The 50,946-nt window shown below is 51.0% G+C and overlaps 2 protein-coding genes across 4 annotated transcripts; one reads left to right on the plus strand and one right to left on the minus strand.

The window, feature by feature from the left end:
• Positions 1-1,639: 1,639 nt before the first annotated feature.
• RP9 (RP9 pre-mRNA splicing factor) lies at positions 1,640-10,582 on the minus strand. Of its 3 annotated transcripts, none has more exons than XM_078882116.1 (7): positions 10,419-10,440; positions 9,951-10,088; positions 9,268-9,298; positions 7,742-7,871; positions 6,649-6,740; positions 5,312-5,373; positions 1,640-3,694 (listed from the first exon to the last, which is right to left on the minus strand). In XM_078882116.1, exons 2-7 carry the CDS (start codon positions 10,079-10,081, stop codon positions 3,496-3,498), a joined length of 645 nt encoding a protein of 214 aa, XP_078738242.1. In that variant the 5' UTR covers positions 10,082-10,088; positions 10,419-10,440; the 3' UTR covers positions 1,640-3,495. The 3 variants fall into 3 exon arrangements, with proteins under 3 accessions (XP_078738242.1, XP_078738240.1, XP_078738243.1); XM_078882114.1 differs by lacking the exon at positions 10,419-10,440 and adding an exon at positions 10,467-10,582 and having other exon boundaries at positions 1,641-3,694; XM_078882117.1 differs by lacking the exon at positions 10,419-10,440 and adding an exon at positions 10,467-10,582 and having other exon boundaries at positions 3,590-3,694; positions 6,649-6,814.
• Positions 10,113-27,656, plus strand: LOC144951646 (uromodulin-like). The gene is made up of 12 exons (XM_078881937.1): positions 10,113-10,217; positions 11,764-11,850; positions 14,871-14,946; positions 16,560-16,733; positions 21,520-21,624; positions 21,761-21,960; positions 22,820-22,965; positions 24,828-24,940; positions 25,450-25,581; positions 26,064-26,076; positions 26,559-26,772; positions 27,648-27,656. Exons 1-12 carry the CDS (start codon positions 10,173-10,175, stop codon positions 27,654-27,656), a joined length of 1,314 nt encoding a protein of 437 aa, XP_078738063.1. The 5' UTR covers positions 10,113-10,172.
• The last annotated feature ends 23,290 nt before the right edge of the window (positions 27,657-50,946 follow it).

The following is a 50,946-nucleotide window of genomic DNA, read 5'->3' on the forward strand; positions in this document are numbered from 1 at the left end:
AGTCCAAAGAAACCGCTGCTTACACTTTTGTATCGCCAACACTACTGGTGCTGCTCCCTCGATTGACACCGTTGTTTGAATATTTTCACATGTGCCTTGAGCCAGTTCACACCGTTTTCAAGTATTCTGCCTATTCGAACTTAAAACTTGATTTGGCGCTTTCGTGACTGCAGGAATGACTCTTTGGTTCTTTCGGTAAAGTCACGTAGAAAGAGAAAATAATAAATTAAATACTAGCATACGACGTTTCGATTGCAACATAAGCAATCATCATCAGGTATAAATTAAATAGAAAACAAACCTAGTAAACTTAGAAATATAATGCAATACAACACAGACAGTCGGCTAACATAACAGTCAACACCCTACCTGGTTGATTAACGTTCTTCCAAAGTTTGCTACATTTAAGAAAGAGATAAAACACAGAACAGGAGACGCATAGACAGACACGTAAGCAGAGAGAGATAGCACACACAGTGTTTGCCTATGTGTGTGTCTCTCTGTGTCTCTCTCTGTGTATCTCTGTTATCTCTCTTTCCGCTTACGTGTCTGTCTGTCTCCTGTCCTGTTTTATATCTTAAATTTAGCAATCTTTGGAAGAACGTTAAACAACCAGGTAGAGTGTTGACTGTTAGGTTAACCGACTGTCTGTGTTGTATTACATTACATTTCTAAGCTTACTAGGTTTTGTTTTCTCTTTCATTTATACCTGATGATGATTGCTTGTGTTGCAATCGAAACGTCGTATGCTAGTATTTAATTTCGTATTTTCTCTTTCTACGTGACTTTACCGAAAGAACCAAAGAGTAATTCGAACTTACTTCGTGTCAACCCTGGGACACCCTTGCGAATGGAATGTTTGCAGCTCATGCGATTTTCCCCATGTGATATGACAATAATGATGTGTTTACACTATGGGAACCTCATTTGCCAGTAAAAATATAATTGGTTTTTTACCCTTCTATCTGGCAACAAAACTGACACCTTTTTACAAGGAGTCATGTTTGCATAGACCGCAATACCTGCAGTCATAATACAAACAAAAGACATAACTCTGATAATATGCACTGTCCTTGAAGTTGATTGGTCCACACCCGAGACAGCTTTCCTTAGAGCCTAGTCTCACATGGGTTGGACCAGATGACGCCAAAAGGCGCACAACTCAGTTTTGTTGCCAGATAGAAGGGTAAAAAATATGGCCGACTGTGAGGGCGGGCACAAGCCGGCGTGAGTAGGTTAAACGTTGAGTTTTATAAGGGCACCACGGGGTGACCAGCCCCTCCCCACCCCTCCCACCCAGCCCCTCCCCACCCTCCCCTCTCCACCCAGCCCGACCCCTCCCAATTTTGGATGCACGACGGACGGACACAATAATCCCCTGTGGGCTGGTGGAACCAGGAGGTTCCTACCAGTAACATTAAATTCACAGAAACTCTCGAGTATATTGAGCGAGGCCCTGGCCAGCTAAACAAAGATATTACTTACGGGACATGTGGAAATATACCTGGCCATGCAGTAAATATATATACTCTTAGGTTTTTTTTGGGTAAAATCACGTAGGTAAAAATAAATAATAATAAAATAAAAATTATAGAAATAATAGGAATAAAATAAATATATTAAAATAACAAATTATAGAAATAATATAAATAGAATAATTATATTATTTTATTTCTATTATTTTTTATTTTTACCTACGTGACTTTACCGAAAAAACCTAAGAGTATGAATCCTTGCAGTCACGAAAGCTTCAAATCTAGAATAAATATATATTTTTTTTATTCAAACTTAAAAGTCCCCGTACAGACCACAATGTCGTCATAACACGTGGTCCACAGCATGGCGGCACAGTGATAACACTTGTGCCTCACTGCAAGAAGGCGCTGGGTCGGATTCCTGACTCTGTATGCCACCTTTGTGTGCGTGGGTTTGTGTGATCTCCCACCCCCCACCCTATTCTGCAGTGTGAGTGAATGAGTGAGTGGGGTTCGTAAGTTCTAAGTCTCTTCTGCCATGGGGGTTTTCTCTGGTTTTCTGCGGGGAGAAACCACGCTGTTGTAACTGCTATCGACCGGAACATTCCCAAATGCTGAAAAGTGACACTGCAAATTAATCAATTGGGATTAGAAAGCCACACAGCAGCATTGCAGCCCCCACTACAAAATACTTGGCAGAACCCTCCCGAGAGAGAGTTGAGATTCGGTAAGGCTTTCCTGGGTAAACCAGTGGAGTGATATTACTCGTAATAACCTGGCACGCCATGGGGCTCCAAGTAACACAACATGTAGGCCTAACTTAACTTTTTCCAGTAAAAGCCAAGTTGTGCATTTTAAAACGTCAGTTCAATCGCCTCATTGTTTACATTTTTATCGTGCGCGTAAACACGGGCAGTGAAATGCACAGCGAGTTAAGGAAATCAGGAAAAAAATGTACACTTGATGTTTGTAATGTAATCACTATAACAAAAGAACTAGAGTTTAACATGTTTTCCAATCGACAAAATATCACATGCCACTTTTTCAGAAAAAAATAAACTAAGCCTTTTTCGTCTTTTGCGGATAATCCACCTACACCACCTCCGCCCTCTCGTGCTGTGTCTTCCTAACGACTGAATCGAGACCCAAGGCCGTGCCAAAGCATACCAGCAACGGCCCACCGATTTCAAACCCTAGCTAAGCCTTGCGAATTCCGTGGCATTGACCCCTACACAGGCGTAATTGACTAAATACGTTAACACGGTTTCGTTGTATCCTAGGGTTAACGGACGCTGGCGGAAGATACATTTTAAAAAAAATTTGCTTGGTAATTTTTTAGCTTAGTAATTTTTTAGCTTAGTCATTTTTTTACCACGGTTATTCTTTTGTAACAAAAATACGGCCCTGAGGTTGACCTGTACATGAGAGGACGCAAGTGACAGCTGATCCCATTTTCCACGTTGACCCCTCACCCCCCCATCCCCCAGTAAGGCTTGTATGCGAATCCAGGCCCAGCCTCAGTGGCTCTGTTATTTAAAAAGTGGTGCCGGCTCGTTATAGTGAGCGTGGAAATGCGGCGTCAGTTCCTCCTGCCCATGGCGTGCCACGGTTGCGAGATGTTAACTACCTCGCCTGGTGTACAGGAGGTTGTGGGTTCGATCCCAACTCCGACGCCGGCATATTTGGAGTTTGCGTGTCCGTCTCCCCGTAGCCTCCGGTTTTTCCCTTCACATTTAGAATCAACATCGCACATTTAGAGTATTTGGCTGCTGTAAATTTCCATGCGATAAGCCGCTTCGTTGAGCTATCATCTGCGAGAGCCAGGTCGCTTCTGAAACAAAGTATATACAGCTCAGTGGGCCTTACCTGGTCAAATAAAAAATGTAGTTTTAGTTTATAGGCACCTGTGGTGACGCAGTGAGTCTGGGGCCTGCCAATGCCAAACTACCACCTGAGGCTGTGTGAGTGGCTGCATTCGAACTCCTCCAGCCCCCCCCGCCCCCCCACGCGCGATCCACGTTCAGTCGGAGGAATCCGAACTGCTCTGCTTCGACTTCCGGCGCTTGTGCTTTCTTTTATCTTTTTTTTCCTTCATCTTTTTCTTTTGCTTTTTCTTCTTTTCCTTCTTCCTCCTCTTTTTCCTGTCTTCCCCAGACGAGTCGGAGCTGCTGCTGCTCCCCGTCGTGGACTCCTCCAAGAGCCTCTTGAGCTGCTCCAGCCTGCGAGCCGCGGAACGTGGCGCGCGTGAGCGAGGAAGTGAACGAAATTTCGATTTAAAGCTTTCGTGACTGCAGGGATTCATCTTCTTGGTTCTTTCGGTAAAGTCACGTAGAATGGAAGTAATAAAATAATAAAAATAAAACATAATAATATAATATTTTATAATGTTTTATTTTTTTTATTTTATTATTTCCATTCTACGGTAAAGTCACGTAGAATGGAAATAATAAAATAAGAAAAATAAAACATAATAATATAAAATTTTATTATGTTTTATTTTTATTATTTTATTATTTCCATTCTACGTGACTTTAAAACATAATAAAATAGTATATTAGTATGTTAAAATTTTATTATTTAATTATTTCCATTCTACGTGACTTTACCGAAAGAACCAAGAAAAATAAAAAAAGTGAACGAAAGTTGACCGGCGAGCCGCGCACGGAGCAGGGGTCACAGGGCGACCATGACCGGGGTCACGGTGGCCTAGAGGTCACTCCCAGCGCACACCACACGCCTCCCTCCTTGGCACTCGATATTAACCAACTGGAGCTATGCACTTTTAAATCCTAGATTTGAAGCTTTCGTGACTGCAAGGATTCATATTCTTAGGTTTTTTCGGTAAAGTCACGTAGGTAAAAAATACAAATTTAATCGTCTAGATTGAAAACTCATTTTTTTAGAACTGCTTTTTGTCTTTTAGTTTGACGTCCTTCCCCCACACCTCCGATTAGCACGGTTGGCTACGTACGGTGTGAAAGAAGTTCAACATGCGTACGTACGTGAGAGTGAGAAAGCGCTGACTGAATGCCGATGGCGACAGATTTGTAAAGTTTCGATTTAAAGCTTTCGTGACTGCAGGAATTCATCTTCTTGTTTTTTTCGGTAAAGTCACGTAGAAGGGAAATAATAAAATAATAAAAATAAAACATAATAAAACAATTCTCACGACGTTTCGGCCACAACGCAAGCAGCCGTCTTCAGGTAAAGGTGACAGGTTCTCATTCTTTACCTGAGGACGGCTGCTTGCGTTGTGGCCGAAACGTCGTGAGAATTGTTTTATTATGTTTTATTTTTATTATTTTATTACTTCCCTTCTACGTGACTTTACCGAAAAAACCAAGAAGAAGATTTGTAAAGCTCCGAACCCCACCGAATTGTGAGGTGGCCGGAAGATGGCCACACCATCAAGTGATTTCGCGACCGCGTCCGTGTGGCGATTTGAGTGTCATCTCCTTGCGTGCGTGGCTACGTGTAATTCCAGTTGAGTGATTTGCAGTGTAATTTTTAAAATTTGCCGAATCTAGAAATTGGCCTACGTCCACAGCGAGCGAGGCAGGTGGCACGGAGTATTTATGTTGACGGTTAATGCACACCACTGCAGTATAAACCAGGGCGGCCACTGGATTACCGTAGTAGCCTCTGCAACAAGCGGCGAATGCCCTACCACTGGGCCACGTCGCCGCCCATCATCATCATCGCAATGGACATGCATGAATGCAGACATCTACTGGGACATCTGTGAAAAAGAGTCGGATTCCTCCAGTGCGAATAAATATTGATTCAGTGAGCAGGGTCTGCCGGTGGTGGCGGCGGGAGTGTGCATCGGCTGGTACCTCAGCTGCTTCTCCTGCTGCTTGTTCTCCCGCGTGATGTCGTACATGGGGTCCTCGTGCGCCTAACGCAACGGAAACGGCGACATTTCAAAGGCAAAGCAACACATTAGCTGAAGTTCGTTGTGTTTTTTACATAATTTTTTATTATTATTCTGTATTGTCTCGCGATAACGGCAGTTGTTTTTGACCAGATTGTTGTTAATTTTGCCTTTGGTCATTGCCGTGAGCTAGGTCACATCTCCTGCAACCGAGATTCTTGAGTCCCTCAACTGGTTAAACAAAACAAACTTGGAATTGTAACTTTGCAGCAGGCGAAAGCAATGTCGTCAGGCGAAGGGTCAACCCTCCCTCGAGTAACGTTTTCTTTCTCACACTAACCTTTACAATTAATGGATGGTAGGGAAAACAGAAGCTACGTTGATCAAGAGGCGCGTGTTCGCGACACGCCCTTGGAAGCTAACATGTAACATACTCTTAGTTCTTTCGGTAAAGTCACGTAGGTAAAAAAATGACCATCTCACAACTCCTCCTCTCCCGTGGCTCATCTTGGCTCCTCCCCCCTTAACCAGTATATAAGGTCGTGCCTCTTGGGACTTCTCTTCACTTGATATAGATGTTTGGCTGTGACGGTTTCACCTGAAGACGGAAGCTTGTGTTGCCTCCAAAACGTCGTGATTTTATTGTTTTATTTTTATTAATTTTAATTTAATTTTTTTACCTACGTGAGTTTACCGAAAAAACTTAAGAATATGAATCCTTGCAGTCACGAAAGCTTCAAATCTAGAACAAGTCATCGACGAACATTCATGTGGGGGCGCTGCATTCATTAATTATTTGACGAATGATCGAGTTTTACGAGGCCTATTGTTTAACGAGCTGAGAACTCGTGCGACCAGGATGAGTCTGATTTGCAAGCATGGCCTGGGCTCTGTACATGGTCACAGTGAGCATTCGACGATGATGTAGATGATGGAAATGAGGGTGGTGGTGATGGAGATGGTGATGAGGATTATGGTGGTGATGTTGATGATCATGATGACGCTGATGGAGATGAGAATGGTGGTGATGCGGACATTAATGGTGGTGATGATGATGATAGTGATGGAGATGAAGATGGTGATGAGGATGGAGATCCGTGGTGGTGATGAAGACATTAATGGTGGTAATGATGATGGTGGTAATGATGATGCAGATGATGATGCAGATGATGATGGTAGTGCTGGAGATGAGGATGATTTACAAGAGAAATGAGGATAATGGTACTGGTGAGGATGATAGAGATGAGGATGATGGTGATGATGGTGATGATGGGGACGATGGTCTGGAGGATCACCTACCACACGGAACTGCTCCAGCCGCTGGTTTCCGGAGCTGAAGTAAGGGCACTCGCGATCTCCCGTGCGGTGCCCGTACTGCTTACACCGCCAGCCTGCGGTGCCACACGCGCACGCCGCAAGGGCTTCTGGGACCCACGCAGGGAGCTGCCTTTCGATTGGTGGATATCTGCCCGGCACCGATACAGTACGATTCCGATTTTGTAGCGGGAATGCGGCCGCATCTCGAAACGTCATCCGGAAACATTCAGACACATACGCGATGTGTAACAAGTATAACCCGTAAAAACAAAGTTTTTCACTATAAATCCTTTATATGCGTGGCGGCTAGAGTCCTCTGGCTTGAGATGGCTGCCACCTATGGGTCAGATGATTGCATTGCACCATTAAGCAATTGGTAATTAAATATAATATTTTTGTCCTAAAAAGTGTAACATTTTGGAAACATTTTTTCACGAACATTAATTGTCACGCACAACGAGTCTGTGTGCAAAATGTCGGCTCAATTGGATCACGGGAAGTGGGTTAAAAAACGACCGAAAGATTTGCACGGTCCTAAGCAAGCAAGTGAACTTATTTTAAAGGATTTAAAAATAGTCATATATATCGTAGAATATATACTCGATATATATAAGCTGTACACCGTGTATTGGTATATATCACTTCGCAAGAAGAGTTCGATATTCGCAGAGGTACTATGAAGGACCGTTGGCCAGAGAGCGCGTATTTGTACGGTCAATACACATCGCAGTATTAATCTGGGCGGCCTGCCGCATTCGAACCGCGAGCCTCTGCAACAAGCGGCAGACGCGCTACCGCCAGGCCGTGTGTCACCACCCTGAAAGTTCCACGCCTCGAGCCTAAAGGCAAAGATACACCCCCCTACAACCCCGTATAGCCTGAACAGACTGTCAGGGCAATCGTTGTTAGGCGAGCACCTCCCGTGAAGGCCTTTGCGTCAGGTTCATTTTACTTTCCCCTGTACCTCCGATTGGCACGGCCGGCTACGTACACTTGCGAATGAAGTTCCAACGTATGCACGCGCGCACATACAAGGCTGGCACGCGAGGGGGTGGGGGCGGCCGGGGCAACTCACACTGCATCACCTTCACCTCCTTCCCAAGCGGCATCCACAGGCCCTTGGAGGGGGCGCTGGCGAGGAAGTCGCGTGCGTTCTCATTGCCCGGCAGGTCCGGGATGCAGTCCTCAGGCTTGTCATCGTTTTCCTGCGCCAACGGTCGGGGGTGGGAGGTGGGGAGGGGGAGGTGGCAGAGGCCACGGTAACAAACAAGAAATCTGTGATAATTGGTTTTTGACCCTTTTATCTGGCAACAAAACTGACACCTTTTGGGTAAAAAAATTATTATCATATTTCTTACTGGCAAATGAGGTACCAATGGTGTAAATGCTTACCCCGAGCTCTCATACTCTGATGGTGCATTGTCTTTGAGTTGTGCGCCTTTTGGCGTCATCGGGTTCAACACCATGTGAGACTAGGCTCTAAGGAAAGCTGTCTCGGGTGTGGACCAATCAACTTCAAGGACAGTGCATACATGATCAGAGTTATGTTTTTTTGTTTGCATTATGACTGCAGGTATTGTGGTCTATGCAAACATGACTCCTCGTAAAAAAAGGTGTCAGTTTTGTTGCCAGATAAAAGGATAAAAAAACAATTATCATATTTTTTACTGGCAAACGAGGCTCCAATGGTGAGAAATCTGTGCCCGAGGATTCGGTTTTCCGCGGTGGCATTGCCACTGCCGCAGGGGTCAGCTATCGCCTCTGCCGCCTTGCGGCAATGTGCAAGGAGATAATGCGGCCGTGTCTCGCCAGCGTTGGAACAGAGTACGCCAAAGGGGCGAACGGCACAAAGGCACTTCTTTAAAATTGCTTTTTGTGTTAAGTTTGTTGACCCCCCCCCCCCTCCCCACCTCCGCTTGGTATGGTTGGCTACGTATGGTGCGAAAGAAGTTCAACACTTATCCATACAAAAGACAAAGATTCCTCAGACTTTTAACAGAATGTTAGGGCAGGTGCTGTTAGTGACTATCTATGAAAGCAGACATGGCATACAAGGCGGTGGTGTAGCGGGTGGGAGGGGAGGTGCTGGGTGGGGAGGGGCTGGTCAACCCGTGGTGCCCTTACAAAACTCAACGTTTAACCTACTCACGCCGGCTTGTGCCCGCCCTCACAGTCGGCCATATTTGCGGAATACATCAGGCCGCCGTTGACCCTGGCCATTGACCGAGCAACCCAACGTTCCTACCAGCTCCCTCCGCAGGAATGTGTTACTGGTTCTTCATGTTCTGCAGATACCGATGCCACCACCGCCATCTATTGCACGGCGGTTGAACTTACAACTCTCGGTCCGAACAGGCAACTGGACATACGGACGAGATTTGTTCGTATCTCGGAAAGTTCATAAGTCGAACATTCGGAAGTAGAGCAGTCCCTGTATTATCCGCTCGACATCTCTCTGGGTCTCTGTATTGCGTGAATAAAGGGCAATTGGTCACGGAGATCGCCTGTTCAACACTCTTCCTGCGAAGGCCGCACGGATGTTACCGACGATGAACGGGTGAGTATCGAGACATCTCCGAGTGGTGCAGCAGGGCCACTCACTTTGATGAGACTGGGAGGAGGCTTTTCGTAGCTTGACAGGAAGACAAAACGACAGCGACACAATTAAAAGTTGCAGAGACAAGCAGCAGGTAACATCCCGAGCGTGTTTCAATGCTGGTAACTGATCCACAATTATTATGATATTATTACACTCGTTCACCAGAGGTCGCAACCGGGTACCCGATACCCGTACCCTACCCGATACCCGGCTACCCGTACCCGGCCGGGTACGGGTACGCGTTTGCGACCCTGGTGCGGCCGGGTACGGGTACGGGTAGGCCGTGAGTCACTGGTGAGTCACCGTTTGTCACTCATTTCCCAACGTCTTGTCTCTTCTCACAATTCAAGTTCCTAGAATCAACCCACCCACGCCTGCAACATGGCTTCATCCCAGAGGTCGCAATCGGGTACCCGTACCCTACCCGATACCCGGCTGGGTACGGGTAGCCGGGTATCGGGTAGGGTACGGGTACCCGTTTGCGACCCTGGTGCGGCCGGGTACGGGTAAGGAATCAAAACCCGTTTGCGACCTCTGGTGATTGGTGAGGCACGTGGTGCATGTGGAGTAATGGAGCACGTGGAGTGGAGTAGCTGGGAGTGACTGGTGGAGCACGTGGCGCACGTGGAACTGGAGCACGTGGAGCAGCTTGGAGTGATTGACAGGTGGAGGCCGTGACGCTCACAAGGTCTCCACGTGCTTGAGCTGCTGTGCGTCGTCGTGCCCGCGCCGCTGCAGCCGCTCCATGAGGGCGGCGTCCGCGCTGGAGTCGCTCCCACGACGCCGCTTCTGCCGATCCTTGCTGGCCCGCGGCATGGCGGGTCTGCGTCATCAACAACAACAACAGCAAGAACCACAACAACAACAATATTAAACGCGGCCGCCACTCATCGGCGTCTCTCACGGCATGGGACGAGCTGTCAACTACAACAGCATACGAGCCGTGTTTTCTGTGAGTGCACAACACGGGGCGTTCTGTGCATACACCACATGTGTACACCACGTGTACTCTACGCACACACTCCCCGTGTATACATCACGTGTGTACTCTAGGCCACACTCCCCGTGTACTCTACGCACACACTCCGTGTTATTGCCTGTGTACTCTATGCTCAAACCCCGTGTACTCCGTGCACACGTCCCCTGTACACACCACGTGATCACTCCCCGTGTACCACGTGCACACTCCCCCTGTACACACCACGTGATCACTCCCCGTGTACCCCACGCGCCGTCTTCTCCCGCGGCGACTCCGCAACGCGAGCGACGCTGCAGCGTTGTAGTCGTCCGTCGCTGGGTTTGCCACGCGCTTCCGCCCGTGGCCCCGCCCCCGTGGCCCCGCCCCCGTGGCCCCGCCCCCGTGGCCCCGCCCCCGTGGCCCCGCCCCCGTGGCCCCGCCCCCGTGGCCCCGCCCCCGTGGCCCCGCCCCCGTGGCCCCGCCCCCGTGGCCCCGCCCCCGTGGCCCCGCCCACAATGTGCAGACAAAGGTCCCCCGAAAAAGGGACCCACGCTGCCCGGCGCAAGTGCTGAGAGCGAGAACTTTATAAGCCTTTGGGGCCGTCCATAAATGACGTCACGCACCTAGGGGGGGAGGTCAGACATTTGTGACGATGTGTGACAAGGGGGGGGGGGGGTGAGAAATGTGACGTCACATGAAAATGCTCAACTTTAAATAAATATAGACAACACGTTCTACTTAATAAAATATATTTTTTAAATAAATGTTTTCTCCTACAACATCAGAGTGCAGCGCACCATTAAATACGCACTACAATGACAATAGTTTAAAGCGATTTGAAGCATGTTTTATTTTTAGGGGGGGGGGGCAGAGCTTTGTGACGTCATATTTGAGGGGGGGGGTCTGACTTTTTGTGACGTCGTGTGACGAGGAGGGGGGGGGGTCAAAAATCGTCAAAAATCGCGTGACGTCATTTATGGCCGGCCCCTTGTGTGTCTCCCTTGTGATGGGACTTTGTGGGATGAACGTTGAGATTTCTAAGGAGCACGAGGTGACCAGTAAGGTCTGAATTGGTCTGTAACAAGGTAGGGCACTGACAAGGGGTTGACAGGTATGAAAGCGACGTTTCGGGCAATGTCCCTTATTCATCGCACACACAGAAAGGCCAGAGAGAGAGAGAGTGGATAATACGAGTAGGAGATTGCACATTGGCTGAAACGTCGGCAATATAAAAAAAAAATCTGAAGTTGTATTTATTCAGGCCTGTGCACCACTGGCAACGCAGCCACGTGGGCAAATAATTTGTTGAATTTCTCCAGATGGTGGGGCTGGAGAGTTACTGCGCAGATAACCACCGAGGTCACAATGACAAAGATCCCCCACGTAGCCTTTAACAGACTGTCGGGGCAAGTGCTGTCAGCGAGCTCCAATAAAGGCCGCAACTGCACAGGAGGGGTTGGGGTGTAGGTCAACACCACGTCCGACCGCCTTTGTTTCCCTTGTGCTAACGTTTATACACCGCACCATGTACTCATTTCAGGCTGAGTCGACCTGGGGCCGGTTCACATATTCGGAGTCGCAGTGCGATGCGCTAACCGCTGCGCCACCGCTCCCCACACGACACAAGGTACAATACAACGATCCGCTGTTTTGTACGTACTGTATGTTGAACTTCTTTCGCACCGTACGTATGGGAGGTGCAGGGGCAAGACGACACATTAAACACAAACAGCAGTTTTAAAGAAATGAGTTCGTCAATCTAGACGATCATTTAAACGTGCATAGCTCCAGTGGCTTCCTAACGTCGGAAGGAAGAGCGTTCCAGACGGCCACAGTATAAATTAAACGAAGGTGACCCTACACAATAACAAAATATAACTTAATGAGAGAGGACATACTCAAGGAATAGCAGAGTTTCCTCAACTGATCTTCATGGGTACCAAATAATACAAACTGGCCGAGGCAATTAAATGTTTTTATTTCTGGGACACTATTTTTGTCCAGGCGTGTTACTTAACTCCGCGACTGGGGTAGCAATCAATCCGAAATCGGTGGTGCCACTCCGCGATGTAGAAACGCCAAACATCAGCGCAACAAAATCCGCTATCGAAAAATTCAACGTTGAAGAGTGCATCGTGCACAGCTCGTCGAGATGAGTCGATTGGCCACGTTCTGTTTACGTGACAACCCTTACTAGTTGGCTGTGTCGGGTGGTGGCGGGTTTAACGACACAACATTGATATATTTCCTCGATCTAACTCCGCAAAAAAAACTCTATTATGGATCATATTGATCGCGAAAGCCTACGTGTTAAACAACTTACTTTGTTTAATCTAAACCTACGTATTTATTAGCATTTAATTTTTTTAATTTTTATAATTGAGAACCAAAGGGGTGAAAGGCTGCAGTAAAGGTTTAAGAACCACCACACCACGAGGCAACGCGTTCCATAGTCTTGGAGATGCACTGGCAAAATATCTGATCAACCCCAGCAAGGGGCCGTCCATAAATGACGTCACGCGATTTTGGACGATTTTTTACCCCCCCCCCCTCGTCACACGGCGTCACAAAAGGCAGGCCCCCCTCAAATATGACGTCACAAAGCTCTGTCCCTTCCCACCCAAAAAAAATAAAACATGCTTCAAATCTTTTTAAACTATTGTCATTGTAGTGCGTATTCAATGTGGCGCTGCACTCTGATGTTGTAGGAGAAAACATTTATAAAAATTATTTTTTATTAAAAAGAACGTGTTGCCTTTATTTATTTAAAGTTGTGACAGCCTTGTAGGTCAATAGTCTTGGAGATGCACTGGCAAAATATCTGATCAACCCCAGCAAGGGGCCGTCCATAAATGACGTCACGCGATTTTGGACGATTTTTGACCCCCCCCCCCTCGTCACACGGCGTCACAAAAGGCAGGCCCCCCTCAAATATGACGTCACAAAGCTCTGCCCCCCCCCCCCAAAATAAAACATGCTTCAAGTCACTTTAAACTATTGTCATTGTAGTGCGTATTTAATGTGGCGCTGCACTCTGATGTTGTAGGAGAAAACATTTATTAAAATGTATTTTTTATTAAGTAGAACGTGTTGCCTTTATTTATTTAAAGTTGTGACAGCCTTGTAGGTCAATAGTCTTGGAGATGCACTGGCAAAATATCTGATCAACCCCAGCAAGGGAGCCTTGACCCTCGGAATCCTAAGAATAAGAAGATCTGAAAGTCCTCATTGCTGGTGGAAATCAATGGATCAAATTTCGATTTAAAGCTTTCGTGACTGCAGGGATTCATCTTCTTGGTTCTTTCTGTAAAGACGGCTGCTTGCGTTGTGGCCGAAACGTCGTGAGAATTATTTTATTATGTTTTATTTTTATTATTTTATTACTTCCCTTCTACGTGACTTTACCGAAAGAACCAAGAAGATCAATTGATCAGTTCCTGTAAGTAACGTGGGGCTAGTCCATTGTGACAATCCTCGTAAGCCAATAGCGGGGACCTTCTAATCAATTCGATAATCGATTGGCAGCCAAAACAAGTACAGGAGAACGGGTGTGACGTCTTCACCGCCGTAGCAATCAATGAACGCGAATCACGCGAATTTAACTGGGCACGTGGCCGCGCATTAGGTGAACCATGTGTTGTGGGGGCGGGGGGGGGTGGAGACGTTTGGCGTTCCTGGAGAATTACCAGATGAGTCCTGATGAAGATAGACAGATTCGGCGTGGGGGGGAGGGGGCCTAAGAGGTTATAAGTGGGAGCTCGGAGCCAGAGCAGCCGTCTCTCTGCACACAGAGATATCCCGAGAGAGACAGCCGCACAGGGAGAGGGACAAAAAAAAAAAATCTGCACAGCGACATACATCCACACAGAGAGAGACGCGCATACACAGAGAGAGATCCACCGAGAGAGACACACACAGAGACACACACATACACACGGAGAGAGACACACGTACACACTGAGAAAGACACACACACAGAGACACACATACACACAGAGAAAGACACACATACACACGGAGAGAGATCCACAGAGACACACATACACACATACACAGAGAGACTCATACATCCACAGAGAGAGACACATACATCCACAGAGAGACGTACACACATACATCCACAGAGAGAGACATACACACATACATCCACAGAGAGAGACATACACACATACATCCACAGAGAGAGACATACACACATACATCCACAGAGAGAGACATACACACATACATCCACAGAGAGAGACATACACACATACATCCACAGAGAGAGACATACACACATACATCCACAGAGAGAGACATACACACATACATCCACAGAGAGAGACATACACACATACATCCACAGAGAGACACATACACACATACATCCACAGAGAGACACATACACACATACATCCACTGAGAGACACATACACACATACATCCACAGAGAGACACATACACACATACATCCACAGAGACACATCCACACAGACACACACACACACATACACACACAGAGAGAGACATCCACAGAGACAACTGCACGGACCGACAGCCATACCGTAGACACGACCGCAACGTGGCGACCAGCTCTCGTTCACCTGTGTAGATAAACTCTTGTCCGCCTCCGTCTGTTGACCTGGTGCACGTGGTCTCCGTGAGGCGGGCATGGCTTTCCACGTGGCCGTGATGATGATGATGTTGATGCTGCCCGGCTTCGTGTCGACCCGCGTGCCAGGTGAGCGAAACTCGCTGATCGGTTGACACAGCCACGCGAGTGATGTGTGGGTGTGTGGGGTGTGTGCATGGTGGGTACTTGTGTGCATGGTGTGTACGATACTGGGCGGCTTCATAGCTCCATCGGATTCCTCCAGGCTTAAATGATTCTGATGGTGTGAGTGTGGAGTGCCGATGTTGCATCGTGTGTACAACACGTGTGCCATGTTCGTATTGTGTGTGTCATGTGTGGAACACGTGTGTGCGCCATGCGTGTTGTGCTCGCACACAGGCACACATAACCGGGTGGGGAGTGGTGGGGCAGCGGTTGGCGCACTGCGGTGCCCGGCGTTCCAAAATCCGCGGCCCTGGCTAGACGGAATATTACAGCAGCAAGTTTTGTCTTGAAAGCTGTTCCTGTGGGCAACGCTGTCCCCCCCCCCCTGGCCCTTCGTGGGTTGCGTGCTGGCTGTGACGACACTTGCCCCCCACAAACAGTCTCTGATCGTGGCATCTTTTTTTTGGCCATCTCAAATTATGAAAAATAATGGGTTTGACCCATTCTGTAAATAAAACAGGTGTTGTGATGTTTAAACGTCAAATCGAAACATTTTTGCAAGGAATCGTCAAGCCTGCTTTAACCACACGTACTCGTGGCAAAACACGCGGCTCTGATAATGTACAAATTGTCTTTGAAACTGATTGATCTACACCAGAGGACAGCCTTGTTCTTCATGGCCTAGTCTCACCACCAGTGTCAGATCGGAGAACAACGCCAAAAGACGAACGGTACAAAGACAATGCACTTGTCAGAGCATTTACAGCTATAAACGCTCTGACACGTAAAAACCGCTTCTTATGTTTCATACTTTGATACAACCAAAAAAGGTCCCATGACAGAGCTGCTCGCCCCGAGCTGCAAATGTTCTGGCACGTGTGGCATTGTCTTTGTGCTGTCCGTCTTTTGGCGTTGTCCTCTGGTCTGACACTGGGGAGACTAGGCCATGAAGAAGGCTAGATTTGAAGCTTTCGTGACTGCAAGGATTCTTACTCTTAGGTTTTTTCGGTAAAGTCAAGTAGGTAATTTTTTAAAATTAAAATAATAAGATAATAGAAATAAAATAATAAATCACGACTTAGACTTGTGTTGCTCCGAAAGTTGCGATGTATTATTTTATTTCTATTATTTTATTATAATTAGTATATTTTTATTATTATTTTTATTATTTATTTTTCTTTTTGCCTACGTGACATTACCGAAAAAACTAAGAGTATGAAGAAGGCTACTGACCTCTGTTGTAGGCCAATCGGTTTCAAAGATAATGCCTATATTCTTGGTTCTTTAGGTAAAGTCACGTAGAAGGGAAATAATAAAATGATAAAAATAAAAGTCTTTTTTTGTATTATGTAATATTTTTTATTATTTTCCCTTTATAATGCCTATATATTACCTAAGCGTATTTGTTTGCATGTCCACACACTAGCACCTTGTGTGGTTAATGCCGCACTTGATTCCTTAAAAAAAAGTTTCTGTTTGATTGCCAGAAAAAGGGTAATCGCCCTACTCTTGATTTTCCATAGCCTGTAATCGGCTACACGAGGCAGCTCTTTGTCTGTGTGTCTCTGTGTGCGCAGGCAGCCACATCGGCAGCAGCGTCGCTCTGCCGGCCCCGAGCTACGAGTTTCTGGAGGAGCACTCCGGCTCCTTGACGGTGGATCACCCCCCACCACCACCGCCGCTCCTCCTCCTCCACGCCACCCACAACCCAACCGGGTCGCACCGAGGCCACGCACGCCACCAACCCGGCGGTGAGGAACTTGGCGAAGATCACGAAACGCCTTCCTCCCGTCTCCCATGCAAGTCGTCGCGTCGCTTGGCTCCTCCCACTCTCAACCAGTATATATACAAAGGGCCGTTTTATTCTTTGGTTCTTTCGGTAAAGTCGCGTAAAAAGATAAAATAATAAAATAAATACTAGCATACGACGTTTCGATTGCAACACAAGCAATCATTATCAGATATAAATTAAATATAAACACAAATCTAGTATACTTAGAAATGTAATGTAATACAACAGAGAGTCGGATAACATAACAGTCAACACCCTATCTGGTTGATTACGTTCTTCCTGAGAATGCTAAAATTGATCTCTCTCTCAAATTTTTGCATTCTCAGGAAGAACGTAATCAACCAGATATGGTGTTGACTGTTATGTTATACGACTCTCTGTTGTATTACATTACATTTCTAAGTATACTAGATTTGTGTTTATATTTAATTTATATCTGATAATGATTGCTTGTGTTGCAATCGAAACGTCGTATGCTAGTATTTAATTAAATTTATTATTTTATCTTTATACGTGACTTTACCGAAAGAACCAAAGAATAATTCCTGCAGTGACGAAAGCTCCAAATTAAGTAAGGACTGTTTTCTTGGAATTTCTCTCACTTGATACAGCAGCAGTCGTGCTGTGACGGTTCCACCTGAAGACGGAAGCTTGTGTTGCCTCCGAAACGTCGTGGTTTTTATTTTATTTTTATTTTACTTTAATTCATTTTAATTTTTTACCTACGTGACTTTACCGAAAAAACCTAACAATATGGGCATTGTTTGTCGTTTCCCCATTCGCCCATCTTCGTTCGGTATTGCCCGGGGGTTGAGTAGTGGCCTAGCGGTTAGCGCACTGCGTTATAAATCCCGGAAGGCCCCCAGTTGGATTCCCAGCAACGGCCAACATCGTTGATATATGAAACGGTCCCGGTGTGACAAGCTAAAATAAGCCCTGCCCCGATTAAACCCGGGTATAGTTTGGCCCAGGCCAGAGTATACCCGGGGGGATAAAGTGTCCGAGGCTAAACTATACCCCCCGGGGGTTTAAACTAGACTGGGCCAGACCATACCCCCTCTCCAGGCCAGAATATGCCCCATGTGAAAGTTCAAAGGCAATTATCCATACAGAGAACAGCCGACAATGAACTTCAATCAATATCTAAAAAGCGTATAAATCGAAGTAAGAATCTCAATTTGATCAATTGAAGCATTTTTAGGGTTGGGGTTATTATTAAAGTTTTTATGGTTTAAGCAATCAAAGTCTGTTTACAGTTTTAAATAAAATGTTGGAAAATGTTTAGTAATTCATGTGTATATCGCTCAACACTTACTATCATGGGGGTATGATTTGGCCTAGAGGGGCATCATTTGGCCTAGGCCATAATATACTCCAGAGTATAAATTAGCCTAGGCCATAATATACCCGGGTATAATCTAGCCTAGGCCGTTTTAACCCCGGGTACACTACACCTGTGGGTACACTACGGCCTGTGGGTACACTACGGCCTGTGGGTACACTACGCCTGTGGGTACACTACGGCCTGTGGGTACACTACGGCCTGTGGGTACACTACACCTGTGGGTACACTACGGCCTGTGGGTACACTACACCTGTGGGTACACTACGGCCTGTGGGTACACTACACCTGTGGGTACACTACGGCCTGTGGGTACACTACACCTGTGGGTACACTACGGCCTGTGGGTACACTACACCTGTGGGTATACTACGGCCTGTGGGTACACTACACCTGTGGGTACACTACGGCCTGTGGGTACACTACACCTGTGGGTACACTACGGCCTGTGGGTACACTACACCTGTGGGTACACTGCGGCCTGTGGGTACACTACGCCTGTGGGTACACTACGGCCTGTGGGTACACTACGGCCTGTGGGTACACTACGGCCTGTGGGTACACTACGGCCTGTGGGTACACTACGGCCTGTGGGTACACTGCGGCCTGTGGGTACACTGCGGCCTGTGGGTACACTGCGGCCTGTGGGTACACTGCGGCCTGTGGGTACACTGCGGCCTGTGGGTACACTGCGGCCTGTGGGTACACTGCGGCCTGTGGGTACACTACGGCCTGTGGGTACACTACGGCCTGTGGGTACACTACGGCCTGTGGGTACACTACGGCCGTGGGTACACTACGGCCTGTGGGTACACTACGCCTGTGGGTACACTACGGCCTGTGGGTACACTGCGGCCTGTGGGTACACTGCGGCCTGTGGGTACACTGCGGCCTGTGGGTACACTGCGGCCTGTGGGTACACTGCGGCCTGTGGGTACACTGCGGCCTGTGGGTACACTGCGGCCTGTGGGTACACTGCGGCCTGTGGGTACACTGCGGCCTGTGGGTACACTGCGGCCTGTGGGTACACTGCGGCCTGTGGGTACACTGCGGCCTGTGGGTACACTGCGGCCTGTGGGTACACTGCGGCCTGTGGGTACACTGCGGCCTGTGGGTACACTACGGCCTGTGGGTACACTACGGCCTGTGGGTACACTACGGCCTGTGGGTACACTACGGCCGTGGGTACACTACGGCCGTGGGTACACTACGGCCTGTGGGTACACTACGCCTGTGGGTACACTACGGCCTGTGGGTACACTACGGCCTGTGGGTACACTACGGCCTGTGGGTACACTACGGCCTGTGGGTACACTACGGCCTGTGGGTACACTACGGCCTGTGGGTACACTGCGGCCTGTGGGTACACTGCGGCCTGTGGGTACACTGCGGCCTGTGGGTACACTGCGGCCTGTGGGTACACTGCGGCCTGTGGGTACACTGCGGCCTGTGGGTACACTGCGGCCTGTGGGTACACTACGGCCTGTGGGTACACTACGGCCGTGGGTACACTACGGCCTGTGGGTACACTGCGCCTGTGGGTACACTGCGCCTGTGGGTACACTACGGCCTGTGGGTACACTACGGCCTGTGGGTACACTACGGCCTTTGGGTACACTACGGCCTGTGGGTACACTACGGCCTGTGGGTACACTACGGCCTGTGGGTACACTACGGCCTGTGGGTACACTACGGCCTGTGGGTATACTACGGCCTGTGGGTACACTGCGCCTGTGGGTACACTACGGCCTGTGGGTACACTACGGCCTGTGGGTACACTACGGCCTGTGGGTACACTACGGCCTGTGGGTACACTACGGCCTGTGGGTACACTACGGCCTGTGGGTACACTACGGCCTGTGGGTACACTACGGCCTGTGGGTACACTACGGCCTGTGGGTACACTGCGGCCTGTTACACCGGTTGGCACAATCCCCCCGTTCGCCCGTCGTCCAATCCACACTGGCCGGCTTGAAGTTATGGTCAAGCAACCCCCATGACTTGACTGTGGGTTAGGCCTTCATCCAGCAGTGCATTGACGAAAGGGCGTCGTTCAGATGCTCTCAAGGAAATCATCGCCCCTGGTTTCTCTATTGGGGGTGGCCCTGCTTGCGATTTGAGACGTTTGGGCCAATCCCATTTCTCAGAGTTTGACTTCGTGTCGGAGGAAACCAGAGATCCTGCAGTAAACAAGGAAGGCCTCTCGGAATTTTGCCTTACTTGATGCAGCAAATCTGGCTGTGACGGTCCCACCTGATGACGGAGACTTGTGTTGCCTCTGAAACGTCGTGATTTTATTATTTTTTTATTATTAATTTTAATTTCATTTTTTACCTACGTGACTTTACCGAAAGAACTGAGTATGGAAGGCCTTGCCACCGTGTGCTGGCGTCACGGTACATAAAAAAACCTAAATTCGACAAATGTATCTGCAAAGTACTGCTCGGTTGGGGGGGGGTCACACGTCAGTATCGGCCCCCCCCCCCTCCCGTGAAACTACCGCAGACCGCGTTCCTCCAAACGCAGGCTCGGCGCCTTCCTTCGTGATGAACGCCCTGATTCGGTTCAATTCCCAGCGCCGGTCTCCTTGCTGTGTATGTTATAGGGCAGTGTTCTTCACACATTTACAGACTGGAGGTGGCACTTTCGCTGCCGAGTTTGACGGGCAGCACGGTGATGATGTTGGGGGTGTCGTCCCGCCTTGTGGATTGTCAAGGGCCGCACTAAAGGCCACCAGGGGCAGCCAGTGGCCTGCGGGGCCTTGCGATGATGAGAACGCCGCTGTAGAGTTTGTGTTCTCCTCTATTCTGCAGCGGTTCCTCCGGTGTTCTTCAGTTTATAGACTCCTGTAGCTTAACACACATGCGTAGTATCTGGTATTGGCCAAACAATACCTTAATTCTAGATTTGAAGCTTTCGTGACTGCAAGGATTCATATTCTTAGGTTTTTTCGGTAAAGTCACGTAGGTAAAAAAATTAAAATTAATAAAAGTAAAATAAAAATAAAATAAAAATCACGACGTTTCGGAGGCAACACAAGCTTCCGTCTTCAGGTGGAACCGTAACAGCACGATAGCTGTATCAAGTGATTACATTTTTTTTACCTACGTGACTTTACCGAAAAAACCTGAGAATACAAACAATACCTCCCAACTGACCTTGCAAATCACTCGGTTGGGGATGCCGCATGGCATCCACCCCTCCCCCCTTCCGCTACTACGACAACGTGGCAGGACCCTCCTACAAAAGAGTCGCCAAGAGGCTTGGTGATGCCGTCCTGGGGTAAACAAGCGGAATAACAAATACTCCAAATGAGATTAGGTGCGTGGCTGGAGCGCTCTCTGGTCACTCCGCATCTCCCCCCCCCACCCCCCCGTTCTTGCTCTTCTGCCCCCGCCATCAGACTGTGCCAGGGCCCCATGCCGGAACGACGGACTATGCCACGAGACGGCCGATGGCAAGTGGCGGTGCGAGTGCCGCCACGGATTCGCCGGCGAGCTGTGCACAGGTGCTGTTGCAACCGGGCCCTCGACCCTGCCTCTCCTGGCGATCGCCCCTCGTCCTCCTGCTGCTTGTCTCCACATTCACCACCGCCGTCATCATCGTCGTCGTCCTCATCAGCTGTCTGTGTGTGTGTGTGGCAGAGGTGGGCGCGTCGCTGCATTGCGAGCGTGAGCGCATGCGCGTGGCGGTGCCCGCGGCGCTGCTTGCGTGGCGCGGCTGGGACGCGGGGGCGCTGCGTCTCGCCAGCGGGCGGTGCCGGGCAGGGAGTGCTCGCGGGGAGCCCGCCATGCACTCGCTCGCCGTCGACGACAGCTCCGGGCCGTGCGGCACCAGCGTGCAGGTCGGTCCTTCCCCCTCCCGCATATACCCCATGACGTCACAGAGGCCGTGTGCCGGTCACGCTGTAGGCGTTACCGCGTCGGTCTTCGTAGACGCGCTGCCACGCTTTTACCGCATTTTCTCTAAAATCTCGGTGAGATGTTAACTGACTCGCCTGGTGTGCAGGAGGTCGTGGGTTCGATCCCGACCCTTGACGGCCTGCTGCTGTGTATTTGGAGTTTGCGTGTCTCTCTCTTATCATCACGATGGCTAGGAGATGTTAACTGCCTCGCCTGGTGTGCAGGAGGTCACGGGTTCGATCCCGACCCTTGACGCCTGCTGCTGTGTATTTGGAGTTTGCGTGTCTCTCTCTCTCAACATCTCCTAGCCACCGTGATGATGTTAACTACCTTGCCTGGTGTGCAGGTGGTCGTGGGTTCGATCCCGACCCTTGACGCCTGCTGCTGTGTATTTGGAGTTTGCGTGTCTCTCTCTCATCATCATCACGGTGGCTAGGAGATGTTAACTACCTCGCCTGGTGTGCAGGAGGTCGTGGGTTCGATCCCGACCCTTGACGCCTGCTGCTGTATATTTGGAGTTTGCGTGTCTCTCTCTCATCATCATCACGGTGGCTAGGAGATGTTAACTACCTCGCCTGGTGTACAGGAGGTCGTGGGTTCGATCCCGACCCTTGACGCCTGCTGCTGTATATTTGGAGTTTACGGTGCCTCTCTTACCGTGGTCGCGCGGATTTTTCTCCGGAGTCTTCCGAGAGGTTCGCTCGCAGCGCTGGCCCCCCCGGCTGCTCGCCCTCCCCGGCCGGCCACACCGGCCCGTGAACTCCCCCCCCCCCCCCGGCTGTTCCGTTGTCCCACCCTCAGCACAACGACAGCCACGTGTGGTTCTCCAACGCCGTGCTGGTGGAGCAAGAGGAGGGGGGCGACGCCACCGCCATCCTCAACTTCACCTGCGTCTACGGCCTCGAGACGCTGGCTCAGCTGCCCTTCGCCGTGATGCCCACCCTGCAGTGAGCATGCCCTGGGGGAGTGGGGGTGGAGGTGTCTGGGGGGGGGGGAGTGGGGGGTGTCTGGGGGGGGGCGGGAGGTGTCTGGGGAAGTGGGGGGGAGTGGGGGGTGTCTGGGGGAGTGGGGGGGGGGGTGTCTGGGGGAGTGGGGGGGAGTGGGGGGTGTCTGGGGGAGTGGTGGGGGGTGTCTGGGGGAGTGGGGGGGGGGTGTCTGGGGGAGTGGGGGGGGGGTGTCTGGGGGAGTGGGGGGGGGTTCTGGGGGAGTGGGGGGGGGGGTTCTGGGGGAGTGGGGGGGGGGGTTCTGGGGGAGTGGGGGGGGTTTCTGGGGGAGTGGGGGGGGGTTCTGGGGGAGTGGGGGGGGGGTTCTGGGGGAGTGGGGGGGGGGTTCTGGGGGAGTGGGGGGGGGGTTCTGGGGGAGTGGGGGGGGGGGGTTTCTGGGGGAGTGGGGGGGGGGGGGTTTCTGGGGGAGTGGGGGGGGGGGGTTTCTGGGGGAGTGGGGGGGGGGGGTTTCTGGGGGAGTGGGGGGGGGGGGTTTCTGGGGGAGTGGGGGGGGGGGTTTCTGGGGGAGTGGGGGGGGGGGGTTTCTGGGGGAGTGGGGGGGGGTGTCTGGGGGAGTGGGGGGGGGGTTCTGGGGGAGTAGGGGGGGGGGAGGTTTCTGGAGGAGTGGGTGGGGGGAGTGGGGGGGTGTCTGGGGGAGTGGGGGGGGGCGAGGGAGATGTCTGGGGGGCGAGGGAGGTTTCTGGGGGAGTGGGGGGGGGAGGGAGGTGTCTGGTGGGGGGGGGGGAGGTGTCTGGTGGGGGGGGGGAGGGAGGTGTCTGGGGGGTGGGGTGGAGAGGGGTGTCTGGGGGGGGGGTGTCTGGGGGGGGGGGAGACTTCATACTATCTAACGAACTATTTTTATTTCACCAGATGAGGCCATTGAGCTGTATAACTGATAGACATTTATATCACAGCACCTTTTTTCCAAGGCAGTTTTACAGCAATTGTTAACTCGTGTGTGTGCTCTTTGAACACTAAAGTTAGAAATTATTTTTTTATTTTACCAGGTAAAGCCCGCAGCTATAGAGCTCTTTGTCACAAGTGGACCTTGTCAGCACAAATGATAGCTCAAAGAAGTGGATTATCATCATCACGTAAAAATATCTAGCAGTAGCCAAGTACTCTAAATGCGTGATGTTGACGATTATAAAGGTGGAGGGGAGAAACTGGAGCAGCCGGAGAAAAATCCACATGACCACGGTAAGAGACACCGCAAACTCGAAATATCCAGCAGGCATCGGGGTTTGGATCGAGCCCACGACCTCCTGCACACCAGGCAAGGCAGTTAACATCTCACCACCGAGATGCTGCCTAACATACAGCAGGCATGGCTTCGAGATTCCATGTTGGACCACGTGGCTTCGAGATTCCATGGGAGACCACGTGGCTTCGAGATTCCATGGGGGACCACGTGGCTTCGAGATTCCATGGAGAACCACGTGGTTTCGAGATTCCATGGGGGACCACGTGGCTTCGAGATTCCATGGAGAACCACGTGGCTTCGAGATTCCATGGAGAACCACGTGGCTTCGAGATTCCATGGGGGACCACGTGGCTTCGAGATTCCATGGAGACCCACGTGGCTTCGAGATTCCAGGGGGGTCCACGTGGTTTCGAGATTCAATGGGGGACCACGTGGCTTCGAGATTCCAGCCCCAGGTCCCCAAAACCTCTGGGCCAGTCCTGAACCACGGTGACATTGAGAAACTGAACGTGTTGGGATTTGTAGTTTTTGAGGGACCCCCACCCCCCTTCACCCTAAGACCCCCCCAAACCCCCCTGTGCTGAGTGGCACCATCCCCCCCCCCCTCTGTGCCTCCCCCCAGCACGCTGACGGTGCGGGGCGAGCCGGGTTCGTTCCACGTCACCATGCAGGCCTTCGTGAACGCGTCGTTCGACGAGGGCGACCTCTACCGTGACGGCGACACCGTCATGGCCGGCGAGTGCCATTCGCCCTCCCCGCTCACTCTCTCTTCTCCCTCCCCGCTCTCTCCCTTGGCGCGCTCTCCTCTCGCCAGAGGTCGCAACCGGGTACCCGATACCCATCCCCTACCCGATACCCGTACCCTACCCGATACCCGGCTACCCGTACCCGGCTGCGACCCTGGTGCGGCCGGGTACGGGTAGACCGTGAGTCACTGGTGAGTAACCGTTTGTCACTCATTTCCCAACGTCTTGTCTCTTCTCACAATTCAAGTTCCTAGAATCAACCCACCCGCGCCTGCAACATGGCTTCATCCCAGTGGTCGCAATCAGGTACCCGATACCCGTACCCGGCCGGGTATGGATAGGGTACGGGTACGGCCGGGTACGGGTACCCGTTTGCGACCCTGGTGCGGCCGGGTACGGGTAAGGAATCAAAACCCGTTTGCGGCCTCTGCCTCTCGCCCGCCGGGAAACCAAACGGTGCGTCGGCCTTGGTGCGTGTGTGCGTGTGTGTGTTGTCAGGCGAGCGCGTGTACGTGGAGCTGCGTCTGGCCGCCCCCCCTGGCAGCCCCTTCTACATCTTCAGCAGGGACTGCTGGGCACGGCGGAGCACGACCCAGACTCGCGACCTCGGCACCCACTCATCGAGCACGGGTGAGCAGCAGCAGCAGCACCACCTCCAAAGATCCCCCCCCACCACGTGTAGCCTGCAACAGACAGTTGGGGCAAGTGCTGTTAGCGAGTAGCAATTCTTTTGTCAAGGCGCCCTTCCTCCCCTAACCCAGCTTAAATAGTCACTCCAAGCCTGTTCTTCACCTGAGGACGGCTGCTTGCGTTGTGGCCGAAACGTCGTGAGAATTATTTTATTATGTTTTATTTTTTCTTATTTTATTATTTCCCTTCTACGTGACTTTACCGAAAAAACCAAGAAGACGAGTAGCACCTATGAAGGCCGGCACGGCACACGAGCGGGGTGGGTGGCCAGCACCACGCCCAGTGGCGATGTTCACACATCGCACCAGGTACTTATTTGAGGCCGAGTCGACCTAGGGGAGGAGGCCCAGGACCGGTTCGGGTGATTGCTATCGCTGGTGTTGTCCATGAGCGGAAATCGGACTCGGTTCACCGGGTTTTAGTGCATCGTGCTACGTTTGGCCAAGGCGAACGGAGGAGAGGGGTCGGGGGTTGCAAGCCAAACATCTTTCACCCATTGACAGCTTTGGCCGTGGTAGCGAGACGTGGTTATGGCACCAAAGGGGCGCCCACTGCCGCTGCACTTGGGAAATGAACGCCGTGCAGGCCTCCGAGCCACGACTGTGGCGCCGGTTGGCGTTGATCCCCCCGCTCGCGTTTGTTCCGTGCTCCACTGTTGTTGTTTGACTTGCAATCCCACTGGGATGTTTGCACACAGCGTTGGTGTGTACGGTGTTTTTTTCTGCAATATTTTGCCGTCTTTTCTTGGATTTTCTGTTTGCACTTAGTCACATAGTCACTTTAAGATGTTTTCTTGTTAATGTTTTTGTTTTCTGTTGCGGTTGCACCCGATTCAAGAGCCGAATGGCTCACAGGGCTACACCTAATAAATTAACTTGAACTTGAACCTCACCCCCCCTCCCTCCCGGCTCTCCCAGCTGCCCCAACGAGCCGGAGGTGGTGCTCCACGGCGCCAATGGGAATGGCTCGACGGTGCGCTTCAGCCTGCTGGCCTTCCGCTTCGTGAGCGATCGGCGGCAGCAGCAGCAGCAGCGACGGCGCGTTGTGGTGCCGCTGCCCGACGTCTACCTGCACTGCCTCGTGCGCGTGTGCGTCCACGCCAAAAGCGCCACCGCTGATCTCTGTGCCACGGTGAGACGCGCGCTCCTCCGCGACAGACTATATATATCTCTTCTTCTTCTTGGTTCTTTCGGTAAAGTCACGTAGAATGGGAAAAAATAAAATAATAAACATAAAACATGATGAAATGATTCTCACGACGTTTCGGCCACAACGCAAGCAGCCGTCCTCAGGTGAAGAACAGGGTCTGTCCTTTGTCAAGGCGCCCTTCCTCCTCTAACCCAGCTTAAATATACGCTGCTAAGCCTGGTGGTGTTCATTCAGACGGTCTTTCCGACAGACCTGTTCTTCACCTGAGGACGGCTGCTTGCGTTGTGGCCGAAACGTCGTGAGAATTATTTTATTATGTTTTATTTTTATTATTTTCATTCTACGTGACTTTACCAAAAGAACCAAGAAGATGAATCCCTGCAGTCACGAAAGCTTTAAATCGAAATTTAGACTATATATACTCTTTGGTTCTTTTGGTAAAGTCACGTAGGTATAAAAATAAAATAAATCACCACGTTTCGGGCGCAACACAAGCGTCCGTCATCAGGTGGGAAAGCGTGGTCTGCTGCTGAGGCAGACTGTTTTAAAAGGTTTGAAATGGGTGTAGCCCAAGTGGCCGGGGCTAGTGATGTTAATGTGAGAAATTGGCATGTAACTGGGAACGGAAGTGGCTATGTTAATGTGAGTGATTAGCATAATGTTAATGTGAGAAATTAGCATGTAACTGGGCACGGAATTGGCTATGTGAAAAGTCGTGATTTATTTTATTTTCTACCTACGTGACTTTACCGAATGAACCAAAGAGTATGGATTCCTGCAGTCACGAAAGCTTCAAATCAAGATTGATATCGATTTGTCTTGGTCCCAGCCGTTGGTGACCGGGCCGGGTCCATCAGCTCCGTTAGACTTGAGGACCCTGCGTGGCACTCTGACCTCTGAGCCGCTCGGCCACTTTTAAAATAAGAACGATACTTTAACAGCGAATCGCAACACGCGACCATCTGTCAACCCACGCGACCATCTGTCAACCCACGCGACCCTCTGTCAACCCACGCGGCCCTCTGTCAACCCACGCGGCCCTCTGTCAACCCACGCGGCCCTCTGTCAACCCACGCGGCCCTCTGTCAACCCACGCGGCCCTCTGTCAACCCACGCGGCCCTCTGTCAACCCACGCGGCCCTCTGTCAGTCAACCCACGCGGCCCTCTGTCTGTCAACCCACGCGGCCCTCTGTCTGTCAACCCACGCGGCCCTCTGTCTGTCAACCCACGCGGCCCTCTGTCTGTCAACCCACGCGGCCCTCTGTCTGTCAACCCACGCGGCCCTCTGTCTGTCAACCCACGCGGCCCTCTGTCTGTCAACCCACGCGGCCCTCTGTCTGTCAACCCACGCGGCCCTCTGTCTGTCAACCCACGCGGCCCTCTGTCTGTCAACCCACGCGGCCCTCTGTCTGTCAACCCACGCGGCCCTCTGTCTGTCAACCCACGCGGCCCTCTGTCTGTCAACCCACGCGGCCCTCTGTCTGTCAACCCACGCGGCCCTCTGTCTGTCAACCCACGCGGCCCTCTGTCTGTCAACCCACGCGGCCCTCTGTCTGTCAACCCACGCGGCCCTCTGTCTGTCAACCCACGCGGCCCTCTGTCTGTCAACCCACGCGGCCCTCTGTCTGTCAACCCACGCGGCCCTCTGTCTGTCAACCCACGCGGCCCTCTGTCTGTCAACCCACGCGGCCCTCTGTCTGTCAACCCACGCGGCCCTCTGTCTGTCAACCCACGCGGCCCTCTGTCTGTCAACCCACGCGGCCCTCTGTCTGTCAACCCACGCGGCCCTCTGTCTGTCAACCCACGCGGCCCTCTGTCTGTCAACCCACGCGGCCCTCTGTCTGTCAACCCACGCGGCCCTCTGTCTGTCAACCCACGCGGCCCTGGTGCCACGTGGCTCCCTGCCCACACCGCCCCCCCCCCCCCCGTAGAACTGCTCTATGGCGGTGAGGACGGCAAGGGCGGGGGGGGGGCCTGCGCCCCCCATCGCTGGAGGGGCTTGTGACGTTCGGACCGATCCGCATGGTCCGGTCGGACACCGTGGCGGGAGTGGGGCGCGACGCTGAGCACGGCACGTTCGGTAAGCGCCTTGGCAGGACGAGGACCAGAGGTTGCAAACGGGGTTTGATTCCTTACCCGTACCCGGGCGCACCAGGGTCGCAAACGGGTACCCTTACCCGGCCGGGTACGGGTACCCGTACGCTACCCGTACCCGTACCCTACCCTTACCCTACCCGAAATGAGTGACAAACAGTTACTCACCGGTGACTCACGGCCTACCCGTACCCGTACCCGGCCGCACCAGGGTCGCAAACGGGTACCCGTACCCGGCCGGGTACGGGTAGCCGGGTATCGGGTAGGGTACGGGTATCGGGTACCCGGTTGCGACCTCTGACGAGGACCCCGCATAGTTTGGTGGTACATGTTGTTTACGTCGTTTATTGTGAAAAGTCGGTCACAGTTTCTATGATCACTGTTTCATTGCTTTCATGGCTTTATGTTGGTGATTTTCGTAAAGTTTTTTTGGTTTGGCCATGTTTATTTGTTGTAGTACGGAGTTAGACTGATGGCCTTAATCTAAGTTGTCTTGTGGTTGTTGTTGTTGTTTGACTTGCATCCCACTGGGATTTTTGCACACAGCGTTGGTGTACGGTGCTTTTTCTCCAATATTTAGCTGTCTTTTCTTGGATTTTCTGTTTGCACTGAGTCACTTTAAGATGGTTTCTTGTTAATGTTTTTGTTTTCTGTTGCGGTTGCACCCGATTCAAGAGCCGAATGGCTCACAGGGCTATACCTAATAAATGAACTTGAAACTTGAGGAAGTGGTTATCGCAGCTCTGCTGAGATGCCTGCAAGTTCAAGTTAATTTATTAGGTATCGCCCTGTGAACCCATTCGGCTCTTGAATCGGCTGCAACCGCAACAAGCAAAAAACAAAAACATGAACAAGAAAACATCTTAAAGTGACCTGGTCCTCCACACAGGGTCGAGGTGGCAGCACCTTCCCCACTCGCTCTGCATACGAGATGGTCACGTCCGTCGCAAGACATCCAAACCGATTATTTTTAATCGTCGGAGCTGGAATTTCGCCGAATTAAACGCCGAAGCCGATTCTTTTTGCCAGAAATATATATATATATTTTTTTTTATTGAACAAATGATTTGGGTAGACACGCACAGAGGGCATGCATGATAATTGACACCAGTATAGACATCAATGCGAAGTCCCGACGATTATCACCGACGTTTTTATATTTTGAACCTGTCGAATGTGGGACCACATTTCAAATACCATGCATTTGAATTTGGCTTGTTATGCGGTGACCGGGTCCAGACCAGCGACGCCCAGTTTAATCGCAGGCGGTGAAAACCTGGACTTTTAATCAAAGATCGACCTGGGCTCTGGGCTCTGGGCTCTGGGCTCTGGGCTCTGGGCTCTGGGCTCTGGGCTCTGGGCTCTGGGCTCTGGGCTCTGGGCTCTGGGCTCTGGGCTCTGGGCTCTGGGCTCTGGGCTCTGGGCTCTGGGCTCTGGGCTCTGGGCTCTGGGCTCTGGGCTCTGGGCTCTGGGCTCTGGGCTCTGGGCTCTGGGCTCGATCCGTGACCCGCCACCATCACCTGTGAGTGTTTGCCAACCCCCTCCTCTTCTTGGTTCTTTCGGTAAAGTCACGTAGAAGGGAAATAATAAAAATAAAACATAATAAAATAATTCTCACGACGTTTCGGCCACAACGCAAGCAGCCCGTCCTCAGGTGAAGAACAGGTCTGTCGGAAAGACAGCGTCTGAATGAACACCACCAGGCTTGGCAGCGTATATTTGGTGGTGTTCATTCAGACGCTGTCTTTCCGACAGACCTGTTCTTCACCTGAGGACGGCCGCTTGCGTTGTGGCCGAAACGTCGTGAGAATTATTTTATTATGTTTATTTTTATTATTTTATTATTTCCATTCTACGTGACTTTACCGAAAGAACCAAGGAGATGAATCCCTGCAGTCACGAAAGCTTTACATCGAAATTAAAACCCCCTTCCTCGCCTGTGTCCGCGTGCTCCGCCAGCCATGCAGGTGGTGGTGCTGCTTGCTGTGGGTGGCTCGTCACTCGCTGTTGTCATGCTGCTGGGAGTCGCCGTCGCTCTGTGGAGCCATCGGCGACAGCGCCATCCACCCCCTACTCCTACCGCCTGAGCACCGCCGGTGGACGACGAGGGAGTGAATCCTAGGAGAGGGGGGGGCCATGGTGGTGGGGTGGGGGGGGTTGAATTGTGAAATGTTCAATGTCCTATTAGGGTGATGGTGGTGCATGAACGGTGACAAACTGAACGCGTTCATCGGTAACACTTTCACCTGATGAAGCTTCTTGGTTTTTTCGGTAAAGTCACGTAGAAGGGAAATAATAAATTAATAAAAAGAGAACCTAATAAAATACAATTCTCACGACGTTTCGGCCACAACGCAAGCAGCCGTCCTCATGTGACAGACCTGTTATTCAACTAAGGACGGCTGCTTGCGTTGTGGCCGAAACGTCGTGAGAATTGTATTTTATTATGTTAAATTTTTATTAATTTATTATTTCCCTTCTACATGACTTTACCGAAAGAACCAAGAAGATGAATCCCTGCAATCACGAAAGATTTACATCGAAATCTGATGAAGCTGGTTGTAATTACTGGTGGAACGTCGTACTTCGATTGTAAATGTTGTGGCTTGGCTCTCCAACACACCGGTTAATGCTGTACTAATAATATACTACACTATACACTACACCACTACACACTGCACTATACACGAGTGCTGTACCGGTGACGAATTGGCCACGTTCTGTTTACGTCACAACCCTGAGTAGTTGGCTGTGTCGGTGGTGGCGGCTTTAACGACACACTAGTATATTTACGCAATCTAACCCAAAAAACATCTACTATGGGTTGATGCGTTGTGCTTATTGCGTATGGCGAGGCGTTGTGTTATCCATTCAAAGCAGAGGTTGCAACCGGGTACCCGATACCCGTACCCTACCCGATACCCGGCTACCCGTACCCGGCCGGGTAGGGGGTACCCGTTTGCGACCCTGGTGCGGCCGGGTATGGGTAAGGAATCAAAACCCGTTTGCGACCTCTGATTCAAAGTAGCGTTGTTGTTGTTGATGTTCCAGAAGGCCAGGGCGTGGTGAGGCTTCTTCAGAGACCAGGAAATCTCGTGAAGAAGGAAGAGAAACTGCCTGTGGCGAGTGAAGTGAACTTTGTGCAACCTTCTCCTGACGCGGCTCGGCACACGTGGTGATGGTGATGGGATTTCGTGGCGCGTGTTGGCTGTCGTGGCGGAAAGACTCCGCGTTTGTGAAATGTGCGCGGCGGTTGTTCCATTAAACGTGGCGTGCGGTGCCCTCGCTGCCGCCTGCATCCCACCACGTGGTTGAAGCGAGCGGTGGGGCCCAACAGTTTGTGTGTGACTATGACGAACAGCACTTGCCCTCCCCTCCCGCCAGCAGTCTTGTTACAGGCGACACGGCGGGCGGGGTGGGGGGGGGGGTCTTTGTTGTGGGGTAGGGGGAGGTCATTGATGCCACCACCACCACCACCACAGCAATCCCGTTGTATTTGAGCAGCTTGATTCCTGTACCTGGCAAATACCTGGACACGAGACAAAGATCCCCCCCCCCTCCCTCACCGTGTAGCCTGCAACAGACTAGGGACAAGTGCTGCTAGCGAGCACATTACGAAGGCCGGCACGGTACACGAGGGGGTGGGTGGCCAGCACCACGCCAGGCCACCTTTTGTCTCCCGAGTGGCGATGTTTACACACCGCACCGGGTACTAATTTGAGGCCGAGTCAACCTAGGGGAGGCCCAATACCGGTTACGATAATCGTCACCGGTGTTGAACGTGAATCGAACCCGGGTCGCCAGATTCGTAGCGCTAACCGCGACAGTAAATGGCAGAGCCAGGCTTTTCAGGTAGGGGGGGGGGGGCAACCCCTCCAGCAATAGAAAATGATAGAGGAGTTAGTAAGGAGTTAGTGAGGACTTGTCCCTTGCTTTTAATTCGACGCGTGTGCGGCGATGGCGCAGCCATCGATCGAGGGTCGAATTCGAACTGCGTTGTGTGATCGGCATCGCGCTCGCTGAAGGTGTTTTTGATGCCTTCAGGGAAGTCGTGTGTCCTGTAGATGCAGCTGCGCACAATTCTGTGAGTCGCCTATAACTGCTTTGCCGTTACTTATTGCCAATTATGGACTCAGGCTATTGTCCTATCATCTCAGTCCCTGGCACGTAATGATATGATACACGGTGGCAGTGGGGGTCGCAAAATGCCGATTTATTGCTAATAAATTAGGGATTTCGATCGGATCATTGGGGGGGGGGGCACGCGCCACCCACCCTCACTGGCTGCGCCAGTGGCGACAGTTCTCCAATACCTGACACACGGACGCACCAAAGAGCCCCCCCCACCCCGTACGCGTACAGCCTTGGGAGGCAAACGAGTAGTAGCTGCAAGAACATGGACACAGAGGAGCGAACGAGTAGGAGGAGCTGGTCCCACAGGGTCGCCTGGCTCCGCCAATTCCCCCCCCCCCCACCCCGAACAGCACTGGAACACAACGGTCTGTCAAGGCTCTACGGGGACCTGTGTGTGTACACCTGTATACACACACACACGTGTATGCCTCTGTGTATACACAGGCGTGGACACACACACCTGTGTGTGTATGCACCTGTATGGGCACAGACAACTGTGTACACGTGTATGTGTGTGTATACACCTGTATGGACACAACTGTGCACACGTGTGTGTGTGTGTATACACCTGTATGGGCACACACAACTGTGTACACGTGTGTGTGTGTATACACCTGTATGGGCACACAACTGTGTACACGTGTGTGTGTGTGTGTATACACCTGAATGGGCACACACAACTGTGTACACGTGTGTGTGTGTGTGTATACACCTGTATGGGCACACACACAACTGTGTACGTGTGTGTGTGTATGCACCTGTATGGGCACACACACAACTGTGTACACGTGTGTGTGTGTATACACCTGTATGGGCACACACACAACTGTGTACACGTGTGTGTGTGTGTATACACCTGTATGGGCACACACACAACTGTGTACACGTGTGTGTGTGCATACACCTGTATGGGCACACACACAGTGTACACGTGTGTGTGTGTGTGTATACCTGTATGGGCACACACACACACAACTGTGTACACGTGTGTGTGTGTGTGTGTGTATACACCTGTATGGGCACACACAACTGTGTACACGTGTGTGTATATCTGTATGGGCACACACACAACTGTGTACACGTGTGTGTGTGTGTATACACTTGTATGGGCACACACACAGTGTACACGTGTGTGTGTATACACCTGTATGGGCACACACACAACTGTGTACACGTGTGTGTGTGTATACACCTGTATGGGCATACCTGTGTACGCCTCTGTGGGCACGCACGTGTGGGCACACGCACACCTGTGTACGCCTGTGCGTACACGTGGCACAGCGGGGGTCACAGCTGGTGGGGTCTGCCAGTCATCTCAGTCGGGCAACCCACGGCAACTGCTGGGTCTGTCCCGTGCCCTCCTAGCGGCAGCGAGCCTCGGACACTTCGCGTTGACCTCCGAGTGCACCTAGCCTGGCCCCGGCGCCGAGCCTCGGATACTTCGCGTTGGCCTCCGAGTGCACCTAGCCTGGCACCGGCGCCGCGGTGACATCGGCGGCACTTGGTGACGAACTCCGGCTGTTGTATGCACCTGCGTGTGCTCACCTCTGTGTGTAGATGTTCACCTGCAAGTGCGCGCACCTGTGTTAACACACCCGCGCGCTCACCTGTGTAGGGTGGCTTACCTGCGCGTGGAGCTGCGGGTTCGCGCTGCGCCGACCCGAGTTCGATTCCCGCTCGCGGCCGGCACCGGTGACGATTTGTCTGAACCGGTCCAGGGCCTCGCCGAGACCGACTCGGTCACAATTGAGTGCTTGGTGCCGACACGTGATCATCGCCGCTGGGGAGACAAAGGCGGCCGGGCGTGGTTCTCGCCAACGGCTACTTGCACAAGCAGTCCGATGGGGCTATACGGGGGCGGTCTTTGTATTTTATGTTCACCTGGATGTGTGCGCACCTGTGTGTCGACACGCCGTGATGTGCACGTGTGCGCACGTGTTGACCTGTGCGCACGTGTTGACCTGTGCGCACGTGTGGTGAGCCTTGTCACGTGCAGCAGCAGCGAGGCGCAGTGATCCACGGTGCCCGCCAGGTGGCACCACGAGGTGCAAGTGGAGCGCTGGAGCCCACTAACCCCCCCCCCTTGCACACAGAGCAGTGACACCCACCACTCTACACACACAGCAGTGACACCCACCACTCCACACACACACACACACAGCAGTGCCACCCACCACTCCACACACACACACAGCAGTGCCACCCACCACTCCACACACACAGCAGTGACACCCACCACTCCACACACACACACAGCAGTGCCACCCACCACACACACACAGCAGTGCCACCCACCACTCTACACACACAGCAGTGCCACCCACCACTCTACACAGACAGCAGTGCCACCCACCACTCTACACACACAGCAGTGCCACCCACCACTCTACACAGACAGCAGTGCCACCCACCACTCTACACACACAGCAGTGCCACCCACCACTCTACACAGACAGCAGTGCCACCCACCACTCTACACACACAGCAGTGCCACCCACCACTCTACACAGACAGCAGTGCCACCCACCACTCTACACAGACAGCAGTGCCACCCACCACTCGACACGCGGTGTCTGTACGCTGTGAGCGTGCACGTGGTGTCTGTACTGGGCACACGTGGTGAATGTACGGTGTACACGTGACTATGTTAAACATAACACTGGTCAACAAAAAAACACATTTCTTTTTGGCCTGGACTTTGGAAGCTGTTTTAGACTAACTTCAGGGTGCTGATTCAAAATCTGATCTCAGATTTGCTCTATCACATTTAATTTTTATGCTATCGGCATACCCCATTTTCATTGATTTTACCCGAAATTAACTCTGTCACTTATGATTGCAAGTTGTTGCGAGTCAGTGACTGCTTTAGTGTTCAAATATGGTGCTGTATTTTTAGGATAGTGTGTTTATAATATAATTTTATGTAGATATCCACATTTAATATTTTTCTTCTGCAGTTTTTATTGAAAACTGATGCCGGATTTGGAATCGGCACCCCAAAATTACATTAAAACCGTTGGAATACCTTCGGCCAGAAAAAGTGTGACCAGTGATCATCAGCGCTGCCTGTGATCTCGCCCGCTGCTGCTGCTGCACCATCACAGCCCACGCGACCCCGTTACGACCGAGGGAGCCCCCAACCCACCTCGGTGCGGGCAGAGAAGCCCCTGGGGCGAGGGCCTCTACGGAGTCTGAGCCGCGTGCAGCCACGGGGGGTCAAGTGGCCGCGAGGGCGCGACGCTTCACCGACAGCCTGGGACCAGCTGTGTTCGCACGATCTATTGCAAACCAGAGGTCGCAACCGGGTACCCTGATACCCGTACACTACCCGATACCCGGCTACCCGTACCCGGCCAGGTACGGGTACCCGTTTGCGACCCTGGTGCGGCCGGGTACGGGTAAGGAATCAAAACCCGTTTGCAAACTGAAACTACTCATGAGACCTCCTTTGCCAGTAGCAAAATATAATAATAGGTTTTGTACCCTTTTTTCTGGCAACAAAACTGACACCTTTTTACGAGGAATCGTGTTTAGATTAACCACAATACCTGCATTCAAAATGCAAACAAAAACACACACTTTGATAATGTATGCACTGTCCTTGAAATGGATTGGTCCACACCCGAGACAGCTTTTGTTAGAGCCCAGTCTCATATGGTGTTCGACCAGATGACTTCTCGATTTAACACGCGGGAGTAGGAGGCTTTCGCGAGCAATCGGTTGCCGGATGATCCTCGTAGCAAAAGCTACGGGCCCCGCACTTTTAAGGGCCCCGCGCTAAATGCTTTCAAGCTATCAATTCCGTTTCGGTGATTCTGCACTTGCTCTATTACTATAGTACTATACCGCCTTCGACTTTTATGAACGACTGGGTGTTTAAGGTATTATCTGGCCGCATAGAAAATAAAAAATACAATAACTTTACTATGCGAGTTAAAAATGTGTTTTAATATTTGTGTTTCTGTTTGTTTAATTTAGGGCCCCTTTATAACATATGTTAGAGGCCGCGCACTAGCTTAATCCGGCACTGCGCCCAATATCATCCATAAAAAAAAATTGGGTTAGATCGCGTAAATATATGAATGTGTCGGTAAACCCGCCACCACCCGACACAGCCAACTAGTGAGGGTTGTCACGTAAACAGAACGTGGCCAATTCGTCTCTAGTACAGCGCACCGGTGTGTAGGAGCGTAAACCCACCACAACATTTACAATTCAAGTTCGACGTTTCGCCAGTAATTACAACCAGCCTCATCAGACGAGCGCCAGAGTTGTGGAGAAATCCTCCTGTTTTCGGTCTTTTATTCCTCTATTAGGTGACAAACATTACTAGTTTGCTGCGTCGGGTGGTGGCGGGTTTAACGACACATGCGATCTAACTACTAAAACTATTACGGACTCTATCCCATACAACCGGAAACACGTGGAGCTTCCACATTTTCCCCTATATTGTACCGCATTTTACTGGTAGGAACCTCCTGGTTACACCAGCCCACAGGGGATTATTGTGTCCGTCCGTCGTGCATCCAAAAATGGGAGGGGTGGGGGGCAGGGTGGAGAGGGGAGGGTGGGGAGGGGAGGGTGGGGAGGGGCTGGGTGGGGAGGGTGGGGAGGGGCTGGTCACCTCGTGGTGCCCTTATAAAACTCAACGTTTAACCTACTCACGCCGGCTTGTGCCCGCCCTCACAGTCGGGCATATTTGCGGAATACACCACGCCGCCGTTGACCCTGGCCATTGACCGAGCAACCCAACGTTCCTACCAGCTCCCTCCGCAGGACAATGTGTTCCGCGCAGAGCCAGGGAACAGCTCCTTCTCAACGCCCACGGCAAGAGGAGTTTCACAACATTCCTTAGGTGATCCACCAACCTTGGCTGCTGCTTCCACAGCGCTGGATTACATCAGCCGCGTGCAGCAGCAGCAGCGGCGTAGCCATCACGACCAGCCCTGCAGTCGTTGCCACTGATTTATCCAACACAACCACACCGAGTCGAACGAGTCTTGTTGTTTTTTCAGAAGAGTCCTGCGATCGGTTGCTTTGACCAAACGCGAGGTTACGTTGCACGCTTTAGCTATGCTGCGAGGAAACCCCATTCAGACTTTTGACTTTTTAAATCCTTTATATTAAGTTCGCTTGCTTGCTTACGACCGTGCAAATCTTTCGGTCGTTTTTTAACCCACTTCCCGTGATCCAATCGAGCTGACATTTTCCACACAGACTCGTTGTGCGTGACAATTAATGTTCGTGAAAAATTTTGTCCAAAATTTTACACTTTTTAGGACAAAAAATTATATTTAATTACCAATTGCTTAATGGTGCAATGCAATCATCTGACCCATAGGTGGCAGCCATCTCAAGCCAGAGGACGAGATGACTCTAGCCGCCACGCATATAAAGGATTTATAGTGAAAAACTTTGTTTTTACGGGTTATACTTGTTAAACAACTGTTATTGCCGCCAGCAACAACATCACTGGAGGCGATTCCGATACGAAATACACAAAGCCACCAGCAACACAAATAAACAAACGCTACAAATCCACGCGTTGTGGCGCTAAAAGCACCGCGCACAACACGAAAGAAAAGCCACGTGGTGGTGGTGGTGGTGGTCATCGCGCACGCCACGGTGACGAGCGAGCGCTTCAGAAGGTGAACACCACGAGGGTGCCGTCCACGCTGCTACAGAGAGGGGCTTGTCCGGCTCCCCAGCGTTCGAAGAAGACGCGCTGCACATCACCGACACGTGTGTGGTACCCGTTCAGAACGCGGGGAGAGAATATAAAAACTCTGCAACCGTCGACTTAGCCAGTCACTTTACTTCTCGCTTCACGATACTCGTTCACACACTTCTTCACTCGCTTCTCCGCACGTTTCTTCTCCTTCACACACTCGCACTGATCTCAGCTTCCCTCCACTCGGGCCAGCCATAGACTCTCTTGTTTTTTTGTTACGATCAGAGGAAACAAGAAGATGCTCGGTGTAGTCGGCATCTTGTTTCGTTCATCATTTCGTTTTTTTTTCAATGCTTTGCTTTTTAAATGAAAGATTTCACAAAAGACTTCACGCTCTGCTCTCCTCCTTCTTACCCATTTCCTCTCTCTCTACCCCCCCTCTCTCTACCCCCTCTCTTAACCCCCTATCTCTCTAACCACCTCTCTCTCTACCCCCTCTCTCTACCCCCCTTTCTCTCTACCCCCTTATCTCTCTACCCCCCTCTCTCTCTACCCCCTCTCTCTCTACTCCCTCTCTCTCTACCCCCTTCTCTTTCTACCCCCTCTCTCTACCCCCCTCTCTCTCTCTACCCCCTCTCTCTACCCCCTCTATCTACCCCCCTCTGTCTCTACCCCCTCTCTCTACCCTCTCTCTCTACCCCCCCTCTCTCTCCCTACTCCATGTCTATGTTCTCCCCGTTTTCTATGTAATATTAAAAACATTTTAAAGACAAGTGCTGCATCTGCACGCCGCCCTTCTCGCAGTCCTACGGCCTCCGACGGTAGCTCACTTTCTCACTAAGTCCACGATTTAATTTGGCGAGTTGACGCGTCCCAGGGTCCCAGGGCTCCAGGGCTACAGAGCATCGCCACGTGGCCGCGTGGCCGCGTGGAGGTCAGAGCCGCCACACGGACGGGAACCAGGGAGAGAAACAGGAGCCTCCCCCCACCGCCCCCCCCCCCCCTAAATATGTGCAGCCACCGGAGACGTGGAGCCACGCCGCTCTGGGTGGAGAGGGGGTCACTCCCTTCCCGATGCTGGATTCACCCGGGTGGCACCAGAGACCCACATTCCAACCCGTAACGAAGTCTCCGTTGCGTCTCCCTCCCTCTGCCCTCCTCCCCTCCCTCTGCCCTCCCCCCACCTTCCCTCCACTCCCTCTTCCCTCCCTCCCCCCCACCTCCCCGCCCTCTGCCCCCCACCTTCCCTCCCCTCCCCTCCCTCTTCCCTCCCCCCCCACCTTCCCTCCCCTCCCTCTGCCCTCCCCCCACCTTCCCTCCCCTCTCTCTCCCCCCCTCCACCTTCTCTCCCCTCCCTCTGCCCTCCCCCCCACCTTCCCTCCCCGCCCTCCCCCACCTTCCCTCCCCTCCCTCTCCCCCCACCTTCCCTCCCCTCCCTCTCCCCCCACCTTCCCTCCCCTCCCTCTGCCCCCCCACCTCCCCTCCCTCTGCCCTCCCCCCCACCTTCCCTCCCCGCCCTCTGCCTCCCCCCCCACCTCCCCTCCCCTCCCTCTGCACTTCCCCCCACCTTACCTCCCCTCCCTCTGCCCTCCCCCCCACCTCCCCCCCCACCTCCCCTCCCCTCCCTCTGCCCTCCCCCCCACCTCCCCTCCCTCTGCCCTCCCCCCCACCTCCTCTCCCCGCCCTCTGCCCCCCCCACCTCCCCTCCCTCTGCCCCCCCCACCTTCCCTCCCCTCTCTCTCCCCCCACCTCCCCTCCCTCTGCCCTCCCCCCCACCTTCCCTTAAATATTTTGTTACGACAAATGCTGCATCTGCACGCAGCCCTTCTTGCAGTCCTACGGCCTCCGACCGGTAGCTCATATCTGCATGCAGAGCTCCCCGTCATCTGCCACCCCCGTCTCCCTGCTTGGCTCTCTTCCTGATGCCAGCGTCACCGATTGCCCCATCCGGTTGTCTTGGCGGCGTGTGGCTCAAGCGTGAGAGTGAGTGAGTGAACGAACGAATGAATGAGCGAATGAATGAGCGAGCGAGTGAGTTCAAGATGATGTTGTTTAATCGAGAGAGGGTAGAGGTCTCAGTTGGCCAGGTGGCTTCTGAAAAATTATAGTCTAATAGCTCAGTGGGCTATACCTGGTAAGATACAAAAAAAAACAAGTTTAGATTATTAACACCATTGGAACCTCATTTGCCAGTAGCAAAATATGATAATTGTTTTTTTTACCCTTTTATCTGGCAACAGAATCACCGAAACGGAATTGATAACTTGAAATCATTTAGCGCGGGGCCCTTGAAAGTGCGGGGCCCGTAGCTTTTGCTACGAGGATCATCGGGCACCGATTGCTCGCGAAAGCCTCTTCCTCCCGCGTGTTAAATTGAGTAGTCATCGAGTCCAACACCATGTGAGACTGGGCTCTAACAAAAGCTGTCTCGGGTGTGGACCAATCAATTTCAAGGACAGTGCATATCATTATAAGAGTTGTGTTTTTTGTTTGCATTCCGACTGCAGGTATTGTGGTTAATGCAAACATGACTCCTTGTAAAAAAGGTGTCAGTTTTGTTGCCAGATTAAAGCGTAAAAAAACAATTATCAAGTTTAGTTTTATTTGTATAACATGTTTTTAGTTATTTGTTTACCTTTCCTCTAGGACTTTACACTGCTATCGTATTTTCTGTGTATGTTGTTGTTTATCTTTGACAAAAGAAGCTTCATAGCTCATCGGATGGGTTGAGTTTGGGGGGGGGGGGGCACGGGGGGGGGGCAAGCAACACCCCGCCCCCCACCAAACTGGACACTTTAATTAATTCACTTGCAATAGTTTACAATTCAGATAAAAGAAAAAAACACATTAATAAATTATAAGCACCCACCGCGATTCCTAATGCGAACCACCGCAGCCACCACCACCACCACCACCTCCCCCAAATATAGAAGTGAAACTCCGCCTATGGGGGGTAGGCAAGGGGTTCATCGGGGGGCAAAGGGGTCCTCCCCCTTCACGGAAGCCAGGGAAGAAATGTGAAGGAGGAGGAGGAGGGGGAAGGGGGGTGTCTGAGATCGCAGCAGGAGATGTCGTTCTCTGTCGCCGCTGCTGCTTATCACGCTCCGTAATTGCCCGGGCTTTGGCCCCTAATCGCGCTGCGAGGTTTAATCACTTTCCTGCTTCCCAGCGAGATCACTTGGGAGGGAGGGAGGGAGCCGGGAGGGTGCCATCTCCTCCCCACTTCACCCACCACCCCCCCTCCCAGACACAGCCATTTGGAGATTGTGGGAAATATTCGCGTTACTTTGCTCCGCTCGTGTTTGTTTAATGTTCTGCCTCGAGAGGTTTTGTGTTGTTGTTGCTGTTGCTGCCGCCGCCGTCGTGTTTTCACGAGTTACTGATGTTTTTTTTCTTGTCGCTGCTGCTGCTGCTGTTGTTGTTTTTTCTGCACCGTTGATCGGAGGCCCCCTTTGTGGGATTCGCGTCAAGGCAAACAAACAGCAATATCCTTGCCACCATCATCATCATCATCACCACCATCAACACCACCATCATCACCACCATCACCATCACCACCATCACCACCATCACCACCATCATCATCACCATCACCACCATCATCATCACCATCAACACCACCATCATCACCATCATCAACACCACCATCATCACCACCATCATCACCACCACCACCATCACCACCATCACCACCACCATCATCATCACCATCATCATCACCACCACCACCACCACCATCATCATCACCATCATCACCACCATCACCACCATCATAATCATCACCACCACCATCATCACCACCACCATCATCACCACCACCACCATCACCACCATCACCACCACCATCATCATCACCACCATCATCACCTTCACCACCACCATCATCACCATCACCATCATCACCACCACCATCATCAACACCACCATCATCAAAACCACCATCATCACCATCACCACCATCATCATCACCACCATCATCACCACCACAATCATCATCACCACCATCATCAACACCACCATAATCACCATCACCACCACCATCATCATCACCACCATCATCACCACCACCACCACCATCATCATCACCACCATCATCAACACCACCATCATCACCACCACCACCATCATCATCACCACCACCAACATCAACGCCACCATCACCACCACCATCATAATCACCACCACCATCACCACCATCATCATCATCACCACCACCACCACCATCATCACCATCATCACCACCACCATCATCACCACCACCACCACCATCATCACCACCATCACCATCATCACCACCACCATCATCACTACCACCACCACCACCATCACCATCACCACCATCACCACCATCACCACCATCATCATCACCATCACCACCATCATCATCACCATCAACACCACCATCATCACCATCATCAACACCACCATCATCACCACCATCATCACCACCACCACCATCACCACCATCACCACCACCATCATCATCACCATCATCATCACCACCACCACCACCACCATCATCATCACCATCATCACCACCATCACCACCATCATAATCATCACCACCACCATCATCACCACCACCATCATCACCACCACCACCATCACCACCATCACCATCACCATCATCATCACCACCATCATCACCTTCACCACCACCATCATCACCATCACCATCATCACCACCACCATCATCAACACCACCATCATCAAAACCACCATCATCACCATCACCACCATCATCATCACCACCATCATCACCACCACAATCATCATCACCACCATCATCAACACCACCATAATCACCATCACCACCACCATCATCATCACCACCATCATCACCACCACCACCACCATCATCATCACCACCATCATCAACACCACCATCATCACCACCACCACCATCATCATCACCACCACCAACATCAACGCCACCATCACCACCACCATCATAATCACCACCACCATCACCACCATCATCATCATCACCACCACCACCACCATCATCACCATCATCACCACCACCATCATCACCACCACCACCACCATCATCACCACCATCACCATCATCACCACCACCATCATCACTACCACCACCACCATCATCACCATCACCACCATCACCATCATCACCATCACCACCACCATCATCACCATCACCACCACCATCATCACCACCATCACCATCATCACCATCACCATCATCACCACCACCATCATCACCATCACCACCACCATCATCAACACCACCATCATCACTACCATCACCATCATCACCATCACCACCATCACCATCACCACCATCACCATCACCACCACCACCACCACCATCATCACCACCACCATCATCATCACCACCATCACCATCATCAACACCACCATCACCATCATAATCCCCAAAACCACCACCACCATCATCCTCCTCACCATCATCACCATCATCACCACCATCATCACCACTACCATCACCACCATCATTCCCAAAACCATCACCACCACCATCACCATCACCACCATCACCATCACCACCACCACCATCATCAGCATCATCACCACCACCATCATCCTCCTCACCACCATCACCATCACCACCATCACCATCACCACCACCACCATCATCAGCATCATCACCACCACCATCATCCTCCTCACCACCATCACCACCACCATCATCACCACTATCACCATCATCAACAGCACCATCACCATCCCCAAAACCACCACCACCATCATCCTCCTCACCACCACCATCATTACCACTACCATCACCACCATCATCAACACCATCATAACCACCATCATCAACACCATCATCAACACCACCATCACCATCTCCACCATCACCATCATCAACACCACCATCAACATCATCATCCCCAAAACCACCACCACCATCATCATCCTCCTCACCACCACCACCATCATCACCACTACCATCATTATCAACACCATCACACACATCGCTACCTCACAATCCCATCCGATCATCATCATCATCCCCATCATCCGAACCATCGCTCCCTCACAATCCCATCCGATCATCATCACCATCATCCGAACCATCATCCGAACCATCGCTCCCTCACAATCCCATCCGATCATCATCATCATCATCCCCATTATACCCATCCATCGCTCCCTCACAATCCCATCCGATCATCATCACCATCATCCGAGCCATCATCCGAACCATCGCTTCCTCAGAATCCCAGCCCCTCAGCCATCTCTTCCTCACAATCCCATCCGATCATCATCATCATCACCACCACCATCATCCGAACCATCACTCCCTCAGAATCCCAGCCCCTCAGCCATCTCTTCCTCACAATCCCATCCGATCATCATCATCATCACCACCACCATCATCCGAACCATCACTCCCTCACAATCCCAGCCCCTCACCCATCTCTTCCTCACAATCCCATCCGATCATCATCATCATCACCACCACCATCATCCGAACCATCACTCCCTCAGAATCCCAGCCCCTCAGCCATCTCTTCCTCACAATCCCATCCGATCATCATCATCATCATCACCACCACCATCATCCGAACCATCACTCCCTCACAATCCCAGCCCCTCACCCATCTCTTCCTCACAATCCCATCTGATCATCATCATCATCATCCCCATTATACCCAACCATCGCTCCCTCACAATCGCAGCCTCACAATCCCATCAGCCATCAGCCACGATGGGAATGTGGCGGCCAAGGAGCTCTGTGTTCCCCGGAGTCTCTCGTAGCTTAGCCCGCCACCACCACCACCCCGTGCCGTTTCGCCCCCACGCTCTCTCTCTCTCTCGTTCTCCACTCCTCGCTCTCCATCTCGCGACTCCAGGGAGCGTCTATTTGTAAATAATAACACGTAATGAGAGAGGTGGGGGAGGGGGAGGGTGGAGAGAAAGTGAGGGGGACCAGGATTCCAGAAGCAGCAGTGGCAGCTGCCGCTGTGAAGTTGCGCAGATTTCCGCTGGACGCAGATTTCCGTTTGCGGTGGCGGCCACATGAAAGGGCGGCTCCCTTGATGAGGTCCCCCGGCACCGCGTCCCTACCCTGCTGCTGCTGATGCTCGTGGTGGTGGTGGTAGCACGTGCCGTGCGGGGAGGAGGTGGTGGTGGTGATGATGGTGGTGGTGGTGGTAACACGTGCTATGAGGGGAGATGGTGGTGGTGGTGGTGATGATGGTGGTGGTGGTGACGCGTGCTATGAGGGGAGATGGTGGTGGTGGTGGTGGTGATGGTGGTGGTGGTGGTAACGCGTGCTATGAGGGGAGATGGTGGTGGTGGTGGTGGTGATGATGGTGGTGGTAACACGTGCCGTGCGGGGAGGTGGTGGTGATGGTGGTGGTGATGGTAACGCGTGCTATGAGGGGAGATGGTGGTGGTGGTGGTGGTGATGATGGTGGTGGTGGTGGTGGTAACACGTGCCGTGATATGTGGTGATGGTGGTGGTGGTAGTAATAGTGGTGATGGTGGCAATAGTGGTGATGGTGGTGGTAACGCGTACCGTGATAGGTGGTGATGGTGATAAGGGGCCGTCCATAAATGACGTCACGCGATTTTGGACGATTTTTGACCCCCCCTCGTCACACGGCGTCACAAAAAGTCAGACCCCCCCTCAAATATGACGTCAAAAAGCTCTGCCCCCCTAAAAAAAATAAACATGCTTCAAATCGCTTTAAACTATTGTCATTGTAGTGCGTATTTAATGTGGCGCTGCACTCTGATGTTGTAGGAGAAAACATTTATTACAAAGTCTATTTAATTAAGTAGAACGCGTTGTCTATATTTATTTAAAGTTGCGCATTTTGATGTGACGTCATATTTCTCAAACCCCTCCCCCCCCCTCGTCACACCTCGTCACAAATGTCTGACCCTCCCCCCTCCCCTAGGTGCGTGACGTCATTTATGGACGGCCCCTAATAGTGGTGATGGTGGTGGTTACGCGTGCCCCGAGGATAAGTGGTGGATGGTTGTGGTGATGGTGGTGGGGAGTGGTGGTGCAGCGGTTAGCGCGCTGCTGCGCTACGAACCCGGCGACCCGAATTCGATTCCCGCTCACGGCCAACACCACTGACCATTACCTGAACCGCGGTCATAGGCCTCCCCTAGGTCGACTCAACCTTAAATGAGTACCCGGTGCGATGTGTAGACATTTGTCACTAGGGAGACAAAGGCGGCCGAGCGTGGTTACTGGCCACCCACCCCCTCGTGTGCCGTGCCGGCCTTCGTAGGTGCGGCACTTGCCCCAACAGTTTGCTGAAGCTATACGGGGGGGGGGGGGGACTTTGTCTTTGCCTTTTGGTGGCAACGTTCCGTGGGTAATCGATTATAATCGCCTGCAGGTGGCATCACAGCCAGCTCCGATACCGTGCGGAGGGGAGGAAGGGGGGGGGGTTTAGGGGGGGGGGTCAGGAGGGGGGGTCAGGAGGGGGGGGTGAGGAGGGGGGGCAAGAGGGGGGGGTCAGGAGGGTGGGTGAGGAGGGGGGGCAAGAGGGGGGGGTCAGGAGGGGGGGTGAGGAGGGGGGTGAGGAGGGGGGGTCAGGGGGGGGGCTCTGTCAGCTGTGTGTGGATGTGACGGGTCTCGCTTTAGCGCGACCGCATTCCTGGCGTGGTGCGCGAGATGCGACCAATTATCGAGGCGGGGGGGGGGACAGCGACGGGATGGGGAGGAGAGGGGGGGCAGTCGAGGAGAGGGGGAGGGGGTAGTGAAGGGAAGTTCAGTTGATTATCGATTATCCGGCTGCTTCCAATATTATCCGCCGGTCCCGGCCCGATCCGGCTAAACCGGCCAAATCAATCCAGAGGCTGTGACCCAGTCCGGCCATCGGCACGGTGTAGCGTCACAATAAAAGCAGCTTCGCTCGAATTCAGTGTCATTTATTATCTACACTACATTATACACTACATACATATTATCTACACTACATTATACACTACATACATATTATCTACATTACATTATACACTACATACATATTATCTACACTACATTATACACCACATAAATATTATCTACACTACATTATACACTACATAAATATTATCTACACTACATTATACACTACATACATATTATCTACACTACATTATACACCACATAAATATTATCTACACTACATTATACACCACATAAATATTATCTACACTACATTATACACTACATAAATATTATCTACACTACATTATACACTACATACATATTATCTACACTACATTATACACCACGTAAATATTATCTACACTACATTATACACTACATACATATTATCTACACTACATTATACACCACGTAAATATTATCTACACTACATTATACACTACATAAATATTATCTACACTACATTATACACTACATACATATTATCTACACTACATTATACACTACATACATATTATCTACACTACATTATACACCACATAAATATTATCTACACTACATTATACACCACATAAATATTATCTACACTACATTATACACTACATACATATTATCTACACTACATTATACACTACATACATATTATCTACACTACATTATACACCACGTAAATATTATCTACACTACATTATACACTACATACATATTATCTACACTACATTATACACCACATAAATATTATCTACACTACATTATACACTACATACATATTATCTACACTACATTATACACCACATAAATATTATCTACACTACATTATACACTACATAAATATTATCTACACTACATTATACACTACATACATATTATCTACACTACATTATACACTACATACATATTATCTACACTACATTATACACCACATAAATATTATCTACACTACATTATACACTACATAAATATTATCTACACTACATTATACACTACATACATATTATCTACACTACATTATACACTACATGAATATTATATACACTACATTATACACTACATAAATATTATCTACACTACATTATACACCACATAAATATTATCTACACTACATTATACACCACATAAATATTATCTACACTACATTATACACCACATAAATATTATCTACACTACATTATACACTACATAAATATTATCTACACTACATTATACACCACATACATATTATCTACACTACATTATACACTACATACATATTATCTACACTACATTATACACTACATAAATATTATCTACACTACATTATACACCACATACATATTATCTACACTACATTATACACCACATACATATTATCTACACTACATTATACACTACATACATATTATCTACACTACATTATACACTACATAAATATTATCTACACTACATTATACACCCCACGTGACTTTACCGAAAGAACCAGAGGGTATCGATTCCTGCAGTCACGAAAGCTTCAAATCAATATGGGCAACAAAAACATTTTTAAAAAGTCGTGGGACAGATTTTTGTTTTGCTCAACAGTTGAGGATTCCCTGAAATTTGTGCAAACAGGATTGGGATGTACATGAATATGGACAGTGTATTGTTTAACCTTTCGTAATGTCCCGTGTTTATTGTTGTACATTCACAACACGAGTGTGTGCATCTACATGTCAAAGCAAGCAGCATCAGCATGCAAGATCACAGACAGTGTCGTGATGAGTAGCATCATTGACACCAATCATCATAATTTATACACAATACAGTTTTTGTTTAGCAACGTAATTTTTGTGTTCGTGTGTCTCCCTCGTGGTTGGGACTTTGTAGGATGAACGTTGAGATTTATAATGGCCCCGGCGGGGTGACCAATACGGTCTGAATTGGTCTCTAATAAGATAGGGGGGCACTGATAAGGACGACGTTTCGGCCACAACGCAAGCAGCCGTCCTCAGGTGAGGACGGCTGCTTGCGTTGTGGCCGAAACGTCGTGAGAATTGTTTTATTATGTTTTATTTTTGTTATTTTATTACTTCCCTTCTACGTGACTTTACCGAAAGAACCAAGAAGATGAATCCCTGCAGTCACGAAAGCTTTAAATCGAAATATGTAGCAGCAGTTGAACCCTCCTGAAAACAAGCCTTCAAATTCCACCACTTAGCCCCCCCCCCCCCACTAGACCCCCCCCCCTGCCAGCCCCCCATCGTGGTAAATGATTGGCACGAATTGTCACCCTGATGGCTTTTGAGAAGCGCCGCCGTCACCGCCGCCGCCGTGTGACCGAACAATGATTCACTTCAGTGCGAGTTGGATGGAATTGCGGAGTTCGAGCGAACGAATTGATGAATGGGTGGGTGCCGTGCCGCGTGTGGAGTAGTTGAATGGGATCGCGTACGGGACGATCTCCTCAAACCTGGGGTACACAATGGCCAGGGGGGGGGGGGGCGTCGTCAGTGATTGCGGTAATTTCTCCAGCAGCGAGCGGCCTTTGACCCCCACGGAGGCTATTGTGTGGACCCCCCCATCACCGCCACCCCCACCATCCAGTGCCCCCCACCCTAACCCCGGGGGTCAAGAGGTCGGGGTGTCACTGTCCCCAGCAGCAGCAGCTGCTGCTCACTTTGTGTCTCGCGGGGGGGGGGGGCAGGGAACTGAGTCGTCTCTAACGCGGCACCCCGCGCCTGCCACCCGTGCCGTGCCGCCTTTAAGCGGTACTCATTAACAGCACTTGCCCCAACAGGCAGCTGTAGGCTATACGTTGGGGGGGGGGCGTTGTCTTTGCCTCTATATTGTTGTTCTTCCATTGTGGGGGGCGGGCGTCCACCTTGGACCCCATTCAACCCCTCCACCCCTACAGTAGTCCGCTCTCAGCTCTAGCTGTCGACGCAGAACATCTGGCTGTGACGGTGCCACCTGATGACGGAGACTTGTGTTGCCTCCGAAACGTCGTGATTTTATTTTATTTTTATTAATTTTATTCATTTCAATTTCATTTTTTACCTACGTTACTTTACCGAAAGAACTAAGAGTATGAATCCTTGCAGTCACGAAAGCTTCAAATCTAGACTTCATAATAGAGGTTTTTTGGGGGGTTTAGATCGTGTAAATATAAATGTGTCGTTAAACCCGCCACCACCCGACACAGACAATTAGTAAGGTTTGTCACGCAATACGTTACTGGTACAGCACACCGGTGTGTTGGAGAGCAAATCCACAACGTTTACAATCTAATTGGCTGTGTCGGGTGGTGGCGGCTTTAACGACACATTTATATTAAAATAACCCTCCATTATGGATATTGCTCGCGAAAGGCTACATGTTAAACTGTCGATAGTTGTAAGCACGAAAGTGACCATCACT

Source organism: Lampetra fluviatilis, chromosome 63, assembly GCF_964198595.1.
Source record: "Lampetra fluviatilis chromosome 63, kcLamFluv1.1, whole genome shotgun sequence".
NCBI lineage: Eukaryota > Metazoa > Chordata > Hyperoartia > Petromyzontiformes > Petromyzontidae > Lampetra > Lampetra fluviatilis.

Excerpts from the sequence above, each read along its gene's own strand:
- LOC144951646 (XM_078881937.1), top strand. The coding sequence starts at position 10,173 with ATGGGACGAGCTGTCAACTACAACAGCATACGAGCCGTGTTTTCT. Across the intron at positions 14,947-16,559 it reads CGTGTCGACCCGCGTGCCAG|GCAGCCACATCGGCAGCAGC; the intron begins GTGAGCGAAACT and ends CTGTGTGCGCAG. Across the intron at positions 24,941-25,449 it reads CGGCGACACCGTCATGGCCG|GCGAGCGCGTGTACGTGGAG; the intron begins GCGAGTGCCATT and ends GTGTGTTGTCAG.
- RP9 (XM_078882116.1), bottom strand. The coding sequence starts at position 10,081 with ATGCCGCGGGCCAGCAAGGATCGGCAGAAGCGGCGTCGTGGGAGCGAC. Across the intron at positions 9,299-9,950 it reads CTCAAGCACGTGGAGACCTT|CTACGAAAAGCCTCCTCCCA; the intron begins GTGAGCGTCACG and ends CTTCCTGTCAAG. Across the intron at positions 3,695-5,311 it reads CAGCAGGAGAAGCAGCTGAG|GCTGGAGCAGCTCAAGAGGC; the intron begins GTACCAGCCGAT and ends CGCGGCTCGCAG.